Raw genomic sequence first — 72,089 nt, 5'->3', positions numbered from 1 at the left:
AGTGAGAGTCTGTATTTCTGGTGCCAGGCACCTCCAACTCAAAGTATAACAAACCTTGGCAGTAGGGCAGCTACCCACTGCCAGTCAGTGCCCTGAGTTCTCAAAGTTAGTATTTTCATCCAGTGCGGTAGCTGGTGAGTTTGTTTCCTCAAATTAGCTTTTATTGAGTGTCCCTTGACAGGCTCCTAAAATGTGGACTAGGGTCTGGTGCAAATGTCCCAACAGGGAGGTACAATCTCCAGAGGATTCTTCTGGTGCAAAACCTTCTGTATTCTCATAAAAATGGCGTCCTAACAACCGAAGCCTAAGAGGCAGAGTAAGTTGGAATGGGGCCTCCTTTGTTGTTTCTCTGTGTTCTTAATCTCACACTCACCATTCCATACTAAAAAGATGTTTGCGACCCTCTGAGGGTAAACGTAGCAACAGATGCATTGTGGGTGATTGCAATCAATCTTCTGTCCACTGCTTGCCTTCATTATTGGGAACCCAATCTGCATGATGTTTGCAGTGATCGACATTCGGAAAAAACATAACATGAAGGGCCCTTTTTGCACAGGTTTCTGAAATGTATTTACATGGGGAGGTAATAGGCATCACCCCCATGAACAAAAGGTTAACCCCAAAAAGTAATCTGTGCTACCACCAGCCACAACCCAGGCAAAGGGGTCCAGGTGACATCCCTCAAGACTGCAACATGGGAGACTAGTTGACATTCTCTATAGTATTAAGGCATCTCATGATAGTAACTAAGTATGGCCGGTGGGGGGGGGGGGGGGGTCAGGTGGTATTTGGAACCTCTCAAACTGCGCCAAAAAGGCAAAGCACTGGGGAATTTCCAGGAAACAGAAAAAAGATAGAAAATGTACAATCTATATGCACTGGTTGGGAACTGTCTCACTTGCAATGTATATGTAAAACAGATTTATTGACGAAAGGAGGGTACCTGTATTTGACACTATGGCTGTAATACTTTTAATGGCCCAGCATGCCACTTATCAGACGAATGCAGGTACTCTGCAGCAGTAAATACCCACCCTTCTTGTTTCCCATTTTAAGCATTCTTTGATAGTCGCCGGGGAACCATCTTCTGTAACATTTCTGCCCTTTGAAGTATCTCTCACTTCAGAAAAGATTTCAGCTGGCACGTCTCTTTAATTTCAGACTCTTGAACATATTCTAAAGGCACAATCTGTATAACAAGCGCAGAGAGCTGCAATTTCACAACAAAGCCCTTTCATTTCCCTGCATAACTCGCTCTCTAATATTGCCAAGAGTTGAGATTGAATTGGAGCCCGGCACAAGCAGAAAGCGCAGCATTGAGGAAGGGCACTGGCAGACTGGCATTTAGTGGCTTCCACTGCCAGACACTGATGTTATTTATGTATTGATTAAGCATTAGTTGTGGATGACTGCAGAGGCATCCGAGTATGAAACAGTAGAGAATGGGAACAGTGTAGAGGGAGAGGCAGTCTTAATTTGTTAATGACCCGGTTCTATGGCCCAAGGCTTTTCTTCCACTGCTTGCCTAGCCCACTATCACCACCAGGGACAACCCTGCTGGCGTGGGGTACTGGCCACTGCCTTTAGTGCAGGACAGAGAGTCTGGGGCAGCTTGTTATTTATGCCTTCTGCATTCATGTCACTGGTGATCTTTGAACATGGCGGGGTGTTCTTCCTGTCCTTAATTGTGGCTGATGAAGCAGGCGAGCCTGGCCGTCTAAATGAAGGTTTGGGGGGCATTGTTTCCAAAAATGTTTTAACAACGGGAGCAAATGTGCAATTTTAGGCAGATTTTCACACAAATTTGCTAAAAAGTTACATGCTTTTAAAGGGCATTCGTGATATGTTCCAGTACTTTCAAGGTGCGCCATTTAAATCTAAGGCCACCACCCCGGCATCCCCAGAAGTTTTGCAGGTTCTGCCACCATAACATTATTTTGAAAGTATAATGGAATAAGGCTGTCTTTTGCAGCACAGCTTCCTTAAAAAAGTTTAAAAAGTCATATGACACCGGTGCTTCGTTAAATGTGGAACTTCAAATGGCCTTTCATTTATCATTGCTTCTATCTACATGTTTACATTTCAATAACATTTATTTTTTAAACCTGCCCCTGCCGTGGAGTTTCTGAGTAATATGTCATGCCTGGTAACCTTGGAAAGGGTAGGTTGGGAAAGTAAAAGATTACACAAATCTTACACTCTTGGGGCAAGCAGCAGAGCTAATGAGACCGTACGGCTTGAACAGTATGGGGCAGATTTGCAAGAAAGTGACGCATCTGTAGAGATGCGTCACTTTCCCTGCGCCAACATGCCAAATCCTTGCGTCACCATGGATGCGCCGCATTTACAATCCGCCGCTCCATGGCGCAAGGATTGATAGATGCGTCAGAAATTCTGACGCATCTGTTGACAGAAAAGTCACGCATTTCTGGAGTCGTGTCGCAAACACGATGCAACTCCAGCAATGCTCAGGGCCGTCCTATGCCTAACATGCTGCATCAATTCTTACGCCTGCTTCAAGCAGGCGCAGGGTTTTGACGCAGCATGGACGTAAAAGTGACTCAGTGAAATCTTGTAGATTTCACTGCGTCACTTTTACGGGGCTTCCTGCGACGGAACGTCCACCCTGCATACATTAAACCTGACGCAGGTTTAATGGGGCGCAGGGCTTCACAACGTGACGCATCTCCCTAGATGCATCACGTTGTAAATGGGCCGCAACTTTTACACTGCCGCTGCGTCACAAAAGTGACGCAACAACAGTGCAAAAGTGATGCAAGGGGCTTGTAAATCTGCCCCTATATGTTTAAGCAGAAGCTTTCCAATAACACTACTGATTAAATATTTCTGTAAAATTTACATAATTGTCAATGCAATAATTTTATCCCCCAAATCAAATTGTCAGTTTCTAAAGATATACATGTTTTTCTATGACATATACACCTTCCATTTAGAAAAATGAAGGATTCCCCCAAGTATAAGCGTACTATTTTCACGAGAAAAAAAAATTGATATCACCTTTTCGTTGTTTATGTGTTGTGTTGAAAAATCAATTTATAATTTTCATCCAGTACTCAAATGTACTAATGCCACACATGAATAACCTCTGCCTTGGATGCCCATGTGCCACCACGAAAAGTCATGGATGCACACGATATGCCATGATTTACCGTTATTATGCTAGGAACAGAATACCCTTACAAGGGTATGCACCCCCATGCCATAGATGCATGCGAGAAGCCAGGAATTGCCACCTTCATGTCAGAGCCAAGATTAAAACAGCTGGTGGGACCATCATGCCATGGATTCCCAAAAGAGGTAAGGAAGCCCCACCTTTGTATCCTGCCCCGGATTGTCCCCGAGGTGTGCACATCATACCATGGATGCCAAGAATATGTCAACGTTTATTTGCCAACTCTTACAACTAATATGCTAACACTAGCTAGTTTAGAGGGCAGAGCAGTCCCTCATCCAATGGCAGACCACCTTTCCTTTTCCTTCTGTAACAAGTTCTCGACATTCCGCAGGTGTTTCAAACAGTATAAATAGGCCACAACAAACAGTTCTGCATGGCACTGATGAGTCCATGGAACTGGGAGGTGGTGAATGCACTCAAAACCTCCTGCTCATGTGCCAATCCTCATTACCCCAGGCACCTGCACTAGCTCCCTTCCTTGTAGGTAATCTACCCGCATTCTTTCTTTACCATTTCCACCTTAGCTTACATCGCCCTTGTCCCCTCCATCTATCACTGGTAACGTTTTCCTCTTTCTTGTCTCCTCCCTTACCTCACTTTTAACCTCATCTCTACTCTTACTCCTACGCCTCCCTCGCCCATACTTCCCCATTACCTCTACCATCATCCTTGGTCAGTCTGTCAGTGCGCATGTCAGGCAGCACCAACAGCCACACAGTGACCGGCGTGATAACTATATTTTTAGCATGGCTTCCACTGGAACCCTCTAGCATGAATAACTAGACCTAAATCAGTTTTTTCAGTGCTGTGACATAGCAACAGTGTGAAGCAAAAAAGTTGTTTCCCACTGGAGTAAAGAGAATCTCTTGCTTTTCTTGTGTCCCCCCTCCCACTTTCCCTCTTTTGCCCCCCAGGGGCATATGTTTGATAATAGAGTTTTAATAAGGTCCATTAATCCTGACATGTGCTATGCAGTGTCATCCTGGATCCGAAGCATCTTTAGTGCTCCGACAGTGAGTTTCTGCCATGTTCAAGCTCTGTCCAACTTAGGTGCCGATTCGATCCTGGAAAAGTTTTCCCCGTACGACTCGTATCCGGTCTTTTTACCATACGAATCGTACAAGTAGCGTACAAACTGCCAAGTACGATTCGTATGGGAAAAAGTCCATACAAATCGCATTCGGAAAATTTCCCCACACGTCCTCGGGTCGGAAAAAGTGTCCGACACATCCCCCACCCGAGTATGTACGGTGCTTACCCCCAGCGCGTAGCGCTGGGGGTACCCACACGGGTCGGGGTACGACTCGTACGTACACGGGTGTATATACACGGGTGGGGGTACAACTCGTACGTACACGGGTGTACATAAATGGGTGGGGGTACAACACGTACGTACATGGGTGTACATACACGGGTGGGGGTACGACTCGTACGTACATGGGTGTACATACACGGGTGGGGGTACAACTCGTACGTACATGGGTGTACATACACGGGTGGGGGTACGACTCGTACGTACACGGGTGTACATACACGGGTGGGGGTACGACTCGTACGTACACGGGTGTACATACACGGGGGGGTCGGCGCGTACTCACGGGGGCTGGGGGGGGTACAGCACATACCGGGCCCCCTAATCTGGTCGTTTCGCGGCGTACTTCGCATTTCCGGCACTTTTAGGGTGCCGTAAAAATATTGCCGTCCGGACTGCTGTTGGTTCGATTCGTACTTCCTGGGTCGTGAAACGCTGCCTGAAAGCGTCCCGACGTCACGTCGGAGCATTCCCGGATCACATTTGTATGTATATTTTCTTCGGTCGGTGTTTTGTACGATTCGTACGGAAATGGTGTTTCCGTGCGAATCGTACTTCCATGTTTGTAATGTTTTTTTCCCGGGTACGAGTCGGACGGAGAAAACTCTCCGACCGACAGTTCGTACCCGGTTTTTCCAGGATCGGAATCGGCACCTATGTGTGGAGAGAAAAAGCCCAGACTTTCAGGTTGCATGTTTGACAATATAATTCCCCACATGGTTCAGTAGTGGTAATGTTAGAATTGTATAGTCTATTGTTGACTGTACGTTTGCACCATGATAAGTCCATTGTATGTGGGGAGGTCATCTTTAGTTCTGCCATTTATTACTTTCAGGCCTAGATGTTCCAGCGCCAGAACTATCTTTTGCCCATTCAAATCCTGTCATTTTGCTGCTGAGGATGATTGTGGAGGTACCGACCAGAACATATTGTGTGCTACTAAATGTTAGTCTTCATCCGGGTTGTAAATTAAGTTTGAGTTGAAATCACCTGTTATTATTATTTCCCAAGCTGGGTTCCCAAATCTTATATCGGTTATTATAGAGAGTAACTTATCATATTGTAACAATTTTTTCCTCGCATTCGGATGCATGGAGACATTTTTTAGTATTATTGTTATTGTTAAGTAATTAGACCACTTATCCAATGTGATTACTTGTAGTTCTGATGTAGCACTGATAAGCTGTTCTGACCTGATATTCAGTGCCATGGATACATACACTGCAAGGCCGCCTTTTGGTCTCCCTTACTGACGCGTTCTTATAGCTTTTACCTGATGGAGTGTGTAGCTGGTCACTTCCTTTGGCTCGATTAGCCAAGTATCCTGGAGCACAATGATCTCATAGGTGTTGCAGTTTGTTGGGGGGACATTATCCTGTATTTCTGTTTTTGGCCCTGCAATGTTCCAAGATAAAAGCTTTATAGAATCATTAAAAATGCTTTTTTTGTGTAGGAAGTCATTCTTGCCCATTGCAGCACTCAGCCACCTTAACATTAAGACTTCTACCTCACCCACCTCCCAACTCGTTCCTGTACCCCCCTTCTGGAAAGGGTCTCCCCACGAGTCAATGTGTATATTACTCCTATATTATGTCATGTGCTCTGAGACCTTCGATTCGCATTGAGTCAATATGCATACAACTGTTATTTTTTTGTGATTTCCCTGCTACATATGTTGTAAAGCGCTCCGATACCTTTGGGTCTGGCTAGCGCTATATAAAACTCCTAAAATAAATTCACTTTTCAAGGCATTGACAGTTTTTTTTTATATTTATTTATTTATTTTTTTATTAAAGTTTTATTGAGATTAGAAAAATCAAATAAGACAAAGGTTGCGGCTCTGCGTACAACAGAAAGCAAGTAAGGAGCAACATTGTGACATTTCCGGTTCTTAGATAAACAATATCACATCATCAATGCATCAGACAACAAGACCCCATCTACCAATCCATCATCAACATCTGTCCGACCTGAAACAGGGGGATCTCTGACCAAGGATCTATCCCTAGGGTTCCAAAGCCACCTCCCTCCCCTGCTCATATCTCGGTCATGGGAAAACGTCGTGTAGTAAACATCACCTGACCCCAGGGGCCAAATATCCCTGTGTCCGCACCATCACATGACCACTCCATCTGCGTAACATTGGTGCAGCACGACCTACCCTACTCCAGTGGGAGCTATACAGAAAGCCATGGCCGTAAGCCACGTCTTGGACGTGGGACCCGTTTTACCCCCCCAGTGTCTTGCAATCTCCCTCTTGGCAAGTAGAAGCCCCAGAGAGGCCAGTTTACGGACAGTCTTAGGGAAATTAACGGTATAGCCCAACAATGCGACCTCAGGAGTGGGAACCAGTGTAAGCCCTAGCATCTCTTCTAGGATCTTGTAAACCTGTGTCCAGAATGTCTGCAGTCTCGGACACGTCCAGGACATGTGTGCAAAATCGGCATGTGGTGCAGCGCATTTCCAGCATGTGTGCGGTCGCGCGGGATCAATGGAATGGAGTCTATCAGGGGTCATATACCAGCGACGCAGGAATTTATAGTGTAGGAGTTTGTGACGACTGTTCAGTGATACCGTGTCGGTGACTTTGCAGCATGCCGTCCATTGTTCGTCCGTGATAGGCCTACCCAGGTCCGTCCCCCACTCCTCCCGCGCCCGATCGTCCGCACATGGGACCCGAGCTGCACACGCCTTGTACAGCTTGGAAACAATATGCGCCCCCGTATCGTTGTCAATCAGGGTGGTGAGGGGTTCCAAGGAAGCCGGCTCCATGGGAAATCCCTTAATTTCCGCTCGCGCGGCGCAATATAGCCGGCGAAGAACGAACCGGTCCATGAACGTAGCCTCACTGAATCGCGCGTCCTCCGATACCGAGAAAATGTGCCCACCCGGGTATAAGTCCCCAATCCTGGTGAGGTTAAATTTCGTTAACGTTCGTTGCACCAGTGCCTCATCCGTGCCTGGTAATAACCCAGGGTTGGGTATCGGAAGGGAATAGGAATACAGCAGAGGATGAGCTAAGTAGCGCGAGAGTCTGTTCCAAGCCCAGCTGGTAGTAGATACCGTTTGAATGTCCATTGGGTCCCTGGGGACACCTTTGGGCAACACCGCCGACAAGCGACCCGGGAGGACAAAGTCCGCCTCTGGGCGAAGGAATGGGATCCGAGCGTCAGGGTGATACCAGGCATAGGCATGTGCACACTGAGCGACCAGGTAGTATAAATATAAATCAGGCACTCCAAGGCCTCCTCGATCCTGTGGGAGTGTGAGAGTCGTCCAGCGGATCCGGGGGTGCTTCCCGCCCCAGACCAGTCTAATCAGGAGGGACCGCAGGGTGGAAAAGAAGGCCCGGGTAAGAGGAACAGGGATGTTATTGAAAAGATACAAAAATTTGGGGAGCACTATCATTTTGAGAATGGCTATCCTAGCTGACATAGAGAGCGGGAGCCGCAGCCACCCATCCACCTGAGTCTCCAGCCGCGCAATCGCGCGGCCATAGTTGAGGCGGATAATTTCGTCCGTGCTCAAATGTATTTGTATGCCCAAGTACCGTACCGAATCCGAGCACCATTCCAGAGGGAACTCACACGGCCATGGGGAGGTGCCGCTAGTCAACGGGAAGATGATGGACTCATGCCAGTTTATGCCCAGACCCGAGTGGCTACTGAAACGAAGGATCTCATGTATCAAGGGGGTGAGGTTGGCCTGCGGTTCCCTGACGTACAGGATTGTGTCATCGGCATAGAGAGAGGCAAGCAAGGGGCCCGTCCGAAACTGGAGACCCCTGTGAAGATGCCGCTCTTGGAAATGCCGGATCAGGGGGTCCATAGCCAAAATGAACAAGAGCGGTGAAAGCGGACAACCCTGCCGTGTACCGCGCATGAGCGAGAATGGGCAAGATAGCGTGCCGCTGATACGCAAACGGGCCGTAGGGCGACTATAGAGGAGTCTAACAGTAGCTAGGAAGTTTGCAGGCATGCCCATGCGCTCCATGACGGAAAGAAAGAAAGGCCATTCTAAGGAGTCGAACGCTTTTTCGGTGTCTAGGAGGATCGCTGCAGCAGGTGTGGTCGGGTTAATTCTGTGCAGAACCGTGAAGAGCGTACGCAAATTCAGCGACGTCGAGCGACGGGGGACAAAGCCAGATTGTGCGGGCGATATAATGAATTCCATCAGTTGGGAAAGCCTGTTGGCAACTATTTTGGCCAAGATCTTATAGTCGGTGTTTAAGAGGGAGAGGGGCCTGTACGACCCACACAACGACGGGTCCTTATTTGGTTTCGGGAGCAGCACTATGACTGCCTCACCAAGAGTAGACGGGAGGGAGCCGCGCTCCAAGGCCTCCGCATACACCTCTATTAGCTTAGGCGCCAGCAGATCAGAAAAGGCCTTGTAAAAGTCAGCGGAGAAGCCATCGAGGCCCGGGGCTGAAGAGCCCCGAAGCACTTTGATCGCCCCTCGCACTTCCGCCACCGTTATGGGTTCCGCCCTGAACTCCTGCATGCCCCTATCGAGGAACACAAGAGCGATTTCCGATAGATAGGCCGCACGAGCGGCCGCGGAGTCCCCCAACTTGGTGGTATATAGATCAGTGTAGTAGGCTAGGAATTCGTCCCGGATCTCAGCGGGCGTTGTGCGGAGCGCACCATCCGTGCCTCGCACCTCGGCGATCAGGGACTTGCTGTATGGTGGTCTCAGAGCTTGCGCTAGCGTGCGCCCTGGCCGATCCCCCTCTCCGTACCTACGCGCAACATGGTATTTCCCCAGATAGAGGATCTCCCTGTCCGCGGCTTCCCGGAAGTCGGACAACAGGCGTAAGCGCCTGGTAAACACCTCGTCAGAGGGCGCCCGCTGTGCCTCAGTGTCTATCGCATCTAGCTGTGTCTCCAGTTGTGTTATTGTTGCGCGCAATACCTTCAGGACCCCCGCATGCTTAGCTATGCAAACCCCTCTGATATATGCCTTGAACCCTTCCCAGAGTACTGCCCACGAGTCCACTGAGCCAGTATTAATGGTGAAGTAGTCCTCTATCGCCTCGGAAACCTCATGTACAAAGAGGTCATCTAATAGCGCCCTCCCGGGGAAACGCCACTGCCGCACAAAACCCTCAGGCCGAGGAACGTCTAAGCCAAGTAAGACCGGGGAATGGTCCGAGTACGTTCTCGGGAACGTCCTCAACGCGCGGAACCAAGGGGACAGGCCCGGGGAGAGGAGCCAGTAGTCAATTCTGGTCCAAGTGTTGTGTTGCCCTGAAAAGTGTGTGTATTCAGTAGTGCTCGGATTGCGCCTGCGCCATATATCAGTCAGCGAGAACCGACAGCAAAGGTCCAGGAACGCGCGCCTTGCTCTAGGCTTAGAATCTGTGGCCCCAGAAGTGCTATCCAGCCCCACATCCAGCAACATATTTAAGTCGCCGCCAAGCAGGATGCCAGCCGGCGCCAGGGTTACCAGTTGGACCGCAAGCGCATGGAAAAAGTCCGGGGAATCAGTGTTGGGAGCATACACACAGACAAGAGTGACCACATGACCCATCAAAACCCCCTTTACGATGCAGTAGCGTCCCTCCCTGTCTCCCAGAAACGTCTGGCACTGAAACGGGACTCTCCTATGAATCAGCACCGCGGTGCCTCTAGCGTAATTACTGAAATTGACAAAGTATCGGTGAGCGCCCCAGGAAGCTGCAAAGCGGGCGGTCACCGGAGCATGCAGGTGAGTCTCTTGAAGAAAAGCAATGTCCACCTGGTGCCGATTTAAGTAGTGCAGTATCTGTTTGCATTTACTCCGGTTGTTGAGGCCCCGGACATTCCAAGTCATTACGATAGATTGAGAGGAGCTTCATTCAGACCCATATGGGCCATTGATGCCAGTCAGCAGGTGATGGGAGCAAAAAAGCCGGGATGTCTCTGTGTATCAATAAAGTTCGTTCACACACAGCCATATCAGAAGGAGAAAACTCTCCGACCGACAGTTCGTACCCGGTTTTTCCAGGATCGGAATCGGCACCTATGTGTGGAGAGAAAAAGCCCAGACTTTCAGGTTGCATGTTTGACAATATAATTCCCCACATGGTTCAGTAGTGGTAATGTTAGAATTGTATAGTCTATTGTTGACTGTACGTTTGCACCATGATAAGTCCATTGTATGTGGGGAGGTCATCTTTAGTTCTGCCATTTATTACTTTCAGGCCTAGATGTTCCAGCGCCAGAACTATCTTTTGCCCATTCAAATCCTGTCATTTTGCTGCTGAGGATGATTGTGGAGGTACCGACCAGAACATATTGTGTGCTACTAAATGTTAGTCTTCATCCGGGTTGTAAATTAAGTTTGAGTTGAAATCACCTGTTATTATTATTTCCCAAGCTGGGTTCCCAAATCTTATATCGGTTATTATAGAGAGTAACTTATCATATTGTAACAATTTTTTCCTCGCATTCGGATGCATGGAGACATTTATTAGTATTATTGTTATTGTTAAGTAATTAGACCACTTATCCAATGTGATTACTTGTAGTTCTGATGTAGCACTGATAAGCTGTTCTGACCTGATATTCAGTGCCATGGATACATACACTGCAAGGCCGCCTTTTGGTCTCCCTTACTGACGCGTTCTTATAGCTTTTACCTGATGGAGTGTGTAGCTGGTCACTTCCTTTGGCTCGATTAGCCAAGTATCCTGGAGCACAATGATCTCATAGGTGTTGCAGTTTGTTGGGGGGACATTATCCTGTATTTCTGTTTTTGGCCCTGCAATGTTCCAAGATAAAAGCTTTATAGAATCATTAAAAATGCTTTTTTTGTGTAGGAAGTCATTCTTGCCCATTGCAGCACTCAGCTACCTTAACATTAAGACTTCTACCTCACCCACCTCCCAACTCGTTCCTGTACCCCCCTTCTGGAAAGGGTCTCCCCACGAGTCAATGTGTATATTACTCCTATATTATGTCATGTGCTCTGAGACCTTCGATTCGCATTGAGTCAATATGCATACAACTGTTATTTTTTTGTGATTTCCCTGCTACATATGTTGTAAAGCGCTCCGATACCTTTGGGTCTGGCTAGCGCTATATAAAACTCCTAAAATAAATTCACTTTTCAAGGCATTGACAGTTTTTTTTTATATTTATTTATTTATTTTTTTATTAAAGTTTTATTGAGATTAGAAAAATCAAATAAGACAAAGGTTGCGGCTGTGCGTACAACAGAAAGCAAGTAAGGAGCAACATTGTGACATTTCCGGTTCTTAGATAAACAATACCACATCATCAATGCATCAGACAACAAGACCCCATCTACCAATCCATCATCAACATCTGTCCGACCTGAAACAGGGGGATCTCTGACCAAGGATCTATCCCTAGGGTTCCAAAGCCACCTCCCTCCCCTGCTCATATCTCGGTCATGGGAAAACGTCGTGTAGTAAACATCACCTGACCCCAGGGGCCAAATATCCCTGTGTCCGCACCATCACATGACCACTCCATCTGCGTAACATTGGTGCAGCACGACCTACCCTACTCCAGTGGGAGCTATTCCGGGATTCGAGGATGACGGGGTTGAGCCAGGTAAGCCTGCAATATATGTTTTATAAGGGCCCCAGATGTCCCTAGGACGCGCCACCGTGGGGAGGAGACTAGAGTAGATCTCGCTATTCGTGCTACAGAAAGCCATGGCCGTAAGCCACGTCTTGGACGTGGGACCCGTTTTACCCCCCCAGTGTCTTGCAATCTCCCTCTTGGCAAGTAGAAGCCCCAGAGAGGCCAGTTTATGGACAGTCTTAGGGAAATTAACGGTATAGCCCAACAATGCGACCTCAGGAGTGGGAACCAGTGTAAGCCCTAGCATCTCTTCTAGGATCTTGTAAACCTGTGTCCAGAATGTCTGCAGTCTCGGACACGTCCAGGACATGTGTGCAAAATCGGCATGTGGTGCAGCGCATTTCCAGCATGTGTGCGGTCGCGCGGGATCAATGGAATGGAGTCTATCAGTGGTCATATACCAGCGACGCAGGAATTTATAGTGTAGGAGTTTGTGACGACTGTTCAGTGATACCGTGTCGGTGACTTTGCAGCATGCCGTCCATTGTTCGTCCGTGATAGGCCTACCCAGGTCCGTCCCCCACTCCTCCCGCGCCCGATCGTCCGCACATGGGACCCGAGCTGCACACGCCTTGTACAGCTTGGAAACAATATGCGCCCCCGTATCGTTGTCAATCAGGGTGGTGAGGGGTTCCAAGGAAGCCGGCTCCAGGGGAAATCCCTTAATTTCCGCTCGCGCGGCGCAATATAGCCGGCGAAGAACGAACCGGTCCATGAACGTAGCCTCACTGAATCGCGCGTCCTCCGATACCGAGAAAATGTGCCCACCCGGGTATAAGTCCCCAATCCTGGTGAGGTTAAATTTCGTTAACGTTCGTTGCACCAGTGCCTCATCCGTGCCTGGTAATAACCCAGGGTTGGGTATCGGAAGGGAATAGGAATACAGCAGAGGATGAGCTAAGTAGCGCGAGAGTCTGTTCCAAGCCCAGCTGGTAGTAGATACCGTTTGAATGTCCATTGGGTCCCTGGGGACACCTTTGGGCAACACCGCCGACAAGCGACCCGGGAGGACAAAGTCCGCCTCTGGGCGAAGGAATGGGATCCGAGCGTCAGGGTGATACCAGGCATAGGCATGTGCACACTGAGCGACCAGGTAGTATAAATATAAATCAGGCACTCCAAGGCCTCCTCGATCCTGTGGGAGTGTGAGAGTCGTCCAGCGGATCCGGGGGTGCTTCCCGCCCCAGACCAGTCTAATCAGGAGGGACCGCAGGGTGGAAAAGAAGGCCCGGGTAAGAGGAACAGGGATGTTATTGAAAAGATACAAAAATTTGGGGAGCACTATAATTTTGAGAATGGCTATCCTAGCTGACATAGAGAGCGGGAGCCGCAGCCACCCATCCACCTGAGTCTCCAGCCGCGCAATCGTGCGGCCATAGTTGAGGCGGATAATTTCGTCCGTGCTCAAATGTATTTGTATGCCCAAGTACCGTACCGAATCCGAGCACCATTCCAGAGGGAACTCACACGGCCATGGGGAGGTGCCGCTAGTCAACGGGAAGATGATGGACTTATGCCAGTTTATGCCCAGACCCGAGTGGCTACTGAAACGAAGGATCTCATGTATCAAGGGGGTGAGGTTGGCCTGCGGTTCCCTGACGTACAGGATTGTGTCATCGGCATAGAGAGAGGCAAGCAAGGGGCCCGTCCGAAACTGGAGACCCCTGTGAAGATGCCGCTCTTGGAAATGCCGGATCAGGGGGTCCATAGCCAAAATGAACAAGAGCGGTGAAAGCGGACAACCCTGCCGTGTACCGCGCATGAGCGAGAATGGGCAAGATAGCGTGCCGCTGATACGCAAACGGGCCGTAGGGCGACTATAGAGGAGTCTAACAGTAGCTAGGAAGTTTGCAGGCATGCCCATGCGCTCCATGACGGAAAGAAAGAAAGGCCATTCTAAGGAGTCGAACGCTTTTTCGGTGTCTAGGAGGATCGCTGCAGCAGGTGTGGTCGGGTTAATTCTGTGCAGAACCGTGAAGAGCGTACGCAAATTCAGCGACGTCGAGCGACGGGGGACAAAGCCAGATTGTGCGGGCGATATAATGAATTCCATCAGTTGGGAAAGCCTGTTGGCAACTATTTTGGCCAAGATCTTATAGTCGGTGTTTAAGAGGGAGAGGGGCCTGTACGACCCACACAACGACGGGTCCTTATTTGGTTTCGGGAGCAGCACTATGACTGCCTCACCAAGAGTAGACGGGAGGGAGCCGCGCTCCAAGGCCTCCGCATACACCTCTATTAGCTTAGGCGCCAGCAGATCAGAAAAGGCCTTGTAAAAGTCAGCGGAGAAGCCATCGAGGCCCGGGGCTGAAGAGCCCCGAAGCACTTTGATCGCCCCTCGCACTTCCGCCACCGTTATGGGTTCCGCCCTGAACTCCTGCATGCCCCTATCCAGGAACACAAGAGCGATTTCCGATAGATAGGCCGCACGAGCGGCCGCGGAGTCCCCCAACTTGGTGGTATATAGATCAGTGTAGTAGGCTAGGAATTCGTCCCGGATCTCAGCGGGCGTTGTGCGGAGCGCACCATCCGTGCCTCGCACCTCGGCGATCAGGGACTTGCTGTATGGTGGTCTCAGAGCTTGCGCTAGCGTGCGCCCTGGCCGACCCCCCTCTCCGTACCTACGCGCAACATGGTATTTCCCCAGATAGAGGATCTCCCTGTCCGCGGCTTCCCGGAAGTCGGACAACAGGCGTAAGCGCCTGGTAAACACCTCGTCAGTGGGCGCCCGCTGTGCCTCAGTGTCTATCGCATCTCGCTGTGTCTCCAGTTGTGTTATTGTTGCGCGCAATACCTTCAGGACCCCCGCATGCTTAGCTATGCAAACCCCTCTGATATATGCCTTGAACCCTTCCCAGAGTACTGCCCACGAGTCCACTGAGCCAGTATTAATGGTGAAGTAGTCCTCTATCGCCTCGGAAACCTCATGTTCAAAGAGGTCATCTAATAGCGCCCTCCCGGGGAAACGCCACTGCCGCTCAAAACCCTCAGGCCGAGGAACGTCTAAGCCAAGTAAGACCGGGGAATGGTCCGAGTACGTTCTCGGGAACGTCCTCAACGCGCGGAACCAAGGGGACAGGCCCGGGGAGAGGAGCCAGTAGTCAATTCTGGTCCAAGTGTTGTGTTGCCCTGAAAAGTGTGTGTATTCAGTAGTGCTCGGATTGCGCCTGCGCCATATATCAGTCAGCGAGAACCGACGGCAAAGGTCCAGGAACGCGCGCCTTGCTCTAGGCTTAGAATCTGTGGCCCCAGAAGTGCTATCCAGCCCCACATCCAGCAACATATTTAAGTCGCCGCCAAGCAGGATGCCAGCCGGCGCCAGGGTTACCAGTTGGACCGCAAGCGCATGGAAAAAGTCCGGGGAATCAGTGTTGGGAGCATACACACAGACAAGAGTGACCACATGACCCATCAAAACCCCCTTTACGATGCAGTAGCGTCCCTCCCTGTCTCCCAGAAACGTCTGGCACTGAAACGGGACTCTCCTATGAATCAGCACCGCGGTGCCTCTAGCGTAATTACTGAAATTGGCAAAGTATCGGTGAGCGCCCCAGGAAGCTGCAAAGCGGGCGGTCACCGGAGCGTGCAGGTGAGTCTCTTGAAGAAAAGCAATGTCCACCTGGTGCCGATTTAAGTAGTGCAGTATCTGTTTGCATTTACTCCGGTTGTTGAGGCCCCGGACATTCCAAGTCATTACGATAGATTGAGAGGAGCTTCATTCAGACCCATATGGGCCATTGATGCCAGTCAGCAGGTGATGGGAGCAAAAAAGCCGGGATGTCTCTGTGTATCAATAAAGTTCGTTCACACACAGCCATATCAGAAGGATCAAAATTGCTTACCCCTACCCCCCTCCCCCCACCCAGCCAAACCACGCAAACGTGAGGCAGTCCCAAACCTGGAAAAAAAGAACATAGCTCTAGACAGTAATACCAAGTGTAACCAAACAGTAAAAAGCAGAGCATCGCAACCAAAAAAGATCCCAACGGTTTCAACCAAAGGGGGGTGACAACGATCCGCAATCAACCCAGCGCTACAGCACAAATATACTCCAAATGTTAATACGTCCCCAGATAGCCAAAGTCAAATAGTACAAAGTTAGGTTACGGGCGCCGTCTCAGCCGACACCGGAGGTCAAAAACAGGTCCTGGCTGCCCGCAGACCCACTACCAGGGGGAGACCGTCCGCCCTCATCCCCCCCCGGCGGGCCTCTGCGTGGTTTGTAGTTACGGCAGAAGTCCTGCACCTCCGTGGGATTGTCAAAGAGCCGAGCTCGGCCATCTATCTCGAGCCGAAGCCGGGCCGGGTAGAGCATACCATATTTGAGGCCCAGGTTCCGGAGCGCCGCCTTCACCCCCGCATACTTACGCCTGGCCTCCTGGACCATGGCAGTGAAGTCTGGGTAGAGTGAGAGTCTCGAGCCCTGCCAGGTAATCTCACCCTTTTCTCTGGCAAGCCGCAAGGCAGTGTCGCGGTCTCGGAAGTTCATAATACGGGCAATAAGCGGGCGAGGCAGAAGCCCCGGGTTAGGTCTCGGCCCCAGGGAGCGGTGAGCACGCTCCACCACGAAGCCAGGAGTGAAGGATTCTCTCCCAAAGATGTCAGCCAACAGTTGTTCCACAAAAACATCAAGCCTGCCCGTGGCCGTGGATTCCGGAACCCCAATAATTCGCACGTTGTTGCGCCGACTGCGCGATTCCAAGTCCTCGTTTTTGCTGGCCACTTCCTTCAATATGCGCTCCAACCTTTCCACCCTTTTGGTCTCCTGCACCGATCTATCCTCCACTGCAGAGATCCGGGCCTCAGCCTCCCCTAAACGCTTGTCGTGGGCCTGGATTTTGGCCCCCATCGTCTCCAGAGTCTTATCTAGGGCATCAAAGCGACCATCCAGGGCCCTGAAGACGGCACGCATCTCCTGTAGCCAGTCCGGGGATGGGGCACGGGCCGTCGAGCCGCCGGTCGCTCCACCAGCAGGGTCCGGCATGTCAGGGCGGCTCTCCGCGGGCTGCTCAGATAGTTTCTCAAACTGCAACGTTTTCTGCCTCGGGTCTTTGCGACCCATGCCCCCAACCGCCAGACGGCCACCAGCCAGTCGTGTGTAGAGCAGGGGTGGCACAGGTACGATGAAGTGTCAGTCCAACGGCGCAGGCCAATCCTCAGCCAAGCCGCTCTGGACCACGGGCGTTGCTGTGCCCATCAGGTACCTGACAGATCTCGACCTCACTGTGCAGCAGGTAAGGGCCAAAACTATGTGTAGCCAGCAGGGTCCCGATGGAACATCAGGTGCACCAGCGCGATGTATTCAGCAGCCGCGACTCGATGCTGCCGGAAGGGGCAAGGGAGGATCGCGCAAACCAGCCGCAGAGCACCTGGCCAACCCAGAGAGGGCCCTAGGACCGAGGCAGAAACAACCCGGGTGCCAGGCCCAGCACCGAGCCCCAACCGCCCCCCCCCACCGCTAGCAGGCCGTCACGCCACCCCTCCCAGGCTCCCCGACCGAATTAGCCCGGGGCCCCAGGGAGGAGACAACGAGCGAGGCCGCGCCCGGAGTGCAGGGCAAGAGCCAAGCGCCCGGTCGCCCTCCGGCCCGCAACGGCACAGGGAGAGAAGGAGGCCCCCGCCAGACAGCACCACGGTGCTCAATGCCCCCCCCTCTGATCCCCCGGGTACCTGTCTCTCGGCCGGCCGCCTTCCACGCACTCGCGTCCCCAATCCCCGGATCAGCCCGCCATCTTAGGCCTCAGGGTGATGTGGTCGTCGCCGGACGTCCCAGTGGCTCGGGAGGTCCGTTCTGCATCCTGGCGCGCTCCGGGGCCGTAGAAGGATCAGCGGCGGTGTCGGGCGTCCCGCGCCCGCATCAGGAGGGCGAGGAAAGCAGGGTTTGCGCCGGGTCGATGGCGGAGCTTCGACGCCGTGCGGCCATCTTAGCTCGCGGCTTGGCCACGCCCCCAAGGCATTGACAGTTGAGCTATCCAGTTCCATTTGTTTGTATCTTGTTCCTGTATTTGATTGCTCTTTATTTTTTTGGTATCACCCATTTTTCCTCTAGTGTTTTGTAGCACTGAGTATTATGGAGTGTTTTCTGGGTCAGGGCTATGCCTCCTAGATGGCATTGTCAAAGGTGAAGGTGAAGGTCTAAAAGGTTTTGAAAGCATAATGCCCCATACTTCAAATTGTTTTCTGGCATTCATAATAGATGTTGCGATTTCCTCATTCCTCCAAGTCAAGAGGGTGTTTTCCATCTGATTCTTTACTTCTTGGGGAATTAATTGAATTGATAACAGGTCTATTGAAGTGAGATGTTTTAGTGCAGGAATTTCAGCAATTAATCTCATTATGTTTCCTCTATTGAGGAGATCTTGTTGACCCTGTGAGATGTAATGGGGTGTTAGTATGATCTGCTTGTTCAGACTACCGTCTCGGTTTGTATCCGATACTGGTGGTATAGGTAGAGATTGTTGCACCACCTCTCTAGGCTTTGTCCCTGCTTCACTGTCCTTCTGTACGTTTACTTTTATTATGATCTGTTTGTTCTGAAATATCTTCTATTTGTGAACATCTCTGTTGGCCTCCTCAGGTTCATATTTGTTCTGATTATTATTATTTGTCATAGTTGATATTTGTTTAGCGACTGAGAGATCTGATACACATTTATTATGTTTGTATCTTCCCTTGTTATTAACTTGAATGTTAATGTGGTTCTATTTAGATCTTCCCGTGTTGCCTGCTTTGCATTTATGCTGACATATGAATCTTCCTGCCTTACATGTGATGTGGTACATTCCGTTCTGTTCCTAATTCGTGCAGCTTGCAAAGCAAAATTTCTTGTTTTTATTTCTGATTGCTTATTTTCAATGAATCTGCTTTGCATCTGAACTTTCTCTTGATTGGTCCGTGTTGTATCCATTGATTCATCAGTTAGTGGGCTAAGGTTTGAGTTCCACAATGAAAGTTATTCTTCCTTGGGGTCGTGGCCAAGCTGCCGACCAAGATGGCCGTGCAGCATTGAAGCTCCAGCAACTAATTTGCTGAATCTCCCACATCCTGCACAACTATCCCCCCAAATGTAACACCGCTGTGCTAGCGAAGTACTCCAGCGCACTGTAGCCTGAGTACATCTCGGAGCGGCGCCTCTGTAGCGGCGATCCGATGATCATCACATGCAGAGTGGAGCGAGTGGTTCTTGCGGCCTAGTTCATTGGCAGCGGCTGTGCGGAGAAGCGGTGTGTTCCAGTGGCCGAAGACTGGCTGGTGCGGGGACCTTTGCTGGTGGTGAGTGCTCTGGGTGCAGGTTTCGGCCGGCCTCCTTACTCTCCCCCATGGCAGAGAGTAAGGATTTGATCTGCTCGGGGTGCGGCCACCTCGGGCCAGCCCCGGACCACAGCTTGCACCCCTGCCTCATTGCTAAGGCCCTGCGGGGTCAGGGCCCGCGGAAGGGCCCGGGAGGTGACTATCCGGTCACCGCAGGGAGTGGAATGGGGGAGTTCGGGGGCAGCCCGTTGCCCCCTGCGCCCGGTTTGGCCCCTGCTGTGTCCTCGCTGCCTCTTGGCTTTTAATACCACGGCCTGTGCCCGCCCTATATCACATCTAACCACCTCCTGCAACGGGAGCTCCGCTGCTGCTCGGCGCCACAAACTTTCACCCAAGTGGGATCAGACGGCGCAGTGAAGCCGGGACTGCGCTCAACCGCCAGTGCCCTACATTTTGTGTGCCTCTGGCCCTCTCCTGCACTACTTGTTGCCCATTACCTCCTGTGCGTGAGGCTTGCTTCTCACCGTCGCACTTCCTATGCGTTGAGGACCCAGTGCTCCCGCTCTTACGGATTGCGCTGCAGTACTACAGGGTGGGCTCCTGCCGGCCCCCGACACCTTCTCTGCAGTGGTCCCGTACCGTAGCTGCACCATCTCCAGGGCTTGATTTCTGCACTGCAGCTACAAGTTGAGTCTGGCGTGCTTACTCCATCTGGTGCTCAAAGGAAAAACCTAACGCCTGCTGCACTGTGGTTTGGGGCCCTACACTCTGGTCACAGCGCCCCCGCATTCTCAACACTTGGCCCGGGCCGGCTGTCCCTCATTATCCCAGACCGGGGTCATGTCTCCGTGGCCTGCCTCGGCTCCCCCCGCCACGGCATGGGCTGCAAGGATCCTAAACAGAAGACCCTTTCTTTTGAGAAAATAGTTGAGAGGGGCACAGAAGAGGGTTCCACCATGGCGAAGGGTGGACAGGGCTCAGACCGTGCTGATATTTCATCCGCCCCTTCAACTTCGCTACTCCAAGAGATGAGAGTGGGCTTTCGGGCTTCCGGAGTCATTAGGAGCCAAAATCCAAGTACATGACAGACGCTTCAACGTCGCAGAAGCGTGTATCTCCGATATTGAAGACAGCACCGCTCAATCCGTCAAAAGTCTAGAACGAGTGGAGCGCATACTGAAAGAGGTCGCTATCAAAAACGAGGACCTCGAAGCGTGCAGTCGGCGCAATAACATCCGCATCCTGGGGGTGCCGGAATCCACCGTCACTGGCCGCCTTGATCTCTTTGTCGAGACTCTATTGTCAGATATGTTTGGGAAAGAGTCCTTGTGGTGGAGCGTGCCCATTGTACTTTGGGGCTCCGGCCCAACCCAGGCTGCCCTCCATGCCCTATCATTGCGCACATCATACACCTCAGAGATCGTGACACTGCACTAAGCCTCGCTAGGGAATGCGGGGATAACATATGGCAGGGCTCCAAACTTGCTTTCTATCCAGAATTCACCATCATGGTAGCGGAGGCCTGGTGCAAATACAATGGGGTTGAGGCCACCCTCCGAAACCTGGGGCTGAAGTATCGCATGCTGAACCCCGCCAGGTTGAGAATCGAGGTTCATGGCCAGGCCCGTATTTTTGACAATACTAATGATGCCCAGGACTTCTGTCACACCTAAAAACACAACAACAATCAGGCGGCGGCGGGAGGGAGCAGGCCCTCTCTTCCGCATAGTGGCTCTGACGCGAGCATAGAACTCTTCTCCAGTTCCAGAGTTGGTTAAATTTACTGCGCTGTTTTGCTTTGCTTTAGCTGCACTGTATGGGGATTCCACCACACACCACTTTAATATGTTACATATAGTTGGTCGACTGACGTGGCATTGCAACTCCTCTTGGTGTACACCTTGGGTTTGTTTATGGTCTTCCGAATGTATCGTTTCAAGGTTGTTTCGTTCCACTGTAAAGTCAATTGTTACTATACGTTTTGTTCTCAACTGTGGGTTTGCCTTGCCATTTTTGCAGTAAGGTTGGGAGGAGGGTGGGGGGATGATTGTTGTCACAATGCAATCGTTGATTATTTTCTGATTTGCTCACTGCCGCAGATTATTTCTCAAAGTTGGTGTTCGTATATGTCATGCATTTCGCAACCACAAGATGGCTGAGCCGGGAACTGTTGAGGCCCCTCCAGTCTGTCCTTGATGTCATGGAATGTCCGGGGTCTAAATGACAATCGTAAAAGGAGACAGGTCGTCCATTATTTACTTCGACACAATGTAGACATTGCTTTCCTGCAGGAGACCCATTTGCCTAAATCTGACCCTGCTCGCTTTGCTTCTAGTTGGGGTACAGCTAATTTTAGTAATTATGCCGGTGACACTGCCATTCTTATACATAAGAGGGTCCCCTTTAGTCTCCAGTTGGTCGTTACTGATAGCAGGGTAGATACACCATCGTAGTAGGGTAACTAATGGTTCACAATGTTGCCTTGATGTGTGTCTACGCCCCGAACACTGACTTCACAGAATTTTTCATTCCCTGCATGACCAGCTCTCCAAACTACAGCCCACCATGTTACTGATAGGCGGGGACTCTAATCTACTTTTGAATCCTGAATTGGATAGCACTGCCAACTCCCCTGACACCAAACCTCGCATGCGACGTGCTCTCCTAGACATCTGCGACCAATTTTCTCTCCTCGATATTTGGCGCCTGCGCAATCCTTCACACAAGACTTCACACACTATTTGGGCCAACATAACACGTGGACCAGACTCGATTATTGGTTAATCTCTTCTGGTGCCTCCTCCTGGTATCACTCACCGATGACACTCCCTAGGACATACTCCGACCATTCCCCTGTCCAGCTCCTTCTTCGGGTTCCACAACCTGAGGGGTTTGAGAGGCAATGGCGCTTCCCTAGTCGCGCACTCCATGATGACCTTTGCCTTCATGAGGTCAGCGAGGCCATTGAAGACTATTTTATCATCAATACCGGCTCGGTTGACACGTGGGCAGTTCTGTGGGAAGGATTTAAGGCATACATTAGAGGTGTATGCATCTCTAAGCACGCCGGAGTGTCACGGGTTCTCCGCACTACACTGACGCAATTAGAACAGGAGCTCGCGGACTGTGACAATGGGGTGCAGCAAACTCCATTCTCGGGCTCGGTGGGTCGGCGTTGGGACCTTCTCACTGAATACAGAGACACAGCAGATCGTGAGATACTATTTTTGGGCAAGTATCAAGCCACTCGGCGATATGGCGAGGGTGAACGTCCAGGACGAGCACTGGCTCAGATGCTTCGGCCCCCTACGGTGAAGCCTACGTCACCGAGCTACGTTCTTCCACTAATACGGTAATCAGCTCCACCGTGGAAATTCGTTATGAATTCCTGACTTATTTTACTTCTCTTTACACCTTTAAACTTGGGCAGGACCTTACGGCACAGGAAGCCTATCTTTCTGAGATTGCACTAGTGTATCTAGAAAAACAAATGCAGGATGTTTGGGCAGGACCAATCTCCGAGGCTGATGTATTAGGCGCCATCGAAGCTCTTCGTGCCTCCTCCGCCTCTGGGTTGGATGGCTTTACGGGGGAATTCTACAAGGCCTTTAAGGATCTATTGACGCCGCAGCTGATCGAAGTGTATGCTGAAGCCCTGGAGAAACAGATTCTTCCCCCTACACTCCGCGAAGCGGTCATCAGTTTTCTCCCCAAACCTGGCAAAGAACCGTCCTATAGACCACTGTCCCTACTCAATTTGGATTATAAAATACTCACTAAAATTATTGCCAATCGCTTATCACAATTGATGGAATTCATTATTTCCCCCGCTCAATCCGGCTTCGTCCCCCACCGCTCGACCTCTTTGAATCTTAGAACATTGTTCTCGGTCCTCCACAGGATTAGCCCTGAGGTTCCTGCCACTGCAATTCTGCTAGATACTGAGAAGGCCTTTGATGCATTGGAGTGGCCTTTCTTCGTGTCTGACATACGCGGCATGGGTATGCCGGTTGGATTTATACCAACCACGGCACTGCTCTACAGTCACCCCCCGGCGAGGCTTCGCCTGAATCGCACACTATCCCGACCTTTCCCTCTCTCCCGCGGCACACGTCAAGGATGCCCTCTGTCGCCCCTCTTATTTATTCTTGCTATTGACCCTTTAATTCGGCACTTTCAGGAGAAACACCTGCATAGAGGTCTCCAGTTTAATACCGGTCCCCTTCTAGTCTCATTATATGCTGATGACACTATTCTGTACGTCCGAGAACCCCAGTTGAACTTAGAACCGCTCGTTAGAGAGATACTTTGTTTTGGTCAACATTTCAGCCTGGACATCAACTGGCGCAAGTCTGTTATTTTCCCTTTGACCCCCAGTACGACCTGAGGGACTTGTGAATTCTCTCTCGAGTGGTGCTCGGACTCTGTCAAATATTTGGGCATTCACGTCCACTTGGATACAGACCAGATCCTCCGTCTCAACTATGGGCAGGCAATTGGAGCACTCAAGGCCCAGGTGGAGAGATGGCTGCGACTCCCGCTGTCCATAGTGGGCAGAGTTGCCATCATCAAGATGGTTGTTCTCCTCAAATTTTTATATCTTTTTAATAATATCCCCATCCCCCTCCCAAACAGTTTCTTTTTAAAGCCATGATCGCACCTCACATGTTTGGTCTGGGGGGGTAAACAGGCGCGTGTTCGGTGGCAGGTTCTCACCTTACCGTATGAGAGGGGTGGGTATGGGGTACCAGATTTCCACTTATCCTATCTCGTGGCACAATGCAGCTACGTCTTTGCATGGTATCACCCTGATGCCAGGATCCCGTTCCTTTGCCCGGAGGCAGATTTTGTTCTTCCTGAAGGGCTGTCTACTGTCTTGCCTAAGGGTATGCCTAGGGACCCTAGTGATATACAGATGGTTTCAACCATCAGCTGGGCATGGGATAAACTTAAACGATATACAGGTACCCAGACACTATACTCCTCGGCTCTTCCTCTCCCAAATGCCCGTTGGCTACCTATAATGGGTGAGAGACTAATACAGCACACGCTGACCAAGTTTGATATTTCAAAACTGGGAGACCTCTATCCCGGCAGGCATATTTTTTCTGCAGCAGAGGACGACCGCTTCCATGAGGCTACTTTCATGGACAGCTTTGTTCTTAAGCGGCTTCATTCCGCGGGCAGCACTTCTTGGGTTCCCCCTTGAACCTGACTCGTTCATTCCACTTTCCCTCATTATTGAAAGTGAGAGCAGGGTGCACCTGGTATTCAAACTCTATAAGGCTTGCTCCAGGATGATCCCAGTTATCAATGATAAAGTCCACAGGGATTGAGAGGGTGAATTAGGCCACCCAATTACAGACGATCAATAGGTCAAGTGTTGTGCAGTCACAAAAGATGTCTCATTAAACAGCCGGCATAAACTGCTGCATTTTAAGTTCCTGCGCAGAATTCACAATACTCCCGTCAAAGCTCATTGACTCGATCTGACTAGGCCGCACACTTGCTGGAAATGCGGCGCTCTGCACTCTGATTTGGCTCATCTCACCTGGACATGCCCCGCATTACAATCATATTGGGAGAAAGTTCACAAAACGTTAGGCGATATGACCAAACTGTCCCTCATCCCCACACTGTTGGTGGCACTTCTGGGTTATACAGTAAATTTCTCCAAAACTGTTTGGAAATTCGCATCCCATAGCTTATTGCTAGCAAAGAGAGAAATTGCTATACACTGGGGTCATAGGACAGTCCCCACCTTGCAAAATTGGTCGAATAGTATGGCCTACTGCAACACCAATAGTGAAGTCTATTCCAGTACAATGCCTGGTACATCTCGTCCCAAAAACATTTGGGGACCCTACAAGCCCTCTATTGACTCCCTTCGAAATGCCCCTTACTCACTGTTAGAGGTGGGCATTGTCCCTACAGGAGTGGGTTAGACAGTTATGGGATTCACTCATGATGGATACTCTGCGCAGTACCCTGTCCTGTGGAGTCTGGTCTCTTCCCCCTGAGAGGTCTCTCACACGGCGGTGGAGGCTGGTTGAGACTGCAACACCTACTGCTGGATGGCGACTGGTTATGTGCTGGGACACAGGGGGGGCCAAGAAGACTGTATTAACCTTCTATTTTTTTAACTACCTGGCTGTTACTATTCTCCTCCTTGATTCGAGCCATGACAGACTTTATACTGTTATTTTTATATTACTGTAACTCTCATGATTGCAATGTTACGTAGTGAACACCTATGATTGCATTGATGTGATGTGCTAAGCTGATAAATAAATAAAGTTAAAAAAAAAGTTGGTTTTCGTTTACCTTGTTCTCATCTTTCATCACTTGTTTTGTATGCGTGCTCAGCATTTCTGAGGCTTGTTCTTATTTTAATCGAAAATATGGAACAATCTCTTCACACCGTGAGTATCTTTCTTTATACACCGGTTATTCTTTCGGGCTTTCCTAACTCATTTCTTCTTTCTCTTAGTTTGCATGCATATTTTTGAATTGTCATGTGTAACTAATTGGTCAGGTTTTTGTTGTATTTGCTCACTGTTGTTGGGTTCAACTCCTAACCCTTCTTTAGTATTCCCAAACATTTCAGTTATATCCAGTGCCTTTGATTATTCAATTGGAGGTAATTGTTGTATGAATTTACGCTTCACATCAGAGTGGCCTGTGCTTTTTATCTGGTTATTAGAGTTTGCCTTTCATTTAGAATACTTTTTAAAATGGCTAGCACTGACTTAACTTGTCTATTATTGGACCAAATGCACACTCCCTGATTGCTACTGTATTTATTATACATACGTTGGTTGTTAGGTCCATCAGCTTTTCCAATTTTGTGTTTATTCCGGAAATAGATGAAGCTATCAAGTGAATCAGATCTATCTGTATGTCCAAGTTATCCGACAGCATGTTGAGTGCAGTTATTGATGTTTCTAAGAATTTTAGCAGTGATGTATGTACCATTGGATAGTTCTCCGCTTTTGTTTCCTGTATGTGACTCCGCCTCAGTGTGTTGTTTAAAATTGTGTTTTGCTCCTTTGTTTTTTCTGTTGTTACTGTTTTTCCCTATTGCCCTTGTTTCAATAGGATTAGTATGTAATGGCATCTGTGCTATAAGGTGTGGCTCATTTCCCTCCTTTTTATGCCTTTTCCGAGTCTCGGTTTGGGTAATCTGTTCCAGTGCACTTGATTTCTCGATTATTGGCTGCGATTGCCCTTGCATGAAATCACTGATTGCATTATTCGTCAGATTATCCGATTGATTGATGGTTTTGACCTCTAATGCATATAGGAGGTCTGTATTGCTTGTTAATATTATTGAGTGAAGGCAAGAAATATTTATTTTATCCTTTGAGCTCTGATTGTTACCTAAGATAACTTTCTGTGAAACTTCATCTTCCGGCGTTAAATTGAGTGCTCCCTCTTTTGGCACTGATTTTGGTGTGGAATGTGGACAATCTGAAACGTGTACTTGTGCCTGGATCACTAGCCGACTGCTAATTAGCTGATTGTCGCTGGCAGCTTTTTCTATGTTTTAACTTTTATTTTGATTATTTTTAATCTTAAAATCATGAGCTATGGCTGTGATCATCTTTTGCGGTGTCAGTGGGTTCGGAAGACCCTCTGTTTTTCCTGTTTCTGAGTAAATAACTATAGTTGGATCCTTTAGAAACGTGATTTTTTTTACTGGAGATCATTTTCCAAAATAGGGAGTGTATCGGAGGGCCCCTACGACTTAACAAAATGGATAAAGAGGGAGAGAAATACAAACCAATACCTCCTTTAGTTTCTCCCTTGCAGCCCATGAGTCCTCTGCCACACTCTGCCACCAATGCAGATTACGATCCGCAGGGCGAGACCGCCCTGCCGTGGACCAAGACAGATGACGTCAACCCTCCGTCGGAGCCTATCTGAGAAGACACGGGCCCTTTAAGAAGAGACCCGGAAGTAGAAACGCCGCCGCGTAACCTGGCTGTCGGAAGAGGTCCCGAGACGAGACGTCGAGAGGAGAAGAAGAAGGATCCGGCAACTGACGCTCAACTGGCGGAAGACCACCCGCTGCAGTGAGCCCCGGAGTGAGAAGCCGACGACGCGAGGACGAAAGACAGAGCAGTAACCCACCACGCCCCAGGAGGGACGTGGCTATCGCAGGTGCGTGACCAGTTACGGTCTTATTTGAATTAAGGGTCAAGTAAAAGGGGGTCTGGGGAGAAGGCGGAAAGTTGGTAGAATGAGAGAACTGCTAAGGGGAGAGTAAGAGAACTGCTTCTTCATACTTCTTCACTTTAAGCAAGTTGTATGAGCACTGGTGGCGGTCGGGTGCAAACACTGTTCGACTCCTCTCACTCCCAGACCCTAATAATCGCGGAATGAAGAGAAGAGAAAAGAAGGTGGTAAACTTACCATAATTCCATTTTCTTTCGAGGGGTACCATCGGGAAGCCGGTCCAGTGAAGGAGAACCTGAAGAGCTGAAAGGAAAAGACAAGAGAAGCAAGATTATTTATCCTGGCATCATCTAGACATGTAAAGAAGGAATAATAAAAGCAATGGTGAAAAGAAACTAAGGCGTTCGGACTCTTTACCCACCTAGTCAAAAGCCACATTTTCACATGGTGATATTAACAGGCTCGTTGTTACTTGGCTAGATTTTGTTGGTGTTTCCAGAGCCTTTGGGTTTCGTGGAGGCTTTTTTGGTGTTTTTGTGCCAATTGTTTCTGAGTTTTATCAACCTAATTTTCTTTAATCTTAATTGGGATACATTAGTTTCCGTTTCTTTTCTCCTCTTTTCATTTTTTCGCTGTCTCCCATTATCTGAGTTGTTATAACTGAGATCTGTTATGTTGTTTTATTTGAATATGTTCAGCTTTGACTTTTGTTTGGTTGTTATGAAGAGGAGAGACTTTGTGCAACTTTATTCTGTGATTGTTTGGTTAGTTGGACTATACCAAGTCTTAGATAAACTGTCTCTGGTGCACACGTCATGCCACACAACTCCTCCATTTCCTCACCCTTAATTTTGAACTAGAATCTTAACCGGGCTGTCTGCATGACAGTCCTGTGAGTCTGTGCAGCCAGTGCACGGGGCTCAGCCCAACCGCCGCCCAACAGAGCAGTGTGTGCAGAGCCCGAGGATCACCCAGAAAGGAATGGGTCATGCACCTAGAGGCAGGGCAGCTGTGCAGTGGGAGCTGGGCACCCCTCCAGTGGAGGAAGGTCTCCGGTACCTTGGGTTCGAACCCCAACACTTTTAAAATCAGGACCTGATGGGTGTTAAAGGGGCATGGGTGATTGCTGGGTGGGTTGTTTCCTTCTTTATTAAGACCTACTTGAAAGCTTTGGGAAAAGGCGTATGACAGAGCCCCTGCAAGAAGGAGTAGCGTTTTAATACTCAACATGGCCCGCCTACTGCTGGTTGTAGGTGGTTGTATGTGTTAACATTTAAAAAGCAATATACAAAATTGATCCATACAGTTTCACTTACAATAATACAAACATTAGCATATTATTTGTTCCCCAATGATAAAGCTCACATTTCTCAAAACACTGACACACATAACTGCACTTTCAGGGAATCAATGAATACTGAAAATGAAACAGGATCATGGTCAAATGCTCCATATGTTTATGAAGAGTATTACAATCTATTAATAAATCATGTAATATAAAATAAATGCATAAGAAGTAACGTGTAACATGAGTTCAAATGACAAGTGTAAGCCATTTTTATAAAGACTTTGGCTTTGTGGTTAATGATATCACCAGAACCCATTAATTGCAATATGGGACCATATTGCACATCTATCTATCTATGTATCTATGTATCTATCTATCTATGTATCTATCTATCTATCTATCTATCTATCTATCTATCTATCTATCTATCTATCTATCTATCTATCTATCTATCTATCTATCTATCTATCTATCTATCTATCTATCTATCTATCTATCTATCTATCATCTATCTTTCCATCTATCTATATACGATGTAGTTACAATTTGGTCAGACTTTCCATAGGAAGAGCGCTTTGTGTTTCATTAATAACTTTGACGCCGTTTGCCGAATAATCATTGCATTTTCCCACAATAAAGGTACATCCACCTCAACTCCTTCCTGGAACGTTTTATGGTGATCTGCGTGTGGACCGAGAAAACAGGACATCCCAGAATGCTTTTCACCATGCATTTTTCATTGGAAAAATTAGATAATGATAGAGAAAAAATGGCTGAACAAAATGATACAAAATTTGGCAGAAAGCTAGATATTTATCAAGAGAGCATGCTTTTTGTGATTTAGTGTGAATCTGTTCAGTCATTTTAGAGCAACTAAGGTTAAAAATGGATAGATATCTGTTGCCGTGGGACTCCCGCAAGAGTCCTGCTGGACCGTGAGGGGAGTTCCGCTAGACTGCAAAGGAAAATAAGGTGTGCTAATGATCTAGTCCTGCAGGACTGAGCAAAGCGCTTTGTGACTGCAACATGTTAAAAAATGTCGACGTGCCCATTACTGGACATGGCGACTAGGTAGCAGTGTCCAGAATCTTAAATAAAATACATGCAACGGGGCAGGAAAGGAGTACCCTGACCCCCATAGCAGTCACGAGAAGGTCCTAGAGGGACTCCACAAATGGGGCATACAAAAGACAAAAAATGTTTTCCAGCAGGCAGTTCCAGAGTACTCTTGTAGAACCACATGGGGGCTGTGCTAGTTCCTGTGGTAGTGCTGCTGGTCTGACCAATGGGAAAAAATGTTACAAAAAGGCCACAAAAGTAGCCAAGCACATCCTACACCTTGAATATAAGACTGTATGTATAACCTACTTCCTTGAGACAAGCAAGTCCCATTAAGTGGAGTAAACCCTGCTACACACAGTGTTCGCCTCCAGACACCCAAGCAGTACTAGGCAGCAAATAATCTACCATGTAAAAGCTTTGCCTCATACCGAAGTCTTCATATAGAGCTCCCTCTCTTGAGACATCTAAACCCCATTAGGTGGACTAGAACCTGAAATAACCAGCATTGGCCTCCAGTCCCCAAAGCCTTACTAGGTGGCAAAGTGCCTGCTATGCATACCCGTCACCTTGTGGAAAAGTCTTCATGGCAAACCCTCTTCACTGAGACATCCAAGCTCCATTAGGTGAACTAGAACCTGCTATGAAGAGTTTTTGCCTCCAGACATGCAAGCCCTAAAAATGCCTACTATACACACCCTTCACCTTGCAGAGAAGTCATCATAGATAGCCCACTCCCTTGAGACATCCAAGCTCCATTAAGTGGACTAGACACTGCTATGCACAGAGTTTGTCTGCAGACATCCTACGGCCTAGTGCTTAATTTGAGCTGGTGCTTTCCGGTGCTTAGCACCGGCACTTAGTTGGTTTCCCCTGCTCGGCACCGGCACCTAATTGTCAACATCATACTTCCAATAGTCAACCACATGGTGGCGCTGCCCATCTAATTTAGAGATTAGAAAACAAGGGTTGTTTAGGAATATACAATACATTATAATTGCTAATACCTACCTCCCCAACCATTTCAGCTTTGGGAACCTGGAACAATCTGAACTGTTGAATTTACATGCAAGCGAGATGGTTAGTAGCTGTTTTGGCAGCGATGACAAGGGCGATGGGTGGTGCAAGTTGCAGTGGCCTCCTTGTCAGAGCCCTGGCACTTAATATTTTACAAATTAAGCACTGCCAAGCCCTAGTATGTGGCAGAGTGCCTACTACACAACCCTTTGCCTTGTATAGAAGCATTCGTGTACAGCCCACTCCCTTGAGACATCCAAGCCCCATTAAGTGAACTAGACCCAGCTACGCACATAATTCACCTCCAGACATCCAAGCCCTATTAGGTGGAAAAGCGCCATCTATGCACACCCTTCACCTTGTGGGGAAGCCTCCACCGAGAGTCCACTCCCTTGAGAAATTTAAGCCCCATTAAGTGAACTAGACCCTGATATCAGTCAGTTTATAAATAGAAATATACATTTGTATCAAGTCTGCATTAAAGAAGTAAGACGAACTTGATACAAATTTTTATAAAGGTAAGATAAATCTATTGTTAAGACTGCTCAAGTTTTACTTCAGCACATAACAGCTGACTTATCTTTTATCATTAAGAATAGACTGCTGTAGCAGACTATTATGATGTTGAAACAAAGACACATACATGGCAAACAACATAAAAATGTCAATTTTTAAACAAGTAATAGCAGTTCTGAAAAGAACAATTTTTTGTTTTTTCAAACAGTTTTTTAATTTTATTTTAGAAGTTTTAAAGCTGCTGGAGCTAAAACTCAAAGAAAACATGGGCACATGGACAGTCTTCTCCCCTGTTACTACAATTTTAGAGCATCCACTACAACATGTAACCATGTTCTCATTTGTTTGCGCATATCTGATGTCCCCAAAAGTACTGTTTAGCAGTCTCTCCACTAAACTGCCTATTGCACAGGTGACAAACTTAGCTGACACCTTTTTTCTCCTGGTGGTATGGTTATGTTATGTTATGTTAGTAACACTAATATAGTGCATAGTTATCATCGGTCTCTTAGCGCTTGTCCAAGGGTTAACCACCTTGAACCAGACTCAACAAAGGCCTGTTCATACCAAAAGGTATTCACTCTCTTATGAAATAGAAGGAGGGCATTTTCTCTTCGCAGACATTCCGGGAGTCGGTGTCAAAACTGAGAAAGCCTGACCGCCCAAGGTCGATTTGTTAAAACGTGGATTGGTCAGCAAAATTGCCACAGAGGAACGAACACAGCGTCAAGGTACATATAGCCTTAGATGGTACTTGATATACGTTGTTACCGTCCCATACAGGTTCTTATGTGCAATACGTAAGCCCTTAAACCTGGCCCTCTGTTTTACTGAGAGCTAGTACAATTGTTGCACCTAAGTAAGCCCACACAGCTTCCCACCACTGTTGGTACCTGCCCAGTCATTGACATTTTCTTGTCCAATTTGATGCCAAGACTCTACGGAACAGGCACAGAGTCAGGGGCAGCGCCTAACTCCTGAGGCCAAAAACCATCCATCCAAGGGTTATTCTTAGTGGTGATTGCCAGGACCTCCCTCTTGTCTGGGTTAACTTTGAGAGAGTTAGCCGCATCCAGCTCACCGTGTGAACCTAAGGATATTCTGCACGTTCAACTGAGCTTGCCTAGAGTTATCAATTTTCTGGATCATCTGGGTGTCATCTGCATAAATAAACATTTGGCAGTCCAACTGTGCTAATGCCACCACCAAAGGATAGAGATAGATATTGAATAGAAGTAGGGACAGAGCAGACCCCTGTTGAACCCTACACAGATATGAAAAAAAACAGCTATCATCACACACCCATGATCAAGTTATAAACAGTTAAATATCAAACTGATGTTCTAAGACCAATAGTCAGAGTAATAATATGCTAAATGTCTTTTACGAAATCCAGAGTGCTCCAAAAATTTCCATTAAAAAATCCAAATGGAATACAGAACTTCCCAAAGCGTATTCTTTTTAATAGTTCATCTTGTGTTCCAATTCGTATAAAAGATATTTCACAACAGCCAGATATTTCACAACAGCCAACACGTGTTTCGTCCGTACATATGCGTACTAGGACTTCCTCAAGGCTAACAGGCCAAATACTAAATAAATGGCGACGTCCAAGTTCAGCTAGGTGCAAATAGTATTCCAAATAGGCTGTATCTAAATGTCATCAAATCTGGTGTAAACCTAATATGATACAGAGCGGAATAAATAGTTATCCTTGTTGTCCCAATTAGATAATCAAACACCCACAAAAGTAAGTGGGTCAATCCAACGTTCCATATCGAACGAAAAACGATCCTTAAGTATCACGGTGCGCTTGATAACGCTGCTACAAGAAGACGCGGTTTTGGAACACTACTACCCTCTTGTATTATATGAACCCTACACAGGAATGCCTTTACTCTATAAACAGAGTCACCCAGCTGTACCTTCTTTGACCGGCCCTTCAGGAACGAAGAAATCCACCGAAGTGTAGACCCTGTAATCCCCTGCACCTGTAATCAGTCCATAAGCATTTAAGGGTCAACCGTGTTGAATGAGGCTGCAAGATCCAGTAGGATCAGCATGAAGGACTTGTTCCTGTCAGCCGCCAGCCTGAGCTCGTTCAGTACAGAGAGCATCACACGCTCCGTGCTGTGATGTGCCCAAAAACCTGTCTGGCGAGCATGGAGCAATTGATGCTTCTCCATAAATTCTGCAAGGGTTCTGTTTACATATTGTTCCACAATTTTAGCTGGGAAAGGTAACCTAGATACTGGGCAATAGTTGTTTAGGTTTTTGGGGTCTGCCCCACCCGAATATGTGATGTTACAATGCAAACCATTACAATGCATGCTTTTACAACCCGGACTTTACAACGCAGCTACCATTACATTGCATTTCTTACATCGCATACCATTACAATGCAAAATCATTTGAATGCACTATAACATCAATTACAACGCAAACAATTACAATGCATACTATTACTTCGCATACCAATACTACACTCTTTAAAAAAAAAATAGTTAATTATTAAATACTATTTTAATAAAAAGTATGACTAACCCCTGGGATATTGGGTGGGGAAGTGTATTGATACGTGGGTATTAAAAATGAATGCTTCAGTATTAAAATTAATACTAGGGTATTCAGATTAATACTTGTGTACATTTCCCAGAATATTATCTATTAATCACCTAAAAATTCACTTAAGTGCTGACAAAAAATGAAACACAGCTGGTCCTTCTTCCACGAGCCCGCCAGTGACCAAGGGAGAATCACTCCAGAAACGCGTTTGGCAAACAGGCTTTAAAGACATGATGCTGGACAAAGTGCGCTGGGTTTTGCTGCAGCTTCCTGAATAAAGTGGCTAAAAGGAACGTCGTGTGTGGCACTTCATGTTTTTGAGCAACTTCATATGGATATATATATATATATATAAACTTAACCAAGTAAGCAGAAAAAAAACAATTTTCCAAGGTAAATATGTAACCTTAGTTTTTTATAAATGAAGTTTGAATAGCTCAACAAAAAAAACATAAGACAAATCGAACCAGATGATCCCAAAAAAAGCAAACCAAACTTTATACTGTACAACAATTTCAAAGCACTAATATTTTACATTGCAGGGTAATGGAAAATCTAAAAAAAAGACCACAAAACAATAGCTAAATTAATTTTTTTTCCAGACCCAACAAACCAACAATACAAACAACTTTGAAAAACACCAACAAAACAAAGAAGACCCACCACAGAACAACCAAAAAACCAGAAGCATCAAAAAACAACAATAAAAAGGTAAGCTAGAGCAATTATGAATCTGTATAACAAACTAACCATTATTCTTTTCTAGGTAAATAATTAAGATCATAAAACTTCAAAAGCAAAATCAACAATGCAAAACAATTAAATCAAAGTTCACAGTGCATAATATTTAAGCAGAAAAAACGATTTGCATAAAATGTTCACTAACATTTTTTTTAAACCGGAAATCACTAACACTTCCAAATATTTTCACAAATATTTTTTCTTTTTCAATTCTTTACAGATAATGGCTGCCAATAATGAACATAATACATAAAATCCAGCAGAGGAAACTGTCTGTTAAACGATAGTGGGTATGTTTATTGTAAGGAGAGACCAACTGTGCCCGGTTGTCATTGGAGGTGGGTGCAATATTGCTCATCCCATTGCACAGGCAAAGCGGTTACTCATGGTGACTGTTTTAAGAACCACAGAGCATAACCACTCTGCCTCTGTAATGGAGATTGAAGTACTTGAAAACATCAATGAAATAAAAACAATTGCATCCACCTCCAACTCCATGAACCCTGTAGTGCAGTTTTGATGGAGGCATCCCAACACATTCCATCTCCTGTTGCAAGTAGTACGCCCACAATACCCAACCTACGCAGAATTATTCAGTGTAAAAAACAGGCAAGTAATGCTCTAAGAGTAACAACCCAAACCTTTTCCGACATTAACATTAGTCCTGAATATTTAACAGTTACTAATGAACCATTTCTATTACCTGACAACCAAAACCCTTATAAAAGAATAATAATCTTTAGCACACCCCATAATCTTGTTAAATTGGAGAGTAGTTATATTTAGATAATGGATGGGATGTTTAGCCGTCCGATGTCATGGTGGGCGTGTGCGGAGGACGGCCGAGGGCCGTCCACACTCCGCCCACTCATTAATTCGCCCGCACAGGGGGGGAATTCACCCAAATATACATTATTCATGCCTATATCAATAATACAGTTGTTCCCTTAGTGTACAGTTTACTCCCTAATAAACAATCCTCAACATACACTGAATTTTTGTCTGTAATAAAAGCTGAAACAACAAACAAAAGTCCTAGAAAAGTGTTAACTGACTTTGAATTATCAATGATTAACACAATTACCAAAATGAACATCGATACCCAAATTCAAGAATTTTTTTCACTTTTCACAGACATAGTGGCAAAAAATTCAAAAAAACATCCTCAGTTAAGCATTATATATCAGACAGCAAACTACAATTTGAATCTAAAAAACTAACTGCCCTTTGTTTAGTTCCTCCTGACAGTGTAGCTGAATACTACACTTCTATTAGAGAATCAGAATACTTTACTGCCAAGGAAGACAAACTGGCACCCCTTCTAAATTAGTTTGAAGACACATGGATTGGCCATCAATGCAGGTCAGGTCGCAGGAGGAAACCACGTTTCCATGTGAAGTGGTGGACCTGCTACTCGACCTACTTAGAGGGAGGAGGAAAAACAAACAATGCCATAGAAGGATGGCACAGCTCCTTCAATTAATAAATTGAGAAACCTCATCCTAACCTCTCTCATTTCTTGAAAATGTTGAGGAAGGAGCAAAGTTTCCAAGAAATGAGAATGTCACAATCATAGTCTGATGGTAGTCTGAACCCACGAATTTAAAAAAGAACAAAAGAAATGTCAGAGTTATTATTGGGTGCAATTCAACAATTTTCGTTGATGGTTGCTTCAGACTACCTAGATAATATTGCACACATCCTCCATTTCTAACCTACACTATCTCCTATAACTTCTTACTTGCCTGTTCTGACACAAAATATCCGCTAATTCAATTGGCATTTTTCTAAAAATACTAAAACTATAGTAAAAAGTCAGGTTTTCTTAGCTTCTGAAGTCTTCTTTTTTCAACTCTTGGACTTACGTTCAATTCAGGTTTTCACCAAGAGTCCTTTGTAGTCATTTAAACCATTGCCTATATTCCATAATCCTTTTTGAAATCCATCACCCGAATGAAACTTAAGAAAAAGAGCACAGTTCTACAAAAACATATTTTTCCAGTTAATAAATAGACTGTAAACATTTCTGTGCACACTTACAAAAGAAAATCCATCCCGAAAAAGAAAAATAGTTGGGCGAAAAATGAGAAACAAAATCAATTGATGCAATCCAATCTCGATCGAAATCCAAATCCAAAATAAATCCACATCCAGAAATCCATTGTTGCAATCCTTTCTCGAACAAAAACAATACGATCTCCCAAAATCAAATATGCAATGGTTTATAAAAAGGCCAAAATGTTTATTTTCAAAACACAAAGCCCTTTTGAAAGTTCCTACAACATATCCGTATAACCGCGATGACGCATTAACTTTATTACTCAAAAAAACTGTTGCTTAAAAAGTTTAAAATAACTATTACTTTCATTACACTTTGGTTTAATAATTTTTTTAATTTTTTTAATTTAACAAATGTATTAAACAAAAAGTGTTATGAAACAATGAAACCCGACGTGGGACTACTACTACTATCTGTTTTGGTTTGAATTTTTAAGTTAACACACACAAAATGTACACAAAACACATTTACTATTTCTAACTACCTCCCTCCTCTCCCCTTACAATAAACATTACCACTATTTTTTATTTTTAATGATTAAAATTTGCCTTACCTTGACGGAGCTCAACCTTGCATCTGATCCGTAGCACCACGATCCTCGTAATGACTAAAGTTATGTATATGCAGCAATGTCATGTCTTTCAGTAAAAATGAAAAAAGAACAGTTTTCCTCATTGACTTCAATGGTAAACCATGGGGAAAAATACAAAGTAAGAAAAAAAGATATGTCACTGTTCATTGTAAATTCTTTAATTATTATTAATAAATATCATTATTATCAAAATATGTTTTGATCATTTTACGTATTTTTCTATATTGCTATGAATATTTGTAAAAGATAAACTACAGTTAACCTGTGTGTTTTTTATTTGTAATAAATTATATTGAGATGTTATAATTTTGAATATGTATTTTTAAATGCTTATATAGCTCTATTGGGTTTAGGATATTTTTAAATTGTATTTAAAATTAATACATTTCTATATTTAAATCTATTTTTATTCTTAATATTTTCTAAAAAAACTTAAAAAAAATATATTACATTTTGCTATGATCCACTCTCTCAAAATACTTCCTTTTATTATAAATACTTATTTTTTTAAATTAATTTAAAAAAAGTTATATTTTTTAATTTTTTATTATAAAAATACATTTATTAAATATTATTTAAAAAACACTTTTATTAAAATCGTTAACTGAGTATTAAATTACTTTTTCTCCCAAAACCCCTATTTTCCTACCATCCCTTCCCACTGCATTTGTGGAACTTTAAAAAAAAATAAACACAATTTTTTATTACATCATTTTATACCTTTAGAAATGTATATATATTTTTTAATTTCTCGCTCCAAGGTTTTCCTCTCTCCCGTCCGGGAAGAAGATAGCAGCACTCACGGGTTAGGTTGGTTTACCAGCTTTTATTTAGCGCTTCACATTTTTTAATTTACCTGAGTATTAATGTATTAAATGTTAAGAGCATCATTAGGATGGCGGGTGGATATCCTTTCGCAGAATGGGACCACCCGCCATAGGTGCGGGGGTCCTGTGGGTGGCATTAGGATGCGCCTGCCACACTGGCGGGCGCATCCTGCATTCTTGACATTCCGGCGGGCGGTGCTCTCAGCACCGCCCGCCGCAATGCCAAAAAGGCATGTCGTGCTGTTCCATGAACAACGTGGCAGGCACTGCGTGGTGCCTGCCATGTTGTGCATGGAACTGCAGGGGGGTACCGTAGGTACCCCCCATGTGCACCCCCCACCCCCCAGAATCCCTGGCGGCCCGCTACGGGCCCCCAATGGTGAGAACTGCCTGCCTTTCCATGGCGCCATGGAAAGACAACACCCTGCATGCATCATAATATGGATGACGGTGTCTACCAGACACCGCCACCATATTAACTGCTTTTCCACCCGGTAGTTAATCGGGCGGATTGCCTACCGGCAGAAAACCGGCGAACGGTCTTTCCGTCCGCCGTAGTCCCCCCTGCCATGGTAATGTGGCGGGGAGAAATTTTAATGCATGAGGTGGTTTTTGGCGGGCGGATCGCCACCGCCACACGGGTGATGCCGATCCGCCTGCTATCCTAATGACCCTCTTAGTCTTTATTTACTATAAATCACCTCAAATTTTTTATATAAATTAATTTTTTTCAACATTTAAAAAAAATTATAATAAATTACCTTATAAATTGAAATAAAAACTTTTTACATATAATACACTAGTAATAAAATATTGCCTGAGTATTAATAAACACCCCGATTCAACATTTTCCTTAAACAAAAAAAACACCCTGAGTATTAATATTCCTTTAGAAATACTCTAATATTAAGTTTAAATAAAATCTAAGTTAAATAATTCCAAATAAAAACGTATCTCAAAATATTACCTGAGTATTAATAAACACCCCCACCAAAATCAACAATCTACTATTTTTAAAACTTACCTGAGTATTACTATTCCATTACAAATACTCTTAAATTTAATAACATAAAAAAATCAAAGTAAATATTAACTTAACTCAAATACTTACCTAACAATGCGTTGTAATGGCATGCATTGTAATGGCATGCATAGTAAAGGCACATGCGCTGTAACAGCATGCGATGTAATGGTAGTTGCATTGTGAAAGTTGAGTTGTAAAGACATTACGATGTAATGCCTGCGTTGTAATGGACGTCTCCTGCCCCTCCCATCTTCAATTTTGGGCTTACCATAGCTTTCTTAAATCTGAGTGGTATTTTCCCTGCAGCCAGGGAGGAGTTCAGAAGGGATGGAAGCTCACCCCCCACCATGGGAAAGGCCATTCTGAACACCTTGAGAGGACAGGGGTCTTCTGGCAAGCCAGATTTAATGGCTGCCATTGACCGTTCTAGGGCCTCGCAGTCCAATGGTGGAAACGCTGAGAGCTTCTCATCCTGGAAGCCAGGCACAGGTGAAAAATTCCCAAACCACAGACTCCTTGGGAGTTCTAGGAGTATCCTCCTCCTCTTCCATGTCCTCTGGCCATTCCTATCCAGATCTAATTTTCTCTTAATTTGAAAATTCCCAAAAGTTTGTAAGGAATCCAATAAAAACAGATAGGGCTTGGCGCACCAAGTGAACACACCTAAGGGCCTGATTCTGATGCGGTTAGGAAGACCTCCTAAAAGCATTTGCTCTGTCCAGATCGGCTCTGGAATGTGTCTTTCCAACTGACTCATAAAGGTTTCCAACTGACTGAGTACGATGCGAGTTAGGCGTTAGGAATATCCCAATCCAAACCCAAAGTCATTTGGAATGACCGATCCGTACGGAGCAGAATTGTACGTCTCTACGGGCCGCATTTCCAAACGGCCGGGTACGATGGTGGATCTGGACAGCCTTTCCGAATCGTGCCGTCTGACTCGAATCAGCAGTCGGAATCAGACTGTGGGGGCTCGTAGTGGCCCCCCTGCACCGGGGCTTTCCCATTCAGACCCGTGGGGGTACTGATGGGTCTTCCCTTACCAGCCATGCACAGTGTGGCAGGCACGAGGGGTTGCCAGCCACAGGGTGCCCGATTTTCCCCAGCCACCCCTTTCTTCAATGGGAGCCTATGCATTCGGTCGGAACAAAAGCTCCCATTAAAGTCAATGGGAGTCCAACCAAATCGTATCTGGAAGCATCCGGATGCATTGTACTTGGTCGGTTGGACTCTCCCGATCCAATTCGGTTGGAAACCATTCCTAAACCCATTTGGTTGGGAAGCTTTCCAAACCGCATCAGAATCAGACCCTCTGGGGCCGATTCCGATCTTGGTCGGAAGGGCACCGAATCGGGTTCGGCCGGATAAACTACGAGCCATACGCGTGTTTTCTGGCTGACTCGTACAGCTGTACGGGTGAGCAAGTACGATGCGAGTGACATGAAATTCACCGACCGAGTTGTTTCCGGGTCCGAACCGCTCCGTACTTCCCGGTCGGAAGCTAACCGTGGGGTGCAATGGATGCAATTTACAACCGAGCCAGTACGATGTACGCGTCGGACAGCCTGTGCGAGCCGGAGTGTCCGGCTCCCAAAAGCTCCCGGAGTCGGACTTTGGGGGTCCGCGTCGGACCCCCTGACACCCGCAGCCCTACGACTCGGACACAGGGGAAGACCTATGGGTCTCCCCAACACAGGCATGTAAGCTGCAGGTGGCACCGACTTGTTCGAGACGTACCCATTCAGTCAATGGGAGCCCATGTACGCGTCATACGACCGGCTCCCATTGACTTCTATGGGAGTCCGACCGAACCGAGTCCGACAGCATACGTGCGCATCGTACTCGCTCGGTCGGACTGTAGGGGTCCGGCTCAGTCGGAAAACACTCCGGATCCGACTCGGTCAGAGTGCTTTCCGACCCGGATCGGAATCGGCCCCTAAGTGTTACTCCTACATGAGTTTCAACGAATGGAATATGCCTGTACGTAAAAGAAATGATTTCTAAAAACAGTGGTCCCTAGACAACGATTAATGAGAGCAAACAATAAATATAGACCCAATCAGTACTATTTTTACAGCTGTCCAGCCGGGCAAGTGTTTTTAATATATAGTTGCTGAAATATACACAAAATTCAGCAAGAAACAAATAAAGTGGGACACAAGCCTGTATCCAACTTAGTGGGAAGGACGTACAACATGAAACAAAAACGCTCAGGCAGAGTAAATTGTTTGTAGGACAAACAAATTATAGTGGAGACACCATTACACATAATAAGTATTAAATAAAGAGGTGTATATGGAGTACAAGAAAGACAGTGATTTCAACCAATCAGAAGCGTTTTTTGGGTGTGCCGTTGGTCTTATGGTACTCTCAGGATACACCGGCGCGACCATGAAATGTACAAAACGGGCAATTTTTACAGAAAAACACTCAAGGGATCTTCATGAGCTTACCCGGATAGAAAACATCTATGCTCAAACCTAAATAAAAATGATTTTTTCATACTATACATAACTATTTACTTACTGTGGTCTCACTGTACTTCCACGAGACCGAGAACACATCGTAAAAACCACTCTGAGTTCCTCTGAGGGCTTACCATTGGATGTGGGAATCTTGCAAGAGTCCTGAAAAAGCACTGCAAGAGTATTATGGGAACAAAGTAGGACAACAAAATAATATTATTGATAATGTGTATTAAGTTTCATTAATAAACAATAACATTGTAAACTAAGTGTGAAAGATTTTACAATACTGATTAGTTTAAAAATAACATTTTACTTTATATTACAAAACCCCACAAAATTCACTGAAAAAAGGAAAGGTTAAAGTGACATTAGAGTTTGGTGTAGAAAAAGACCTTAACTTACATTAAAAAAAAAGAAACAGAGAAAGATATGTTATGGTTAGGTAACAATTTCACTCATAATGTTATGTTTTAAACCCCCAAAAAACCTGAAATTCACCAGTTATATTTCAGCAAAATATAACTTGTGTCCCCACCAAGCACTGCTTATGTCCTTACATTTAAAAGCCCGTACAACTTTTTCAATGTCATCATTGATAACATCACTGAAGAAATCTCGAATTACATCCTTGATGACAGCATCCAAAATACTATTGTTTAATGTGCTCTACAAACCAGTATATATTTCAATATGTACATAAGTAGTAAATGGTGCAGAGTTAATGTAAAGCATAAATTGCATGAGCACATGTGCATATATAAATTGATCTTAGTATATTCTAGTCCCGCAAGACCCACAAGTCTGTACATGAACAAGCATTTACCACAAACAACCTTCACCTTGTGCACAACTGTTCACAGGACCACACTCAGCTACACACAAAAGCCACATTAGGTGGAAAAGCCCCTACTAAGCACAGACTTTACCCTGTACACAACTCTTCATTGAGAGATCACTCTCTCCAAACACTCAAGTCCCATTATGTGTTTAATGCCATACTATACACACCTGGCGCCATGTGCACAAGTTTTCACAGAGAGCACACACCCTTCAGGTTTCTAAGCTCCATTAGCTGGCCAAGCTGCTAGTACATACAGCCTTTGCCTCCACTCTACTCTTGGCGAAGAGTCTACTCTGCCCAGAAAACCCTAGTATGTGTCCAAGCCCATACTACACACAGACTTTCCCTGTGCACAACTGTTCACAGAGAACTCACTCTCTCCATACATGCAAGCTCCTTTAGGTGCCAAAGCCACAACCACACACACTCTCCACCCTGTGCACAACTCTTTACAGAGAGCCCAGTCTTTCCAGACACCCTACCCCATTAGTTTGTCCAGCCCCACTACACATATCCATCGCTCTACGCTCAACATTTTATAGAGAGCCCACTACCTCAAGACTCTCAGTTCCTGTTATGTCGACAAGCTCCTGCTGTGCAATGCCTTTGTTGTGTGGAAAACTCTTACGGACAGCCCACCTCCTCCACATACTCAAGCCCATTAGGAGATGTGACATATTGCAAAAGTTTACACTCAGTAGCAGTGCAGAAGCTTTAGAAAATGTGCTCTAGACGTAGATCACTAAATACATTTCAGTGTGATAAGTGAGTATTAATTTGCCACACTCATTGGATGATGTCTTCAGTGATGCCTTCAATGATGTTATCAGTGATGTCATTTGAGATGGCTGGCTAATCCTATGCTTAAAGACTGCCGCTTTGCTAGCTTGCCATAGATAGCACTGTGCTTATCCTTTGCCTAAAATCTCTGCTTGAAAAGTCATTTCAGGTAGTCATTTTTAGAGTGTCATTGTTATTGTAGATGTTTTCCAACAAGAGCAGCTGTCCACCTAAACCTTGGAACTATCCAGGGTGCCTAGCCTTGTTTGCATAATTTATGCAGCACTCTAGGCTTGTGAGTGTTCGGTTTTGACTAATACTGGGTGCTTCCAAGTGTTGAGACAAACTTATACTCCTCTGATGAACTTTAATGAGAGAGAAACTCATGTATTAGGAATTGATTTTATGTTTTCCAGGTTGGGTTGGGTAGTATTTAATTAATCCAAAGCTGTTATACTGTGCTGGAGTGGTTAGAACTCTGGTACTCAGTCTCCTGTCCTTCAAAAATAATACAAAAAAGAAATAGGGGGCAGGGTAGGGATACCATGCCTACATAAGCCTGGGGGGAGGTCTTAGAGGGACACCCCTGCTCTGGGACTCCCTTCCCAAGGGGCCAAAACCTGTATTATTGTTTTAGCCTTGTAAGTTATGCAAAACAAGGCTAGGAACTTTGGGTAGTTCCAAAGTGTAGGCGGAGAGCTGCTCTTGGTAAAGTGCTTCCACAACATCAGTGGTGTTCTAAACCTGCTCACCTCAAATATATTTTTTTCTAGCAGAGTTTTTAAGCATTGGATTGTGCTGGAGTGGTAAAAGGATTTTGTAATTTTTCTGACTGTTTGCATAGCACTGGCTAATCCTATGCTTAAAGACTTTTCAGCAAAAATACCAAAAGGCTTTTTCACATTTCAAGCTCAGCATGTTTAGCACTGTGTTAATACCTATGCTTAAAAACTCTGCTAAAAACACAGCCAGATGCAGTGGGTTGTTTTAGAGTTTAGCTGGTTTTGTAGATGCGCTCCAACAAGAGCAGGGCTCCACCTAAACTTGAGAACCACTCAGAATTCCTTGATTTGTTTTCCATAATATATGTGGCACTCTAAGCTTGTGAGTTTTTGGTTTTGTGCCCTTGTGATAATACAAAGCTATATTTCTCTGTAAAGGTTTAAGGAGTGTCAAAAATTAAATATGATTATATTTGGTGCTGTTAGAAACGATTATACAAAAGGCTAATTGTATATCTAATGGCAACTGACAAAATGGCCGCCACATTAACCTGGTCTTTTAAGACAGTTCTATTTGTAGTCCATCACTGATGTTTATGGGGGTTGGCTGCCCAATGAATGTTGTTTTTTACATGATATAATGTAATTGACCAGTTTGTGAATTGACATTGAGAAAGGCTAAGAGGCCGAAACGCGCTTGTCGTTTCCTTTGTGTTTGCAAGTATAATAAATTGATTTAGATGCAGCTTTTGGAGTGCGCGGAAAGTTTGTAAATTGAAATATAAATACATATATATCATGTCATGTGATCAAGGCTCCAAAAGGAAATTCATAACATTCTTTTCCCAATAACTGGATGACGAATCTTCACAAACTTTTCAAAACTGGTGGGGCGCTCCGGTCAGCTCCTATTCTGAAAGTTTGGGGGTGATTCGTCAAGTGGGGGCCGAGAAAAAAGGGGGGTCCCAAAACGCGTTTTCCCCATGTTATTTTCCATAGGAAATTTTAGACACGGCTACAGCCCAAGCTGCTGAACGGAATTACACCAAATTTGGCAAAATGGTACTGCATGGCTCAGAAAGCAACCTTTTTAAAAATAGTGTAAATCCGTCAGTAGTTTTTGAGAAATAAAGATAGTGATATCTATGGCCACGGAGGATCCGCGCACCCTCCCGATCACGAGCTTCATGCTAATTGGCTGTCAACACTCCAAACCAGGAAGTGTTGGCAGCCATCTTGTGCCTCGGTAGAACCAAGGCACAAGAAAACAGAAAAAGAAATGCGAAAAACAAGAAAAGGGGGCAGGGTAGAAACACCCTGACCCCCTAGGCCTTTTCAAAAAAAGATATCGGCGAGATTCGCGCACCCAGCGCAAATTTCAGCCGAAAATATAAAAAAGAAGAAGCGCAGGCTCCCGCGCTTCGTTTAATTAAGCCCCCGGGTGGGCCAGGTCCCGGGGGCAGTTAAAAAATGTGTGGGGGGCCCCAATCTCCCCCACACTGTCCCGGGGACCGCCATCCCTGGGGCTTTTCAAAAATATTTGCAGGGGAGCACACGGCGCCACACAGCCCTGGGGGGCGCTACCCCAGGACTTCTTTTTTAATCTGTGGGGGGCCTCTAACGCCCCCATGCCCTGGGGACCGCCACCCCCGGGGCTTTCATTAATTAATAAGCAGGGGGCACATGGCCCCCCGCTGCCCCGGTGACCGCCACCCTTCCGGGGCTTTTGAGAAAAATTAAATACCACCTCCCCGGGGCACTAATATGTAAATTTGGGGGTCTGTTAAGGACCCCCGATCCCGGAGACCACTACCTCCCGGGGCTTTGTACAGATTTGGAGGGGGGCCGCGCAGCCCCCCTCCTTGAGCCTGTGGTGGCCCTGGGGACCGCCACCACCCAGGGCAGGCTCCCGCAGTGTCCCGGGTGCCCACCCCTGGGACACTGCTGTTTGCAATGACAGGGTGGGAGCTGCGCAGCTCCCGCCCTGTCATTGCAAAATGCTTTGCTTCATTGAAGCGAGAGCAGGGAAACCTGCTCTCGCTTCAATGAAGTAAAGCAGATTGGTTTTCCACATGGGGAGCTGCATGTTAGCAGCTCCCCATGTGGAAAAGCAATGCCGGCTTTCGCAGGACACGGGGAGCCTGCAGAGACCATGGGGGCATTGGGGCTCACCCCACGGTCCTCAAAGGAGAGGGCAAGCCCCGGGGGATGGGGTCCCCGGGGCTAGGAGTGGCCCAGGAGGGGGGCCACATACGCCCCTCCCCTGAGCATTTTTTATATTTAAAAAAAAATGAGAGGCCAGGCCCTGGACGATGGGGTCCCCGGGGCCATATTTGGCCTGGTGAGGGGGGCCACGCGGCCCCCTCACAAAAAAATAAAAAAGGATGGCCAGGCCGCGGGGGATGGGGTCCCCGGGACCAGATGTGGCCCGGGAGGGGGGCACGCGGCCCGCTCCCTAAAAAAGAAAAATATTAAACAAAGGCGGGCCCCGGGTAATGGGGTCCCCGGGGCCAATCGAGGCCTTAGGAGGGGGGCCATGCAGCCCCCTTCTATAAACAAAACAATGTGTGTGGCCATGCCCTGGGGGATGGGGTCCCCGGGGCTGGAATTGGCCACAGGAGGAAGGCCCAAGCGGTCACCCTCCCATTTACTTTTTTATTTTATTTTTAAAGGGGGCCAGGCCCTGGGAGATCAGGTCCCCAGGGCACAAAAAAAGCCAAGAGAAGGGGGGTCACACAGCCCCCCTTCTTAAAATGTTCTTTTTTTTAAAAAAGCCGGCATCTCGGCTAGGCCCCGCCCTCTCCCTGCAACACTCAGCAAACGTGACCCCTGGCACGTTTAAAGTTGGGGAATTGATTCCCCTTGAATGCTGAGGGCCCCTGAGGGCAACTAGCTCACCAGGTACCACCAGTATGCGCCAGGGAGTTGCGTTGCAGAGAGGTGTTCAGAGGTCACACCCCTTTTTGCACCTCTCTGCAACGCCACAGAGCTGCATTGCAGAGAGGTGTAAAAAGGGGCATGGCCTGGGCCACCTCTCTGTAACCCAGCTCCCTGGCGCATACTGGAGGTACCTGGTGGGCTAGTTGGCCCCCAGGGACCCTCAGCATTGAAGAGGAATTAATTCCCCAACTTAAAGCGCACCACAGGGCATGTTTGCACACATGTCACCTCAGGCCAGGCCCCTTCCTTCACCACTGTGCAAACACGCTCCCTGGAATTAATTCCCCTTGAATACTGAGGGTCCCTGTAAAACTGCTGCAACAGTTGGTTACTATCTACGTGAAAGTCTATATTAGTTATTGATTAGTTAACTGAGTATTTGTATGGGAGAGTGAATGTGTGTGTGGTTCAGTGGGAGGGGTGTGATTGCCCAAAGATATGTGAATAGTTGATTCAGTAGGTATATGAGGTTAAGACTACATGTTATAACTTTTGTTTGGGTGAGTGAATATCTTTATGGGTGTGATGATGAGCAAATATATCTCTCAATGGTACAAGTCCAACAGACTAGAAAAATAAAAGACAGTGTATGTGACAGTTGTTGTATATAAATAAGTATAGATAAGACTCAGTGATTGTATGAGTGACTGTATGGATAACTGTATACTTGTAATAGTGATTTTATGAGTTAGTATCAAATGAAATGGTGTTTGTATAAGTGTGGAGCTGAGTAAATGTAAGTATGATCCATTGTTTGCATAAGTGAATAGGATGTGTGCTGGTGTGTAATGTCGATATAGGTGTATAAGTATATTTGATAGTGTTCTATTGATCATTGACAGCATGCATGAGTGAATATTAGGCCTGGGCGAAGCACTACGCTACGCTCGCGTAGTTTGCGAAGTTCGCGCTACTTCGCACTACGCGAACTGCACGTAGCACAGTGCGAACACGCGTAGCGTAGTGTTGCGTAGTGCTGCGGTCATTTTTTGCTTGCTCGCGGTCCTCAACGTCAAGTTGGCGACCGCGAGCAAGCAAAATGACATCCTGGCGAGACTTTTTCCTTGTTCGCGATCGCGAGCATGGAAAATAAACCTCCCGGCGAGATTCCCAACGCGAGAAGGTCAGGTTTCTCATTGCGAGGGGTCGCGTATGCTCGCGACCGCTCGCGATGAGAAACTACCAGTTCGCGTTGAGAAAGCTGCAGCTCGAGTAAAAATCTACTCGAGCAGCAGAAAACTACAGCTCGCACTGTGCAAGATGCCATTTTCAATGATTGCACAGTGCCGGTTGCTTGTCCGCACTGTGCAATCATTGAAAACAACATCTTGCACAGTGCGAACATGTTACTTCGCAGTTCGCGAAGTGCTACGCGTAGCTCGCGTAGTGCGAACTTCACTTTGCGTAGCTTCGCGAAGTGCTACTTCGCGAACTACGCCCACCCTTAGTGAATATATAAGTAAGTGATTAGATGTGTGTGTAGATCTAGGAATCACTGAGTGGGTTTTTAGAAACTTGTATTGGTGTGTCAATGGATTCAAATATGGTACTCTGTATTTTACAGTGAATGATGAAAGTTTATTCTACTGTATGATGAGGTTTATCTGATTGTCACGTGGATGATGTCATCAGTGGTGTCACAGTGATGTCATTTGAGATGTCATCAGTGATGTCACTGACCATGTCATGAATGATGTAATATGTGACATCATCAGCAGTGGGTTGCGGGCGCGCGAGTTATAGTTAGCAGAACTAACTATAACGGAGGAATTTCAATGATTTTGTACGAGTGAAATGTCCAGCTAACTATAACATACCTGATACCTATGTTTTTTTCAGTGAATTTCAAAGGTTTTTAAATGCTAATTCCTAACTATAACGCCCCAGAAACCTATGATTTTTTCAGTGAATTTCAAAGGTTTTTTAAATGCTATTTCCTAACCATAACGCCCCTGAAACCTATGGTTTTTTCAATGAATTTCAAAGGTTTTTTAAATGCTAATTCCTAACTATAACATATCTGTAACCTTTGGTTTTTTCACTGAATTTCAAAGGTTTTTTAAATGATAATTTTTAAATACATTAATTGTTATATTTAGTTTTTTGATACTGTTTTTCTACATTTGTTAAACTTTTTATTTTTATATATTTTATTTTTTAATTACATTACATATTTTTAATGTAAATTGAAAAAAACAAATTTTTAAAAATATTGAAACTCTAATATTTTTTTTATTATATATTTTTTAAAATATATTTATAATATATATATTTTTTCACATTTTTTTGGAAGTCGCGCACCCAATGCGTTCCGTTCTTGATCACTGCACGGAACCTAGCCACCATTTTACGATTGTTGTGTAGGATCCGCGTAGTGTGTGCAATGGGTACGTATTTTCCTGCGCGATTGCTATGCTACCCGTACGCGACCTGAGCTAATCATAAAAATAATATACTTTTACTTTTAATAAACCTATATTAGTTTTTAATGCGATTTCGCGAAGTCGCGTTGGGTGCGTGCTGTCTATGCGCAGGGTGCGCGGACCCCATGTGACCTGAAAAAAAAGAGATTTGATTGGTTCATTAGACTTCCTATTTTAACTATTGAAGGACCCCACCCATTTCAATCATTCTTCTTAGACCTTCTTTGGAGGAGCATCTCTGAACTGAGAAGAACCTTTTTTTTGCTAAGTGCACACTTAGTATTGCTTTCCATTGCAAAACAATTGCTTCAGGACAGCAGCCATCATCTGAGTCTGAACATTCATCAGATGATGAATTTGTGGCTGAACCTCCATGCCCTGAGAGGTACACATCTATCGTGTGGAAATTTTTTACGTTTCCAGAAGGACAAAATAAAACGAATGCAACAAAAGTGACGTGCTAAATCTGCCAAAGGGTCCTGTCACGCGGAGATCCAACCAAAAAGTACTCTTGCGGGACCGCAAGTATGATGAAGCACCTAAAACCTCTGCACCACCTGCAGTGCTTCCGGGACGTCTCCATCCACACAACATCTGCACATACGTCCACAATTCACCAACCTGAAGGTGCACTTCATAAAGTGCAACAGATTGCTCTGTTATGGAGAGCAGTCCGTGGATTTGGTTTGCAGATTACAAGAAAACCATCGGTGCTAGAGGTTTTTTTTCCCCCTGAGGTTCATTGTTTTGTTCCTCCAGTTCTCTTTTTTCCTTTTGAAAAAAATCAAAACATTGTTCAGAAAAAAAGATATATGTTACTAAAAGTGACATATTATGTTATGTTATGTTATGTTTTGTTATTTAATATTTATAGAGCGCGCAGATGCCACAGCCAAGCGGCGTCCCGGCGCTACAAAGGACGAGCAACATAACAGCCAATATTATTGGCACAGGATGCTTCTAAAATTGCCCCATAAGTGCTTAGGTATTGGCAGACTATTTCAATAAGAACATTTTGCTAGTACATTGTTTGAAAAGTTGCACAAGAATGATAGGAGGTAAGCACAGAGTTATGTCTCCAAAGATGCTCAAAGAAGAATGATTGAAAAGATTGCGGTCCTTCAATAGGTACAATGGGAAATATTATGAACCAATCAAATCTTTTTTTTTCAGGTCACATGATATCCTATGACAGGGAGATTCCAAAACTACATAGGTATAAATTGGGTGTTTTGAAGACTGTATTACTACTTTGTAGCTTCTTGCAGATCTGCTTGCATAGTGTATAAAGAAATTAACTTGTACTAGGGTTAATGGCTAGGCCAATCCTTAACTATATGACTAATAAATAGGCTAATTTCAGTACTGCAAAGAGAGAACAAGATAAATTTATAAGTACTTAGGTTTTGGCAAAGTGATAGGACATGTTTTTAGAGTGGTGAAGGGAAGGGATGGAGCCTGATGTGACATCTGCAAACACACTCTGTGACGTGTTTTTAAATTGAGGAATTTAGTGTCTTTTAATCCTGAAAGTCCCTGGGCCCTACTAACCCACCATGTCTCTTTATTGAACACCATACAGCTGCATTGCACTGAGGTGCTCTGAAACCATGTCCCATTTTATACCTCTCTCCAATGCAAGTCTTTGGCACTTTCTGCACATATCTGGTGGGTTAGTTGGCCCCAGGGACACTCAGCATTCATGTTAACTTTATCCTGTAACTTAAAATGCCCACTGAGCATCTTTCCACACATATCTACCCCATCCACCCCCCATTCTTCACCAGTGTGCAAACACAGCCCATTGTGCATAATAACACTTAGTTAAACTTACCTTCACAGTAATAGAAATAAAAAATGCTACACATTTTTTTCTGTTGTTTTTTATAATTTAAATTTCTGAAAATTTCAAATTTTAGAATTAGTATCTGTGAAAGAGAAGGAAAAATACAGTTATAATATATAATAATATATTTTTTACAACACAACATAATTTTAACATTTTATAAATTATTTTCTTTGCATTTTTTGCCGTTCTCAGAATATATAGAATTTCACTACAAGCAGTGATTTCAATCGTACTCATCACATAACAGAGGGCAAAAAACCCCCAATCAATTAGGTTGTTTAAAAAAAAAAACTATATCTAACATATTTATCATATATCCAACTATTTTCGAACATTCCACAAAAACGACATCCTCAATAACAAACCATATAATACAAATCACCCATATGAAAAATGCTTTCTTCTTAGAAAAATGTCTTACTTGAATATGAAAGAAATCAAATAATACGATGAACAATTATTCATACATCGTCAATACCAAACTATATAATACAAATCACACATATATAAAATGGTTCCTTCTAAGCAAATGTTTTTACTTGAATGTGAAAGTACTCAAATAATCATTCAATAAAGAATTCTTTTTATAATTTCTGTACACTTTAAATGATGTTTTTTTTAAATATATGCTATGAGAATGTGCAACAAAAAGTCCATAATTCAAATGTATACCTTTCCTCTGGGCCAAATGGTATTGCTGAAATCCTTTAAACTGAGATTGTCCAATAGTAATCATATTAAGACATTGTAACATATTCCTAATCCACTGAATTATGTTCCTAAAACTTTGGCTTTAAAAATATTAGGTAGGAATTTGGTAATTCGCTAGGCAAACGTTGTTTGAAAACCAATTGAGCATCATTACAATATGTCCATCCTTTATCACATTTGAAATAGGCAGTGTAATGTCCAGGTGTTGTAGAAGGACGATCATGCAAAATTATTGCTACTGCTACAAAAGTTCTTCCTGATATTGGTAGTTGACTTGCTACAAAATGTTTTATTAAAGTTTCCAATTTTCTTCCATCAGCTGTACAACATTGCATCATTAAAATCATATATTGTCCATATCTTTGTATAAATAATGTTGATAACATTTCTGATTTGCATTGGCTACACTCCATGTTTTGATTTGCTGCTTTAACTAGTTTGTTGAAAGACACTGATTTACAGTCTGGTAATGTCAAATATATAAATCTTTCAGTGTCTATGTCAGTGCTACATGTAAACATAAAATTTTCACATTGATGTTCCCATTTATAACGAAGGCCAAAAAGATTTTCAATTTCTATGCCTTCATTTTCCAATATGGTAAGCATATCCATTAGAAATTCCTGAGCATCTAGTTGGATATTCTGCGTAAATTGTGTAGAACCAGAACATATATCCAAAAGATTACGAATATCAGAAACGCTTTGCATTTTAGTTTTATCAGTTCTCAATTTTTCATAAACAGAATGCAACAAGGAACAACATCTTTTTTCCTGATTCTCCATAATTTGCTGTTGCAAACTTTCTGACACTCTTCAACAGTGTCCTTTTTCTTTTTGCTTGCAATCTCAACATTATCTTGATCTTTTTCCTTCTCTATAACTTCACTACAGATATTCTCATATCTTCTTTTTCGACCTACCATACGCTTTTCAAATACAGGATATTGACCTAAATTGGGAGTATACGTTTTTCTTAACCTATTACACTCTTTTACGCAGTTTGCATCTGCAGTAATCTTTGACTCATTAAAATCAATCAAAAACAAACCAGATAAAGTTCTGACTCGTGACAAAGCAACATATGCCATACCCTCTTTAAACACGGTACTTCCAATGTTCACCAAAGCACTGTCTACACTTAATCCTTGAGATTTATGAATAGTCACTGCATATGCCAAAGAAAGAGGAAACTGTTTTCTACGTACATACAAATCTTTAACAAGCAAAAAACAAGCAGAACAACGAGCAATTTGTTTCACTTCTTCAATCTGATCAAATTTGATTTTTAAACATTCAATTCCATCTTTTTCTTGATAATTCACAAAATCAACAACATTTCCCATTGCTCCATTCACTAAACTTTTTTCCACATCCAAATTACGCCGCAAAATAACCCGACAGTTTACACATACATAAAAATTCTTTTCTAAACCTGCAGTGTTAGAAATAGATTTTTCTAAAGAATCCAATTTTGTTTTCAATTTTTCCGTCAAAATAATAGTGATTCCTTCATGCTCTATTTTATCAATGGCTTCCATTTTTATTATTTGGTCATTTTCTAGCTTCAAAAGTTCTTAATTGAAAATAGAACACTCGCGCACTGTTGGCATTAAGCAGATTATAGATTTATTTTCTGCAATTTTTTAATATATTTTTTCAGGAACTATATTTTCATTTGGAAACAAGTTTGTAAGTAGTCGACTTTGCAAAGCTTGTTTGCCATGTTCTGTCAGTACTCCAATTCTTATATCTTGAAGAATACTTCCATATTCAGTATAATTTGCCTGTCGCAGGTGAGCTCTTTGTACTCAAAATATGACCAAATGTTAATGTTTCCAGCACTTCCCAAGGACTTTCTGGTGTCTTCATGCGCAAGTGTTTTAAATACTGGTTGTTCTTTTACGGGAGTAAGTTGCAGTAGATCTCCAAAAACTATGACATGTTTTCCTCCAAATAAGACATCGTACTCTGTTTTAAGAATTTGCTTTATTCTTACATGCACAAAAACAAGCATTAAGTTTGAGACCATGCTTACCTCATCAATAATCAGAAGTTTCATTTTCTTTAGCACTCTTGAAACTTCATAACAAGCTTCTCCAGATAGCTTGTGATATTCCAATTTGTTTTCATGCTCCACAGGTAGCATAAGTAAACGATGCAATGTAATTCCGTTAATGTTGTGTGCTGCCAACCCAGTTGGAGCAGTTACAACACAAGACAAATGTGAGTCCGTTGTTTTCTGCAGATAACTGGTGATTACTTTAATTAGGAAACTTTTTCCTGTTCCAGCTTGTTCACTCACATACATTCGTATAGGTTGAAATGAGGTGCATGTGCATTCTTTCTTTTCATGAAGAAATCCACGGTCAATCTGTTGTCTCACTTGCTGATATATTTCTTTCCGTTCAACATTTAGTTGTTCTTCCATGTTGGCTAAGTCCATAATATCTTCTTGAGCTTGGTGCATTGCTGTTTCCACCTCATTCATGGTGATTGCTGCTTCATTTTCAACAATTGGTTGTCCTAGTGGATATTGACTCAGCGGAGCAGAACTTTGACTGTCTTGAGAACTGTCTCTAGCAATCTCAGCTGCAATAGTATCTTCTTGATCAATTTCATCGTTCAACATTTTCACAAAATTTGCATTCTATGGTATCTTTATGGTATGTTTACAAGCATTGAAGAAATCTTCATAGCTGTGAAAATCTCCAAGTAATTCCAATTCTGAACGCCACGGTTTGAACAGTTGCAAAAATGCTAAATAGTAAAATTCCCTTTTATCAGGAGTGTTGCAACTCAGTTTCCTGTGATTAATTAAATTTCCTTTCCTGTGTTTCACCAAACATCCTTCGGAACCAATCACATATTTTCCATCATTGATGTTTTCTGTAGTATTCTGTTTAAAAGTGTTGTATTGCAGCACTTCATAGAGACATTTGTTCTCAAGATGATGACTTCTATTTGGATAATATGTGTCCAACATATTTGTTTTCAGAATATCTGTACTCTCTGGTTCATTTAATGCTATATATTCAATTTCTTGTACAGATTTAAGTAGTCGATTTCGTGTTGCAGCAAGATCTAGACTCACCCAAATGATTCTTCTAGATTTGGAGTATAAACTTGCAGATGATAACTGATCTGAGCATTCATACGCTCCAATTTCTCGATGGGATAACATCTTCAAACTGAAACTGTATAATTTCTTACTTAGACTCTTCTCATGAGAAATCTCTTCCCACATTTCTTTCAATTCCATCTTTTCTGATTTTGTAATGTAGGATGTTACATACCGAGTGACAGCAATGGAATTATCCGCTACGTACTGAATATCCATGTTAGCATTCCACATAGAGAGAATAACCGGATTGTAATCATTTATGTATTTTGATGCTTCACATCTTCTCAAATTGTAGGAATTTTTGGGAGACTTTCTAGTGATGGTATGTCTCATAGCGGACATAAAATTGTTTACTCTTCCTTTTGACATTACAGGACGTGGAAATCCAAAACGACATTTGGTATAAAACATTTCCTTAGACTTGTACTTTCGTCTACAGTATTTTCCACATCGATGGCTTTGAAATCGTAAGACTTGTTGTCTTAAGTAGTTTTCTTCTGTGCTTTTGGGTATGGTACATGTGGCATATTCTTCAATGAAAGACAAAACAGTATCTTTGGAATCAGTTCCGAATTTGGGGACATCCTTGATCCATATGAGCATATGTATGTGAGGAGCACCTCGAGCTTGATACTCCTTTCTCCAAAAGAAATCCACAACTTCTCCAAGAGGAGGATTCTTTTTATTGCAGATAAAAGACATCATAGCTTCAAAACTATGATTGAAATACCTCCATACATTAACAGGATCCAAAGAGCACAATTCTCCAGGTGTCTTGTATTCAATATTTTTTATATTCAAATTTGCCTCTCGAAGAAATTCAAGTAAATCATCCCAAGCGTATTCAGCACAGCTAAGGGTAAGGAACCATGTAGGAGTTCCTAAGTTCCTTAGCATACATTTAAGTTCTCCATGACGACGGTACCAATACTCATTAGTGCCGCGCTAACATGCCATCAGATTAATCAGCTGAGATTCTAAATGATCATCTCTCTGATGTACTTTATCAATAAATTCCTTCGCAGAAACATTTTGAAGATGTACTCCTGTTTTCAATATGTGATTCACTGCATATGAAAGTCCAGACAAGTCACTCTCAAACAAAAGCTGAAATATATATGGGCTACATTGTCGAAATCTTGGATCTTCTGCATACAAACTTGTTGTACGATATTCAGATGCAGGAATCTGCACAGGTTGTTCATCATATCGTCCACCTTTTCCTTTTGGGAACAACTGCGGAAAACAATGAGCTTCCAAGCTTTTTTCCCAAACACTCATGAGAGTTCCCTTTGCTTTTTTCATTTGGAATAACTCAATAGTATTCCCCATCACTTCTTTGGAATGAAGTGGATGTACACTGTAATGTTCATAGATTTCTTCACTTCTGGACATGTCCACTATTTCAGTTTGTCCACTTGACGTTTCAGTATCTTCTGCTGAAAGTATTTCTTCTTCTCCCACATACACATTTTTATAGTACTCATTGTTTTTAATTAGCTACAATGTTGCCTTCTGCACTTTCCTAACATCCACTAATTCTTGCCAGATTTTCTTACTCTTAATAGGAACGCCATTAACTAGAATAACTAGTGGTTCATTTTCTACATTCTCTACACCAATAGTTTCAATATTTTTCTTTAAATCTAGAGGTAAATATACAACTCTTCCTTTGAATCCTCTCTGCAAATCTGAAGGAGGCAATTTACCTGTTTTAGGCTTCATACGAACAATAGCCTGAAATGGGTGCACACATTGAATGAGAATAGACTCATAGGAATTTAAATCTATCAGTTCTGGAGGAATAGTTACCAACTCTAGATTATTATGCACAGCTCTAGCAGGCATTTTATTCTCATCTAATTTATTATAACAATATTTACAAATACGCTGATCAGAACCCAAATCAAAACAATTCTCTACCAACAAATAAGATGCAAATTCCTTCCACTTATCATTATTTTCTCTTTCACTTTTTAAATATAGATCAACAGTCCTAGTCTGATTTTTATAGTGAGTTTGCCGATAACAAATACAAGAATAATTTGGCCTTTCACCTGAAATCACCTTAAACTTTGTAATTTGTTCTTCAAAAATTTTTGTAGTGCTATGTTGCACATTCTCTTCAACATTTTCTTCTATTAATGTGTCAGTTTCTGCACACTCTTGTTCAGGTCCATAGTAACAAAACTCAATTTTATAACAAACCTTCTTCACATCTGATACTGATCCTCGCAAAAAAGCACTGTTCAACTCATTTAACATTAGTGCTGGACTTTTTGCATGATACAATCTTATGACTAACTTTCGCATCTGAGAATGATGTACTGCTAACATCCTGAAATGGTGAAAAACACTTTGACATACTTTCCTAGAAAGACAAGCCAGAGAATGACCATGTAAACCAGTATTTTTTCCTCACTCTTCAAGGGTCTAGTCCTTGCAACATCTTAATCTTTTGTTCAACACTTTTTTTACTATATTCTCGTAAGAAATTGCGTAAAATATCAATGAATTCTTGTCATACACTACAAATACTACTGCAATCCCAAGTGTACAGTGGGGCTTAAGGACGTCTCCCTAGAACTTCATCAGCTAACACTTCTTCTACATTTCTGGGAACCACCTTCTCTTTCTCAATTGGACAACCATTTCTAACCTCATAAGCTCGACCACTGGTATCAACTGCATGCAATAAATGATTGGTCTGAAAATAACTCTCTCCATTAAAGAAAGGCTCTGAACTTGAACTGTGTTTCCATTCACCCAAAAAAACATCACAAAAATTAGTTCTGTTAATTACTCTTTTCCTCTTACTTTTGGCCTTCATTAAATGGATTGGTTTATCCAATGATCGAATTCTGTTTAAAACTAAAATGAATAGTTTCCTTTTTACTTCAAAAGCCTTTTAAACAATGGATTCAATATGCTTCTTCTTTTCATAAAATAGTGCTCTTTTTCTATATTTTTTCACATCTTTGAGCAAGTTAAAAACCACTCTATTATAAAGAAATATTTTACGGATTTCTTTATACTGATTTTGCCTTCTTTTACCATACATCGAATCTTTTGAATTTGAATTTTCTTTTTTTCCTTTCCTGTTATTCATACTCTTTTTTGTGGTTGATCCATTCTCAGTAGTTTGCACATTCTGCACACTGCTTCTAGGCGTTGTAAGTTTTTTAATGAATACTTTTTTTGTCTTACTGGAAGACTTTTTCTTTTTACCCACATGATGTTGGTCATCCAATACTTGTTGTTGAATTTTCTTCGAATAATTGTCCTTTAACTGTTCTTTTCTCTTTCTTGATTTTTCAGGCATGATAACGTTATTTTAATGATGATAAACAATATCTGTAAAAATAAACATAAATAAATGTATTTTAATAAATCTATAAATTATACTTTTCGATTATTATACAAACATATTCTATATAAAAACCATTTAACCACTTTCTTTTCTCATCACTAATTGAAATTGTAATTCAAGGTGTATACATAACTGTATAGGTGATTACAGGTCTGCATGTGTAATGGACAAAGGTTTGTACCAGTGTTTGTGTTAAGCCCTGGGACATTATATGAGTACTTAGGCACTGACTGAATGATTACAGTCCTGCAAGGAGAATGCCTGGATGAATGTGTAAGTGGTTGGGTTTAGCCGCAGTGAATGGATTAGTATATGGTGCTGGATGAGTCATTATAGGACTGCAATGGGAATGGCAGGGTGTTTGCTGGAGTGTATGTATACTGACTGGGGAATTGAAGGTGTGAAAGACAAGTGTTTAGGTGGTTAGAGGACTTCATGCATAGTGGAGAGGGGTTTGAAGCAGTCCATGTGCTAAGGCCTGGCTCACTGCATGAGTGCTTGGATACTGACTGAATGATCAGAATACTACAAGGCGAGACACTGGGTGAATTTATAATTGGCTGTATTTTAAAGCACTAAATGGATTAGTACATGGTGTTGAATGGGTCACTAATGGATTGCAAGATGAGTAATAGGGTGTTTGCAGGAGTGTATGGATAATGACTGGGGAATTGTAGGCATAAAACACAAGTGTGTAGGTGGTTAGAGGACTGCATAGTGCTTAGGAGTTTGAAGCAGTCCATGTGCTAAGGCCCTGGATCACTGCATGAGTACTTGGGTACTGACTGAATGATTAGAATAGTACAAAGAGACATGAAGTTACCAAATGCTTCTCTCACAATGGTTGCCCAAATGCACACACACTCACAGTGTGATTCTAGACAAGCAAGACTATTTCCTGGACTTTAGCAGAAGAGACTCACTAATCTGGAAGGGGTTATGTGGGTGCATACATTCTTCACAATTCACTACAGCACTGCTACTGGGTATGCCTGACTCATGCATAAGCAATGACTGGCTTCTAATTCTACCAAAACTTGACATCAGGATAGGTTTTTAAGCAGTTATTTATCTGCAAAGACATGAAGTACCCAAATGCGTCTCTCACAATGGTTCCCAAATGTACACAGACTCACAGTGTGATTCTAGACAAGCAACACTATCCCTTGGACTTTACCAAACCACATTTACTACTCCGGAAGGGGTAAGGTGACTGCACACATTCTACATATTTCAGTACTGCACTTTAGTGTGGCAGCCTGACTCATTTTCCGAATGCATAAGCAATGACTGGCGTCTAATGCTACTAAAGCTTGACAACATGTCAGGTTTTAAAGCGGTTATCTGTCTGCAAAAACATGAAGTACCCAAATGCTGCTCTCACAATGGTTACCTAAATGCACACAGACTCACAGTGTGATTCTAGACAAGCAACACTATCCCTTGGACTTTACCAAAACACATTTACTACTCTGGAAGGGGTAAGGTAACTGCACACATTCTACATATTTCAGTACTGCACTTTAGTGCCAAAGCCTGACTCATCTTCCAAATGCATAAGCAATGACTGGCTTCTAAATCTACCAAAACTTGAGAACAGGAACGTTTTTTAAGCAGTTATGTGTATGCAAAGACATGAAGTACCCAAATGCTTCTCTCACAATGGTTCCCAAATGCAGACAGACTCACAGTGTGATTCTAGACAAGCAACACTATCCGTTGTACTGTACCAAGACACATTCACTAGTCTGGAAGGGGTAAGGTGACTGCACACATTCTACATATTTCAATACTGCACACTAATGTGAAAGCCTGACTCATTTTGCGATTGCATAACCAATGACTGGCTTCTAATGCTACTAAAACTTGACAACATGACAGGTTTTAAAGCAGTTATCTGTCAGCAAATACATGATGTAACCAAATGCTTCTCTCACAATGATTGCCCAAATGCACACAGACTCACAGTGTGATTCAAGCAACACTATCCCTTGAACTTTACCAAAACCCATTCACTTCTCTGGAAGGGGTAAGGGGACTGCACATAATCTACATATTTCAGTACTGCACTTTAGTGTCAAAGCCTGACTCATTTTGTGAATGCATAAGCAGTACCCAAATGCTTCTGTCACAATGGTTGCCCAAATGCAGACAGACTCACAATGTGATTCTAGACAAGCAACACAAATTAATAACTCACCTTTCAAATTGATTTGTAGATTAAGAATTATGTCAGTCACACATCAGATTTTTCTTATACAGAATGTCTGTGCTGCAATGCTCTTAGCAAAACCAAAAAATTGCAGACTTTGCCTCTCATTCTGCACACATATACATGTAAACATCAAATCACATTGCTTCCCATATTAATTCAAAAGATAACACACATTTCTATTGGTTACACATTACAACCCTTTCGAATTGACATAAGTTTGAACCCTACCCCCAATCTGTTTACTGCCTGTTACCACAGTAACAGTTCATGGAACAGTCAACTGAGCAATCGTGCACCCAATGCATGCACACCAGGGGGCCGCAGGAGGAGTCGTGCACCCAACACAAGAGGAATCGTACACCCAACGCGTGCACACCAGAGCCCCGCGCTGGGTGCGCGACTCCTAACTTGCCCGTAAATTTTTTTTAGCACCTATCACTAATTTCTATTCTCCCCGGGGGCCCTATCCCCCGGGCCTATATACAAAGTTGGGGACCATGGGGGGAGCCCCAATGCCCCCACGGTCCCTCCCCATGTCGTTCGGGAGCCGGCATTGCCTTTCCACATGGGGAGGTGCTAACATGTAACTCCCCATGTGGAAAAGCAATATGGTTTGCATTTTGAAAGAGAGAGCAGGTTTCCTGCTCTCTCTTTCAAAATCCAAACCAAGTTTCCCGGCAAACAGCAGTGTCCCGGGGGTGGGCACCCCGAGATACTGCAGGAGTTGGCCCCGGGGGCTGGCGGTCCCCAGGGCCATCAACGGCTCCAGGAGGGGGACAACGCGGCCCCCCTCCCACAATATAAAAAGCCCCGGGGGTGGTGGTCCCCGGGGCTTGGGGGGGCCTTTGAGCCACCCCACCCATTTATTTTGTAGCCCCGGGGGGTGGCACCCCCATCAAATTTAATATTTTTGTCCCCCCTGGGGCTAATTATTAAAGAAGGGCGGGAGCCCGCGTTTCGTTTTCTTTTTTTTTTTTACCGCAGGTTCCGCGCACCCTGCGCGCATTTTGCCATTTAAAAAATAAAAATAAAATTGGGGCCATGGCAGTCCTTGTGGGACCCCCTAAGCAGGTCTAGAGGGTCAGGGTATTTCTACCCTGCCCCCTTTACAAGTTTTGCACACTTCATCCACTGATTTCTTGAGCCTCGCTTCTAACGAGGCACAAAATGGCTGCCAACACTTCCTGGTTTGGAGTGTTGACAGCCAGTTGACAGCCAATTAGCATGCAGCTCGTGATCGGGAGGGTGCGCGCTAGGTGTGCATAGGGTGCGCGGATCCTCCGAGGCTATAGATGTATATGTGATTTTACTTTTGATTTTCTCAGCAACTACTGAACGGATTTACACCATTTAACCAAAAGGCATGAGTGTGAACCAAGGGCTACCTCTTTGCCAAATTTGGTGTAATTCCGTATAGCAGTTCGGGCTGTAGCTGTGATTAAAGGTTCCTATGGAAAATTGCATGGGGAAAACACGTTTTGGGACAACACTTTTTTCTCAGCCCCCGCTTGACGAATCACCCTGAGACTTTGAGGATAGGAGCGGACCGGAGCGCCCCAGCAGTTTTGAAAATTTCACGAAGATTCATCAACCGGCGCCAAAGTTATTTCAAATAGAATTGTGCGGATTTCCTATGGATAATAGGTCCTAACTATAACTACCCACTGGCGACCGCCAGTAGGTAATAGAGTTGACGTCCTTTCTATGAAAATGTGTTGGAATGGCATTCTTTCATAGACGATGTCTTTTTTATATGGGTTGGGCCTTGTGATCTTCTTGATGAGTTTCTGACCTGGCTAAATTTGGGAGATGAGAATTTAAAGTTCACTACACATCAGAGCAAGGACAGTATAGACTATCTGGATATTACGATCAAAGCAAAGGACAAGAAACTGGCAGTGGAATTATATACTAAGACGATGGCTAAGAATACTCTTCTCCTGGATACCAGTTTCCACTCTAAGTCCCAAAAGGACAGCATCCCTTTCAGCCAGTCTCTCCATTTGTGGAGAAATTGCACCTCACTTAATGATTGTTACATACACTCAGAAGTGTACAATTCTTGTATCTGTCTACCGATCTGGATGTATTTCGTGCCTAGCCTCTTAGCTAAGATCTGAGTGTAGATTTTGTAATCGCTATTTAAAAGCGATATAGGTCTATACGAGTTGCATCTTTTTGGATTCTTCCCAGGTTTTAACAATATACTAATAGTAGCTTTGTTCCAAGAGCCTGGAAGTTCCTGCCCTTCTTGAAAGATGCCATTCAGTACCCTGTCAGGGGAGGGACCAACGCATCTTTTAATATGGTGTGTATTTCATTAGGTAGTGCATCAGGACCTGCAGCTTTACCCTTTTTTAGTTTTCCTATCGTATCTGCCACTTCTTCCATTGTGATATTGGCATTGAGATCATCCCTTTGCTCTTTCGTCAGGAATGGGAGCACTACCCTCTCTAGGTAGCAATTTATTTGATCTATTGATGAAACTGTGTCTTCAGTATAGAGGTCTTTAAAAACATTTGTGAAGGCCTTCTTGATCTCGGAATCTTCTATGCTGGGGTCAGTTTGATTCTGTACCTGGATAGTTGTAATCCTATTCTGAGTTTGTTCTGTTTTGGTTTTCCAGGCAAGCATCTTACCGCAACACTCCCTATACTCATAATGGGATAATTTACTTGCTTCCCATTTACTTGACAATGGAGTCTAAGACATCTGACAGTGCCTCTTTTTTTTCCTTGATTTATTTTTCTAATTTATTAACTCTTTGTATACTCACATCCCTTGCCATTACCGTATTTAAATTTTGTATTTCTTTTTCAGTTGGCTAATTCTGTTCTTAGTGATCGTATGCTTATAGGCCGCTAAACTAAGTAGTTTTCCCCAAATGACAGCTTTATATGCATCCCATGCTATTTGTTTAGTGGTCCCTTCCCTATTTATTAAAAAAATTGTTCTCTATTTTCAGTGTCTCCTTAATTTGCGGATCTGTTAATATAATGCGATCTACTGTCCATCTAGAGGCCAAAGGGACATTCTCAATTTGTCTCTGCAGAAAAACTGCGGCGTGATCAGACAAGTGTGTAGGAAAGTGCTCTACCTTCTTATTTCTTTTAACCAGGCCCCTGTCTACCAGAAAAAAGTAATTCCTGGAGGCATGTCCATATTTTTTATTTTGAGATGTGTACCTGTGTATTTTGTCAATCTTTACTTTACAGATGTCGACTAACCCCAAATCCTTTATGAGGAGTTTTAACCACTCTCAAATTCCAGGTAGATTGGATGTCTTCATTATGGGTAGTCTATCCTCTCTAGGATTTATTATTATATTAAAATCTCCTCCAAAAATTATCGGGGCCAAAGCTTTCAATAAGTGTGTATAAAGCCAATGTAAGGGTGTGGGGTCATCCACATTAGGGCCATAGTACCCTGCTACAGTATATGATTTATTATGTATTCTAGCTTTCACCATAACCCATCTCCCTTTTGTGTCTGTGTTTATTGCTCCTATCCTCACGTTAAATGATTTTTTTTTAAATTCGGTATTCTTGCTCAGTACACACATATGTATCTACCCATCTTTGTTTCTTGATTATTTTGGCCCATTCTTCCTTTAGTAGGTGGGTTTCTTGTAATATTATAATTTGACTATCTATTGTTTTTAGATACTCCATGATTTTCTGTCTACGACTCTTAACTCTGAGGCCATTCACATTCCATGAGAGAATATTAATTGACATCAAGCTCCTTTGGATTAAGCCAAGGTTTCCTCTGTCACACCTTGGACCTAAACCTTCTCATATTTACCCAGTTTGGACAATTTTGATGTTGTTTTTGCTTTCTCCAACAGGGGTTGAGAGGCAAGAGGCGGGATATTACGGTCAAAACAGCTGTTGCGATGGGGACGAGTGCAGAGGGGCTCCGCCGGACACAAACAGATCTCCTGGAGTGTAGGCGAAGCAACCGCGGAGCGCCGTAGCAATCGGAGGGCCGTGGCTCCAGTTCCCTTCCAGGGTAGGATGGCGGCAGCTGCCGGCGGTAAAACAAAAGGGCTGCTGAGATTGCCCAGGCCGCGGAGAGACTGTGCAGCTGTGGGAGGAGAGGCGGCAAGCCGTATGAGTGTGGTAAGTGCCAAAGGTGGGGGATCCAATACAACACATTCTCCTAGCACACCAGCTATAACTGGGAGCATGATAAAAGGAAAAAGTATTCTATAGTTAGCCCCATAAAGTCAATCGATCTGAAACAAGACCGCAACAGGGGGAGTAGCTATTGCCTGAGGAATAGGCACTTAACAATCAACACCCCCCAGGAGCCAATAAAAGGAAAAATAACCCCCACAATCACTAACAAAAACGGTAAACTAGCCATACTATCTCAAGAACCTGGCCTCCAGCCTCCAGCACGACAGGGTAAACCAACAGGCACTAGGGTAATAATTGCTCCATCACTACGATCATTTTTTAAAGTTCAGGCCAAACAAGATATCATCAAATTTCCGCGACCTGAACAAGAGAAAAGATAAATAGTACAAATAAAGCTGAAGTAAGCTCAGACGAGAGAGGGGATAAGGATGGAACAGGTTTAAAGTCTTGGATACAGAGGAGGCCATAGGGGGAGGTAAACATTGAAAGTTCCCCCCAACAAAGACAAATAGTAGTCTCATGTGAGTCACAACCGGAAGGGCAGAAGTAAATATGGAAAAACTGCTAGAGTTGATGATATTAGAAATGTGAGTTAACTTTGCTATACCTGAAAAAAATCAGTTGAAAATATAGGGAACCTGTGAAGGCCTGGAAACTAAGATAAATGCCCTAATGGAATGGGTAACAACAATGGAGACCTCTGTAAAGGCTCTAAGTAAGGAAGCAGAATCAAATTAGAAAGAAATAAGCTCCTAAAGACAAACAAAGGGGATCTCAGAGACAAAATTGAATCCCTAGAAAATTAGGCGAGAAAAAACAACTTGAGAGTTTTAAATGCACCTGAAGGCTTGGAAGGGGAAGACATTAAAAACTTCATGGTTAACCTACTGGAAGAAAGCTTCCCCTGGCTGAAATCGACAGCCTTAGCAGAGGATATACAGAGGATACATCGAGGTCCCTTTGAAAAGTGAAAGCTGAGGAAAAAACCAAGGAAGGTCTTGAAAAATTTCAAGACTTATGTGTTAAAAAGGAAAAATTCCTAAGCGAAGCCCTCAAAACCGGTTCTTATACTAAGGACAAATGGTTATTTAGAATCCGGTCAGATATCGCTAAGGCAACCCAAGATAGACAGTGGGAATTTGGCTAACTAATGCAACAACTAAGATCTTTGAGAGCAACCGTCCAGATGCACTTCCCAGCCTCCCTAAATATTATGTGGAAGAACAAGATGTACAACATAAGAAATCCTAAAGAAGTGGAGTGTTTTATTGAACAGATGGAATCACAACATAACGAGCACAGATAAAGCCTGGGGAGCAGAGACTTCAAAAGGGTGGAACGTACCGCCCAGAGAAGGAGAAAGGGAGGCTTCTCCCAGTGAGGGAAAGGTGGGGAAGAAGAAGATGTAATTCACAAATGAACTTTCCCAAAAAAATACAATAGCCATTGTAACCTGAAAAGGAATCATCGCTAAATTATATTGCTCTAAGAGTGCATGAAGTTCTCTATCCTTATTTAATCTAAACGGATGAACTGTATTCAAATCTATATCTTGACTGCAAACATCTCAAACTCTGTTCCCCCATAGACATTGCAGGGTACCATATAAAAAGAAAAATATTGTAAGTCACCTAATTTCCCATGAAATGAATTTCTATAAAATGCTGTGGTATAAAGTAGATTAGATCCATGTCCCTAATAGTTTTTAAGTGTTGAAGTACCCATTTGCGTACTGACAAGTTCATGCTGTCGATGTCTAACCTATCACATGTACATTTGAGAGCATAGATGACACAACCACTTATACATGTTAAAGATTTTTTAGCATATATAACATCATAAAAAACATATTTGCCAGATTTATATGTTCGACCATATTCACATGCCTTGCACTTAGTGCAATTTGTAAAACCCTGTTTGTTGGAGAAAGAGGAAACAGGCAATTTCCTAGATTTAAATTCACTCCTTACCATTTTATCTTGTATTGAAAGGGCTTTCCTGTACGCAATTTGTGGTCTCCTTGCAAAGAGCTTGCCTATGACTGGACCTTATTTTATAAACTTCCAGTGTCTATTCAATATGGTGCTCATTTGAGTATGTTCCTTGGTGTAAAATGTAATGAACTGTGTATATCATTCTGATCACATTTCTAACGTGTATGCCTTTTATCTTAAATTCCAAACAATATGTTCTCCCTAGATTTGGCTCTCGTTTTGGCTGCATCTAAAATGTTATCATGATAGCCTCTTGTTCTGATACAGGTAATAATGATTTCGCTCTCCTCCTCAAACCTCTCTCTTTTGCTGTATATATGTTTTGCCTAAGTAACTCACTATAGGGGATGTTCCATTTCAGTGATTTAGGGTGCAAGCTACTAGCATGAAAGATCATTGAGTGCAGTTGGTTTTCTATAGTGTGAGGTAATTGTTTAACTATTCTCAATCAACAACTGTATATTTAAAAGGATCACACTTTCTTTGCTCATCCCATAGGAAAATTCCAAATTCAAGTCATGCTTGTTTAATTCAGAAATGAATGATGATGATAGGCTCGCCACCGCGTTCCAAATAAAAAAGAGGTCATCAATATACCTCATAAAATTATGTTGTCCATATAATGTATAAAGTTGTGAAGAGAAACTGCTTTAGATGTCAGTTTTTGTTAGTGGCGACCAATGTGATCAAGTCTGCAAGGTAAGCCAAAATGCATTGTCTTCCTGATGCTAACAAATTTACTAAATTGATTGAGAGCAATGGCAGATATTAATCAAAAAGAATAGATAATATTTATAAAGAATATTACCTACTGGCGGTCGCCAGTAGGTAGTTATAGTTAGGACCCCTTTTCCATAGGAAATCCGCAACATTCTATTTTGAATAACTTTGGCGCCGGTCGACGAATCCTCGCGAATTTTTCAAAATAGGTGGGGCGCTACGCTCCGCTCCTACCCTGAAAGTCTCGGGGGGATTCGTCAAGCGGGGGCTGAGATAAAAGGGGGGTCCCAAAATGCGTTTTTCCCATGCATTTTTCCATAGGACCTTTAGACAGGGCTACAGCCCGAACGGCTGAACAGATTTACTTGAAATTTGGCAGAGAGGTAGTCCTCAGGTCAAGGAAGTGCCTTTTGTAGGTTTGGTGTAAATCTGTTCAGTATTTCCTGAGAAAATAGCATTTAAAAGCATATATATATGTGGGCGGAGCCTAACCACACATCTCATCCTGAGATCTGATTGGCTGTCAGCACTTCATCCAAGAAGTGTTGGCAGCCATCTTGGGACCAATATACATGATAGCACCTCATTAAAAAGCATTGCAGTTAATAGAAGGTTTTAAGACTTTAGTTACATTATAAATCATTTGTTGATGGTACCATACTCATTTTAGGAATTGTGGTATGTTCTAAGGTGATTTCACCATGTGAAAAAGCCTTCTGCTGGGATATCATGATTGAGAGAAAAATATTTTCTCATGCTTTTACCACAGAGGTTTGGAAGGTGATCTATAAGCTAAACTGAGAGCTTATTTTCTGTAAATTCACATTATCTTTCTCAGTCATGTGAGAATGAAGTCTGACATTCTCAGTAAAACATGTACATCCAACAAGGGCAGAGACTGTCAGTTGATTCCTTTGTGTTCTACTGCAGCTTCCCAGAGTGTTCCAAAGAACTACTAGAGCGCTAACAGTCCTACCTATGATAAACGTATGGCACACCTGAAGCCATCTTGCTTGGAATAAAGTGGTAACTCTTAAAACATTTAATTTCAAAAGGAACAAAATGAGGGGGTTCATTTTTCCATAAAAAGTATGATTAGTGCTGCAGAAAGAAAAATTAGGGCACATTTTGAGTGACTTCTCAAATCCTCTTCTATTTCATTAAAAAATTCTGACATGCAGACTGAAACATGAACTTTCAATACCAGCAGCAGTTTTCCCTGGTGAGCAGTAGCTTTACTACAGTGATCTAATGAGCAAAAAGAGTGCTAACATTCTGAATTTATGGCAAATGTGTGACACATCTGAATGCCTTCTTGATGGAATCAAAGTAAAAAACTGAAAGTATTTCCTACTGAGGAGACTGCAGTAAATGAGGAAATTAGGAAACTTCATAACAAATAAGTCTCCCAAGATGGCCACCAGAGACAAAAGAGCCCAAATGTAGCCCAAATATCACCCAGATGTAGCCCAAGTATAGCCCAATGACAGAATGTCCCAGAATGTTCTTAAAAACAACTAGAGCGTTTACTGTCTTCATTATGACAAAAGTATGGCACACCTGAAGCCATCTTGATTGGAATAAACTGGTAACACTTAAAACATTTAATTTAAAAAGGAACACAATGAGGGGGTTCATTTTGCCATAGAAATTATCATTAATGCTGAAGAAAGAAAATGAGGGCACATTTTGAGTGACTTCTCAAATCCTCTTCTATTTCATTAAAAAATTCTGACATGCAGACTGAAACATGCACTTTTAATACCAGGAGCAGACTTCCATGGTGAACAGTAGTTTTACTACAGTGATCTAATGAGCAACTAGAGTGCTAACATTCAGAATTTATGGCAAATGTGTGACATATCTGAATACCTTCATGATGGAATCAACGTAAAAAACTGAAAGCATTTCCTACTGAGGAGACTGCAGTACATGAGGAAATTAGGAAACTTCATAACAAATAAATCTCCCAAGATGGCCACCGGAGACAAAAGAGCCCAAATGTAGCCCAAAATCACCCAGATGTAGCCCAAATATAGCCCAATGACAGAAGTGTGCAAAACACTTATTATTTAGTGTTTTTGCAGTGTTATATAGTGCAGACTTGTCAGGTATTGGAGTGCTTTACATGAGCATTGGTTACATCACACAAGCACATATTCATTTTGGTTGTAGACATGGGGAGACTAAGTGATTTGACCAGAATCACAGAATGTCGAGCTGAAGCAGAAACTTCAACCTGGTTCCCCAGTTGCAAAGTCTGCAGTTCTGGAAGTAACACCACATCCTCTCCCCTAAGTGCAACATTTAATCAAGTGGTCAACTGGATAAAAAAACATAAAGATAACAAATAATTTAAAAGTGCTTTGTCGCTATTTGAAAACTCAGACAAAATGTCCTTATTTTAGTCTTTTAGAGCACTAACCATAATTTTGATGCAAATAAGACCCTCTCATATATGTAATTTCTAAAGGAAATGCTCTAGGTATTACAGTTTTGATTACATCAAGATGATGTCAGGCGTTCCACACTTTTGTAATAAATATAGAATGTTAGCAATCTAGTTGTTCATTGGGATACTGTTGAGAGGCAAAGGCCAGGGGCACGGACTCTGAAAATTGAAGGCAGGTAGGAGAGTGCAAAGGCAACAATTTAACCACACTGAGCAGGCAGGAAGGGCCGTGGAAGCACAACAGACTATGGAGGGCAGTGGAAAGGGGGGCAGGGGCAACAAACCAACAATACAGGACTTGCAAGAGAGGCTGTTGGAGGGAAGATCTATTACGGGTCAAGGAAGCTAGAGGCGGTCCCCAGAGCCCCGGGAGCCACCACAGAACTGAGCAGGAGAGTGAGTCAGGGACAAAAGGGGCACCTTAATTTGAGCCGGGGTGCCTAGGAACGCTTGCTCCAAAAATGAAGAAAACAGACATATGAGACATGGAATTGGTGGCAGAATACAATGGCAGTTTAATGAGAAGATACAACTTCAAAGAAACCGCAGAATAGAGACATAAAGTACAAAATACAGAATCCAGATAATCATACAGCTGTCATGATATTCTCTGTATCTCAATTAATGTACTGACAGAGAGAGAGAGAGAAAACACATCTATAAATGCATCATGAGAAACAAGTTACACCAAGGAAAATGTTACCTAGGAACACTCACGTTTACTCTTAGAGCAAGCATTCCTGCAATTACAATACAAAATCTTTTAAATGCAAAAGTAAAGAGAACAATGGTTAAACATAACATGACATTTCATATAGGTAAAATAGAATAAGATACTTCAAGCAAAGCAGAGCAAGACATTTTAAGCAAAGGAAGACAAGAGCTCCCAGCTCTTGGGGAAAACCTGCACAGCCTGTTAACCTACATACAGACGGCGAGGTAGTCCGTCGATATCTGTGGGTGCTCCCTTTTTATATCATTTTGTGGGCTCCTTTGCACGCTACATCTACCTACGTATGCTACCCAAAAGCTTCGTCTGCAGATTTTACCAGACATTTCGTCATTTACCCACTTAATGCTGACAATGGACTGGGTGAAAAGGTCAGTCTCTCAGGCCAATCGCTTATCGTAAGTTCCATAGAGCAAGCAGAAAATAATGGGTATTGTACTGGAATTCAATATATTCATGTACAAAATCTCCTCAGTTCTCCTAACTTGACGCTCTGCGGTTGCCACTTCCTTAAAAGCGGGAAACCTGCCCAGGAAGCAAGTACCAGTCCAGGATGCAGCCTACTGTATGTCGACAGCTTCAGTGGGATGTTGAACTTTGATACCGAGCACGGAGCACTCGGGTAGGGTGGGGGCTACTAGTTTGGAGCAGAAGGCCTCGCAGACCTGCCTTCAGACTGCTATACACTAAAATTGCAGAGCTATGGTCAATTTAACAAAGAGGCCTACATATTGAACAGAAGGGCCTACACAGGGGTTTTATGCTGGCTGAGTGGTAAGGATGTCTCAGGATAAGTATATAGCAACACAGGACCCGCTGGTCAATTTAATACGGCCTACAAATGCGGCTGGCAGGGCAAGGACAAGGGTCTCATACTTCAGGTGTGGACAGAACGGGCCAGGGGCCCCCTGTGATACAAAATCTACCCTCCTTCAAGGCTGTGGCAATGTAATAGACCATTGTGGGCAGAAGGAAGAGGCAATGGTAGTACAACCATACATGCCAACAGACCCGATTCAGCCAGGAAACGTCCAATGTTTTTAAGCTCAAATGGGCTTTATTTGATCTGTCTCCTGTCTACAATATCCTCTTTTTCAATGTAACTCAAAGGGGAAAATCAATACCCCAGTTGTTTTTTCAAAATCTCCCTCTTACCAAGTTCAAAATGTTCGCAAGTATGGTACATTGGATCATGGAAGGAAATGGGATAGGGACATGGACTTGGATAACAGAGGACAAGAGGGACATGGAGAGGTGCACCAAACTGACCCTGCAGGGCAGGCATCAGGGTTTGCAGCAGCACAATACACCACACAGGGCATGCAGGACGGGAGTGCAGCACAACAATCCATAGAAAGCAAGAGGGAGGGGACAGGACCATGCACATGG

At 43.9% G+C, this 72,089-nt stretch overlaps 1 long non-coding RNA gene across 2 annotated transcripts; it reads left to right on the top strand.

The window, feature by feature from the left end:
- Positions 1 to 27,302: 27,302 nt before the first annotated feature.
- Positions 27,303 to 65,535, top strand: LOC146817651 (uncharacterized). 2 transcript variants are annotated; one of them, XR_014962553.1, is made up of 3 exons: positions 27,303 to 27,517; positions 34,580 to 34,688; positions 64,510 to 65,535. It is a non-coding gene; the product is annotated as an uncharacterized LOC146817651 (long non-coding RNA). The 2 variants fall into 2 exon arrangements; XR_014962554.1 differs by lacking the exon at positions 64,510 to 65,535 and adding an exon at positions 34,939 to 37,399 and having other exon boundaries at positions 27,330 to 27,517.
- Positions 65,536 to 72,089: the final 6,554 nt, after the last annotated feature.

Source organism: Triturus cristatus, chromosome 6 (assembly GCF_964204655.1).
Source record: "Triturus cristatus chromosome 6, aTriCri1.1, whole genome shotgun sequence".
Taxonomy (NCBI): Eukaryota; Metazoa; Chordata; class Amphibia; order Caudata; family Salamandridae; genus Triturus; species Triturus cristatus.
The sequence above is the reverse complement of the archived record's forward strand: the minus strand, read 5'-3'. Positions and strand labels throughout refer to the sequence as shown.